The sequence below is a fragment of the Pseudocercospora fijiensis genome, assembly GCF_000340215.1.
Source record: "Pseudocercospora fijiensis CIRAD86 unplaced genomic scaffold MYCFIscaffold_3, whole genome shotgun sequence".
Classification (NCBI taxonomy): domain Eukaryota; kingdom Fungi; phylum Ascomycota; class Dothideomycetes; order Mycosphaerellales; family Mycosphaerellaceae; genus Pseudocercospora; species Pseudocercospora fijiensis.
The window spans coordinates 109905-181993 of NW_006921534.1; positions in this window are offsets into that span (position 1 = coordinate 109905).

Below are 72089 nucleotides of genomic sequence, written 5' to 3' on the forward strand. Positions count from 1 at the left end.
CCGATAAAGAACATATATCTATATATACCGTAGTAGCGACCGAGCGAGGAATAAATAGTCTAAATACGCCGATTGCTTTAGTGCAATATCGATAGTGTTACTATATGCCGTCGGCATAGACTATAATAATTACCGCTAGACTAATAATAGCGCTAGATTAATAGTTCCCGAATCCGACTCGCGACCGAATTAGGCTAGCGTCGACAAGGTACGAAAATAGCGAATAGTCTATAAGCTACGATTATACTTTAGCGTTAGCGGGGCATATCCGACAGGACTAATAAGCGATTATAGACAGCGACTCGGGCAGTCTATATAGGAGCAGAAGATAAAACCGCAATTTAATGCCCCCCTTTTCGTAGAGTAAACAAGCACGAAGACGCGTATAGTCTAATGCATACTACGTTAGATTCGCAATAATACTACTACTCGTTATAGTACACTTAGGATAGGTCGCAACTATAAAGAAGATAAATATAGAACTAAGTCGTTATCTAACTCGACAGAGTCGGATAGGGATACTAGATTCGAAGAAGAAAACGGGGAGGATACTCGTTTATATATAGCGACTAGCATTAGATCGAAATTCATAAAGGTAACGTACGCTAGAGCACGGTAATAGAGGACTAACGTAACTAGTATAAGGGCAAGAATAGCAAAGATCCGGCAAGGCTAAAACAGAAGTACGGCGACGATAAGGCGGATTAGAGCGACGATATAAAGCTATTAAAACGACGTAAGAAGCGAGACAAAGGCTTAACGACTTCTAGTAAAGAACGTTTGAATCGAAAGAAGGGCTTACTCGAAGCAAGGGAGCAAATCTTGTATAACGAGACGCGTCGTAAACTATTCGCTATTACGTTAACTAGGGCCTAAGGATATAAGACGATGTTTCCTACTACCTAAACCCTAGTATAGGTAGACGAAACAATTAAGGAGGTATATAGTAAAAACTACGATCGATTACTAGCTTTACGTACAATAGTGCTATAGCCGGGTAGCTATATACCGTCGAGAGACGTAGTCTAAGCAGTCGGTAGAGATCCCGATATAACAGCATCGAGACTAATATTAGAATAGTTGCGAGAAGCTATACGAAAGGAGCGAGGCTATATTAATACCTATATCCGATTAACCTTAACAAACTAAGCACCGATCGTAATAACCGACACTCTAAAAAGGATAGTATACGCTAAGAGGATGCTCGACAACTAAATCTTCGAGTGCTACGACGAGAAACTAGTAAGACCCTCTCTAAAATAGCATAGTTACTAGATAATAGCTAACGGTCGATATATGCTACGCGCGACCTTAGTAAGCTTATATACAAATGTCTAGCGGGTATACTACTCCGGCAGGATCGGCGAGGCTAGAAGACACATATTAAACAGTACTACTACAAAGTCACCCCTTTTATAATATTGTCTACCGCTACGGTACTCGGTAGAATACTAACCGGATAGTCGATAGAGTCGTATTTAACTAAAGTCAGAGGTAAAGCGATCTAGCTAGCCCTAGATTATAAGTTAATATACTAGCCGTTCCTAGATCGGATAACTACGTAGAATGCGACGGATTAAGCTACTCGTAACCTTTAGTTATCGAAAGCGTAGAAGATATACGTACGGTATATAGATAGAGTATAGGATACCCCTAAATTATTAATAAATAACTTCGAGAGCGTACGTAACGATATCGATACACTTATAGCAATCGACGTCGTTTTAGATTCCGACGATAAAGGCGGATCGATCGAGCGCTATAGTAAGAGTAGTCTGCGAGCGCCGTGTTTCTCTTACCTACTAATATAATCGACAGGTCCTAAAGCGTCTACCGGGTAATAATTAAGTAAATAACTCAAAGCCGGCGACAATGCGATAGATAGGTTAGCGGAGGCGGAGGCCCTACCTAAGAAAAACGATATTAGACTGCCTATACTATAGAGCAGTTTCTAAGCGATAGATTAGGAGCCGACGGGGGCTATTAATCCGTTTACTTCGGTACGGGGAGGCAACGGCACAAGTATAACCGAGACAATAGAATATAATAGAACCGAAGACAATTAATACTAAAGGTATAGATATACCGCGGTAATAGTAACAGGGAAGGATTGCGCGCTAATTACTATAAGAATAGTAGGTATTCCGACTAGTCTTATATAACAGATAAGACTTTATTCGCAGCGGTAAGTAATCGCGTTAGGGATATATTAGGGCTAGAAGAGGGGGAGTAGATATAGTAGGCGGATATAGAGGCGGACGGCGGCAAAGTTAAGGAGATAGTATTTAACGAGGAGACGTAGGATCGAAGAATTAGGAGATATATAGTAAAAGAGAAGAAGAAGTTAAAAGGAAACAAACGAAAGAAGGTAGAGGTATATCGCTTTAATATAGCCGTAGAGGACGAATAGAATACATTCTTATTAACCGTAATAAATAGATGCCCTATACAACATAACGAAATCTATTAATACTATACGAGTCGGTCGCTAAGTCGGTACTAACTTAGTATACGTAGTAGACGTATGCAAATGCTAGTAGTTACCCGAGTATATATATAAACGTTAGATGTTAGTAGAAGCAACTATCGTATAATATACAGATCCGATAGAAAATGTAATTCAAATGCTAGTACTAGTACATGCGACGACTCGAGCCCGACTCGATATACGAGTCGGACGGTAAAAAACAAAATTCTTAATACGAACAGATTTGCTAGAATTTCTAGATCGCGACGATCCTGTTAGACAAGATCTTTAACATACGATCCTAAGGATCCTAAGGATCCTAAGGATCCTAAGGATCCTAAGCGATCCTATCGATAGGATCGTCGCGATCGGTAAAAAAGTTTCTATAACGTAGTACTCCCTTTAGTTTAGTTTAAAGTTTCGTATACATTCTTACTGCTTAGCTACTAACCCTTACATTACGAACTGCCTTAAAAAACGCCTCTATTAAGATAGATACGCCCGACGAATAGATTTAAAATACAAGACCTAACGAAGTACCTAATTTTTCTAGCTTAGTATAGAATAAAATCCCCGCTACGCGCGAATAGCTAGATTACGCCTACGCTACCGACCTGGAACTGCTCGTTAACCTACTTAAGGCTTACAAAGATGCTACTCGTTTCCTCTCGGTCTCCCGTACTAGCCTTAGTACAGCTCTTAGCGACGCGAATGCTTCTATCGCGGAAAAAGAAGACGAGGTAGGCCGCCTCTAGTCGTAGCTCGCCTCTACTCGCCTAGGCGCCGCGGTACCCGCTTCTTACCTATTTATACCTACTTCGAATAAGAGTAAGAAGCTAAGCGACCCCGAACGCTTTACCGGCAAGCGTAAAGTATATAAAGAATTTAAGATATAGGTTAAGATCCGCTTTCTCGCTAACGCCGACTACTATCCGACTAAAGCTTTAAAGACCGGATTTATATTTTCTCTACTTAGTAGCTCCGCCCTCGATTCCTACCGTAGCCTCTTAGAAAATATAGAAACAACTATAACGGCTACTATCTAGAAGGCCCTCGACGCTAGTTTCGGCGACCCCGACTATAAGCAAACTATACGCCTAAACTTAGATAAACTTAAGCAAGCAAACAAGACCTACTAAGAGTACTATACCGCCTTCTAATACGAGATTAGATACGCCGAATACCCCCCGGACGTCGCTAAGTAGATCTTAGTACGCGGCCTTAGCGAAGAAATAATACTATAAGTCCGCGATAAGGATACGGAGAATCTAAACATTACCGAACTGTACGCCTTGCTTACGCGTATCGATAATACGACTCGAAACTTCGCGAAAATTATCGCTAACCGCGGAGGCGCCCGTACGAATACCGGTCGCTTTACGTCGCCGTTCGCTACGCTACCGTCGAAGTTATAGATAGCTTAGACGCCGGCTTTAGTACTAGCTCCGGCTATAGCCCTAATACCGCTAGGCGCCTAGCCTACTGCCGATCCGATAGATTTAAGCGCTACCTCGCTCGGCGCCCGTCTACGCGCACCCCTAGTAAATAGTAAGCTTTCGGAAGAAGAGAAGTAGCGTCGCCGTATAGTAGGAGAATATATCTACTACGGAGTAAAAGGATATATTGCTCGCCTCTGCCTGTCTCTCGTCGGCCGGCTAAATACGCTAACGATATAGCGAGTCGCCGCCGCGAATGTTATAATTCTAGATACGCCTTTACCGGCTAGCGCTACTCCGAGCGGCTAGGGAAAAGCTTAAACCTTGTATATAGTCGCTTATAAGGTTTATTCGTTCTAAAACTAAGAGTATCTACTACTACCTTCCCTTTCTCTAGCTCGGCTATAGAGAAAGAGTTAGTCTGCTAGCCTTTCGTAGTAGAAACGTTAATAGGAAATTAAAAGAAATTATTAAAAACTATAGCTCTTATTAATAACGGCGCAACCGGCTACTCGTTTATAGATTACGACTATACGAGAGAGCTCGGCTTAACGTTCTAAGACCTTACGTACGCTCGGGAGTTAGAAATGTTTAACGGTACGACCGCGGCCGCCGGTAAGGTAACCTAGATCTACTACTTATCTATTACTATCGGCCCGTATACCGAATATATTATGTTTTTCCTTACGAAACTCCCGAAGACTTATCCCGTTATTCTTAGTCTTCCTTAGCTTAAAAAGTATAACCCGGTTATCGACTAGGCCTCCGAATCTCTATCCTTTACGAGCAAGCATTGCGCTAAGTACTACTTTAACGAATCTAGTTCTACCTCCGATACTCTCCGAGATCGTACTATATTCGCTATTAGCGCGGCTACCTTCTCGCGTCTTACCCGCGATAAACGCACTTAGATCTTCGCTATAATAATATAGGATATCGAGAAGGCTATCCGAAAGTTCGACGAAGAACTAACGGATCTAAGAACGAAACTACCGAAGGAGTATTAGTACCGACTCTACTAGTTTTCGAAGAAGAACGCCGACATTCTGCTACCGTACCGGCTAGGTATCGACTACAAAATCGAGCTAATCGACGGCAAGCCGCCGCTATACGGCCCTCTCTACTCGATGTCTCGAGATAAGCTCCTCGTACTAAAGAAATACCTAGAAGACAACCTATAAAAGGGCTTTATCCGCCCTAGTTCCTCCGAAGCAGCCGCACTAGTTATATTTGCCCGGAAACCCGGCAGAGGTCTCCGTTTCTACGTAGACTACCGGGGCCTTAACGCGTTAACAAAAAAGAACCGCTACCTAATCCCTCTTATAAACGAAACGCTCGAACGCCTTTCGAAGGCTCGCTAGTTTACTAAGCTCGACGTAATCGCCGCCTTTAACGCAATCTATATCGCCGAGGGAGACGAATAGTTAATAGCCTTCCGAATCCGTTACGGCCTTTTTGAATACCTAGTCTTGCCGTTCGGGCTCTATAACGGACCTAGTACGTTCTAATTATATATTAACGATACGCTTAAAGAATTCCTAGACGCCTTCGTCTCGGCGTATATAGACAATATCCTAATTTATAGCAAAACGAAAGCGGAATACTACGAATATATCGAAAAGGTACTTAAGAAACTCGTAGAAGCTAGACTATATATCGACATCGACAAGTGCGAATTCTATAAGTAAGAGGTAAAATTCCTCGGCCTTATTGTCTCTTTAGAAGGTATTCGAATAGATCCCGGCAAGATCGAAGCCGTTCTAAACTAGGGGGTACTACGAAACGTAAAAGAAGTCTAGGGCTTCCTCGGTTTTGCTAACTTCTACCGGAGATTTATACGGAATTTTAGCGGAATCGCCCGTCTACTTACGGCACTTACGCGGAAAGACGTTAAATTTGAATAGTTACCGGCCTATTAAGAAGCCTTCGACTAGTTACGGTAAAGTTTTACGACCGTACCGATCCTATAGTACTTCGACTTCGATAAAGAAACGCGCCTAGAAACCGATACTTCCGACGGTATAACTAGCGCCGTTCTCCTTTAACGAACGACCCCGGAAGATACGTAGCTGCCTATAGCCTACCTCTCTAAGAAAATGTCCTCCGCGGAGTACAATTACGATATCTACGATAAGGAGCTCCTCGCAATCGTTAAGGCTTTCGAAGAATAGCGTCCGGAACTTAAAGGTTCTAAGTTACCGATCTAGGTTAGCTCGGATTATAAGAACCTTATCTACTTTCTTAAGAGCAAAATCCTTAGCTATAGGTAGGTACGCTAGAGTAAGTTTCTTTCCCGGTTTAACTTCGTTATTTAGTATACGCCCGGTAAAGCAAACTTATAGGCCGACGTACTTACGAGGTATAACGGAGACTCGCCTTTAGATCGAGGTCCGTAGCGTAAAGAACAGTCTATCCTTAAGGAATACAACCTTAGCTAGGAACTATACGAGCTCCTCGGAGACGACTTTACCGGCCTAGAGCCTCTCGTAGCATCCTTTATACTAATAGCCGCTCCTGCCTTTCTCGGAGACGACGATAGCTCGGACGACGAAGATACGAGTTTAGAAAGCTTAGATAGCGACTAGGAAAGCGAAGAGGAAGTATAGGACCTCCTCGAACCTACCTAGCTCGAATAGTAGCTTACGATAGTATACGCCGAAGACGCTTTTACTAAAGGTCTAATTTAAGCTTTATAGAACAAGGAGCGGTTATACGAGAACGTTTCTCTCTCGGAGTACGAGCTCCGTAGAACCCTACTACGAGTACCCTATATAACATTTAGAAATGCCCTCTACGTCCCGGATTTCGAAGATTTACGCGACTAGATTATACGTTCCGCTTACAACCCTCTCGGAATAGTATATCCCGGTCGAGCTAAGATATTGTCTTAGCTCCGGAAGTAGTACTACTAGCCTAATCTATACCGAGATATCGACCGATTCGTTAAGAACTACGTAGTATACCGCAGGGCGAAAGCAGATACGCGTAAGCCGTAAGGGCTACTAAAACCTCTTAAAGTCCCTCTACGACTATAGCAATACATTTTAATAGATTTTATTATAGGCCTACCGAAAGGATCCGACTTTAACGGCCTCTAGTTTTAAAACATACTAGTCGTAGTTTGCCGCCTTACGAAACGTAAGAAGGTATTAAATGCCCGCAGCCTAACCGTAAAGAATACGGCTTAGGTCTTCTACCGGGACGTATAGAAAGATATAGGCCTACCTAAATTAATTGTATCTAATCGCGGCCCGAATTTCGTTGCCCGTTTCTAGAAGCGCCTCTACGAACGATTGAAAATTCAAGCGCGCCTTTTAACGGCTTACTACCCGTAAACCGACGGGCAAACCGAACGGGCTAACGCGCAGATCGAGTAAATTATTAGGTGCTTCTACAATTACTACTAAAACGACTAGCTAAGATTAACGCCTTCTATTGAATTTGCTATTAACAATTAGGAGTCGGCTACAACTTAGACTACGCCGTTCTACGCCTCTACTAGATTTTACCCCTAAACCGGTATAGAACTAATAGAGATCGAACTAGAGCCCCCGGTAAACGATCCGGAAAGAGACGCCGATGCCTTCGCTCTTTAAATAGCCTAGACCTACTAAGAGCTCTAGGACGAGATAAGATATGCCTAAGAAGTATACGAGCACTATACTAATTAGCGTAGACGCGCCGCGCTAGATTACTAGGTCGGAGATTACGTCTACCTCGACTTACGATATATTAGAACTAACCGACCTTCGAAAAAGCTCGACTAGAAAAATCTAGGACCCTTCCGGATTGTAAAGAAAGTCGGTATATACGTATACGAACTAGATCTCCTAGAAAATCTTAATATTTACCCGGTTAAACACGTTATTAATCTAAGAACCGCCGGAGAAATCGCGGACCCCGAAGACATCCCGCCGATACTAGAAGCTACCGAGGCTACCGATTAGGCCGAAAACGAGCCGGAATCTGCCTTAGGCATAGTACGGGCGATTATCGGATAGAGCTTTAGTAATACAAATTTCGGAAATCTTAATCCTCCTAGGCCGTAGGGAGAGGTATAATAGGAGGGGTACTTAGACGAGGATACGACCTAGGAACCTCTACGCTATATTATCTTCGCCCGCGAAGTAATCGAGGAATTCCTACGAGACTACACCGACTATACGACAATAGAAGGAGCTATCCCGGAACATTTTCTCCGAGAAGCGTATAAATAGAATTTAGATTAAGATCTCCGACCCGAACTAGGACAAGAATACTAGTACCTATTGTATACGGACCTCCTTTAGCGTCGTAGGAACTCCGCGTAGAACGAGGGGAGGGCTACTATTATAGTAGCTGCCTAGAAAGCACCGACAAGTCCTATAAGCTAGCCGCTATACTATAAAGTAATATCGGATTTAAGTTGCCTTAGTAGTAGAGGCCCCTAGCGAAGTAGGTCGCCTAGTTAGCCTAAGTCGCCTAGTACGCCTAGTACGCCTAGTACGCCTAGTACGCCCGGGTCGCCTAGGTCGCCTAGTTAGCCGCCTACTTAGCCGTATAACGTAATATCTTAGGGACTCCCGTAGAGGCCGCATATAGTAGAACAATACGTTATATATTAATATACGAACGATAGGACTGCACTAAACTACGCGTACGTATATACGGACGATAGTAAGCGAGATATATAGAGCCGTAGGATAGATCCGAGTAGTAGGAAGGAACCGGAAGGTAGGGAAGAGCTAGGAGAAACATATTTACTTAAGAGCGGTTAAACGAGTTCGTATACGCGCGCTACGCAAGTTAGCTAGGAAACAAAGGTACTACGAGATAGCGGATATACGTGCTTACGCTTACGCGTCGGACGCGCTAGACGGCCGTAGGGCGGAATACTAAGGAAGGGGCTCTCCCTCTAAGGCACCTTTCTTCCTTTCTTCGCAGTTCGTCTTATATAGATAGCAGCTATATTAATTTAGTGCTCCCTTTAGTTTAGTTTAAAGTTTCGTATATATTCTTACTACTTAGCTACTAACCCTTATAGTATCTAAGTACGCCTAGATTAATACTAATATAGCGTCGATCTTACCCTCTATATTCGGTATCTTACGAAGCGGAGCCTATCGATCCTATAGCCTAGTAACTAGACCGCCGAGAAGATAGGTATTTAGCTATTCGATTTTAGTCGACTTCCTAGTCTTAGCTTCGAATATAAGACCGATAGCCGTACCGGCGTTACTAAGTTTATATAAGCGGAGTATACCGAGGGCGTCGTTAATCTTTAGGTATAGGGTAGCGCGCTTATCCTCTATTAATAGCTAGCTAGCGATAGTAGAGGAAGCTAATAGCTAGGCGTACGATTATAGGCGCTTTAGTATATATCGGGTACGCTTCGCGCTATAACGCTTACCTAATAAATTACGGCTAAGGCTAAGCTTACGCTTACGAGGCCGAGTTAGAGACTAGATATCCGTCTAAGGGCTAGTAATACCGCCTAGAGGCAAGTCTAGATCTTATAGATAGTCGGGGGCGGAAGATAGTTTAGAACTCGAGCGCCGGTTTATAGCTAACTCGTCGTCGTTATCGACGTCCTCGGTACTAGTAGGAGCGGATAATAGTCGCTTCTATTAAGCTTACTTCTATCGAGCTCTATCGATATAGCGTATAATAGCGTCGTCGTTATTACTATTATCGTTACTATCGTCGCTATTCTTAGTAACGATAGTAGTAGATAGCGAAAACTTTAGGCCTTTAATATAGAGTCTCCCCTTACCCTTAGATCGAGCCTTAGATAGGGGCTAAGCGGATACCTTACTATCCGATAGATAGGGAGTATTAGCCTTACTATTAGGTCGATTAATATCCGTATTAGCCGGACTAGTCGGGTCGTTAGCGTAATCGGATTAGCTATCGTCGAAGCTATAGTTAGATTCGCTATCGTCGATTATTATTACCGGTTATTAGATTTCTCTAAGTAGGATAGTATCGTCTTACTCGAGGTCGTATATAAGGTCGCCGAACTAATTATTAGGGCTAATAACCGGGATAGAATTAGGATCGTTAGAATCGGCTATTTTAGGCTCGATAGGGGCTAGGAATATAAGATATTCGAATTTAGTCCGACTATTTAATAGGATCTTAAGCTTAGCTACTACCTACCTAAATAGTATAGAGTAGCGCTAGTAGTTTCGCGCTATAACGTCTTCGAGGTATACTATAAGGGGAATTAGCAATTATATAAATACCGAAACGCTAACTATTTTACTAAATAGCAAAGTAGTTAGCGATACGACGACGATACTTACTATACTAATATAGAATAATATCTAGATTATAGTCGCTAGTATCGATAGCCTAGTAAGATATATCGTAAAGGTATCGATATATTATCTCGAGAGAGATAAACTCGACCTAATCTATATAGTATATATATAACTAGGCGCGAAAGTTAAGAGGCGTAATCTCGGGCTTAGCTTTAATATTAGGATCGTCGTAATTATCTAGATCTCGCGTAGAATAGTTAGAAGCGGGAGTCGGGACGGCTATTATAGTATCGAGGGTATAAGCCGTCTACTTAGCCTTAAGTCTACTATAAGATAGGCGCTAGATTGCCTTAATAGAAAGAACGTATTTTATTACCGGCGTACGATACTCCTTCTATATAGGGTCGCGGCGACTAGATCGAATACTATATATAGTTCGTATATAGATATCCGCTATACCCTACTTTACGCGATAAGCCGCCTCTACGGTAAACGTATCTTCGTCTTACTAGGTAGTAGAGTCGGCTACGATTATAGTAGTTAATAGACGATATACTTCCTTTTAAACTACGTTTAGGTCGGGGGTAACGGTTACTATAAGCTAGTTAAAGAATCGAGTATAGTAATCGTACTATAGTATATAGTCGATTATATCGTCTAAGCTAAGGTCGTATACGATAACTAGGTAAGTCTACCTAACGCGAGAGGAGCGACCCGTCTACTAAGCCTTCTAGGTAAAGCCGACGATATCTAAGACGAGTTAGACGTATCCGCTATACTATAGATTAGCCGCCTCGGATCTAGTATAAGACGAGAGGATAATAACCTTAACCTTAGGATTATAGTTATAGTTATCCTCGGTAGAGCTACGCTCGGCTTAGGTTATCCTAGCGTAAATAGAGATATAATCGATTATATATAGGTCGAGAAGGAGCTCGATAGCCTTATAATTTAGCGGCTCGTTAACCTAAAAGATTATCTTCTCGTCGGCGAGGATAACATATCGGTAGAGGAGCTATAGCGAAGCGTATAGCTTAGGTAACTCTTAAATTAGGTACTTAAGGCGATCTAGGCGCGCCCTAATACTAGGGTTATTAACATTTCCCTTAGTATAGGTCTAGAAGAAGTCCTAGGTAGATACAGAGTTCTAAGACCTAAACGGTAGTTAGTAAGAGTATAGTTAAAGTAGAGTAATCGCCGACTATTTCGCTAGCTAGTAAAACCGTCGACGTTATATAATAGTTTTACTAGCTAGCGAAACGGTTAGAGATAGTAGACTTATAGTAAGTTAATATATAGCATAGAAGAGTCGATATTATACTCGAGAAGCTAGCTAAATATACCCGAGAAGGCGCTAAGTACTAATAATCGGCGAAATACGATAGAGTAGGAGCGCTTCTAGCTAGAAGTAGTCGGGTTATTATAGACGCGGTTAAGGCGGTCGTTACCTACGATTATAGCGAATCTAGCGACTATAGCGCAATATATAGCCTCTAACGTTAAAGTAGGCGAGGTCTCTATATAGATAATCTACTATAGTAGGATTTCGGAGCCGAGTATTACGGTCTCGCCCTAGATAAGTAGTTAGGTACCTTTAACGCGGCGAAGTATATAGATACTTATTAGTAGGGGAACGAGGGTAGAGTAGCGCCTATCTATATCCTTCTTATCGCTCGGGCGTAAGAGAGTCCGCTAGGCGACGGGATTAATTACCTAGAGGTAGCATTCCTACTCGCTAATACTATACTACTTCTTACTATTGCTATTCGGGGCAGGTTAGGACACTTAGTTAGTAGGTACGCGAGTTTAGTCTATACCGTACTTCTTACGGAACTCCTCGTATAGCCGCTCGTAGACGTCCGAGCTACCGAGGCTACCGATAAGTTCTTCGCGACGAGTATCTAGCTACTTCTTACGAATACGCCGAAAGAGATAGCGTATAAGGCTAGCAAAGTCGGCTATATTATTACGGAATAGCGTAGCTATCGCGAATACTAAGACCGTATACTCGTTATCGAGTAGTATCTATATAGAGTTACTTTATAGAGAAAACTTATTCTTAAAGTAATAGCCTTTATCGCCGATAACGATAGATAGCCGGGCGGCGCGCGTACCCTATAGAAGAGATATATTATTAGATATATACTCTAGTAGGAACGCCTCGTTCTTCTCCTATTCCTTAGCGGCGTCGTATATATACTCGGCGGTATTATCGAGTACAGTAAAGTCGTCGAGAGACTCTTCGGGTTCCTCGATATCGCGGAGTTACTCGAGTTTCTAGCCGTATCGCGTCTTATATATAACGCCTAGTTATATAGTCTTCTAGACCTACGAATCCCTAGTAGTAATAAGGATAGTACGAGTAGTCTATAGGCTTTCGACTAGCAACCTATTAACGAAAGTAATAAGACCTTCTAGCTTAGCGGTAGTACCTTTAACGTAGTAGGTAGGATTCTTAGGATCGGGCTTAACGTTAATATATATAGCGACGTTAATATAGCGCGCGTAGCCCTCTCTAGGCCTAAAGTATTAGGCGCAATTATTACGCTAGATATTAACGGCCGTATTAGGGCTAATCTCGTATATAGGTATATAATCTAGTAGGGCCGGATTATACTCGTTAAAGAAGGCCTAGACTACTAAGAATACGAGGTTATATACGTCGGCGTCGGTATACTTTAGTAGAGTACGCTACTCGCTACCGGCCTTTACTATTTAGATATCGATACCGATATACTAGCCTAGCTTAGACTCTATAGGCAATCCTAGATAGGCCTAGACGTAGGCATCGATAAGCTCCTACTTATCCGGCGTAAGTAGGCGAGTATCGACGTCTATCGAGGCCTAGTTAGTAGCGTTAACTATAGATATAGGAATTTATATATTAGTAATAGGGCGAGGCGCGATATTACTCTTAATATACGCGCGGTAGAGTACGGCTATAATAAACGTTAGTAGAGGAGAAATAAGTAGTAGGCAGACTATTTTACCGTCTAGATAAAAAGAAAAAAGCATATAAGCGACGACTAGATTACCGGCCGGCAAAACGGTCTATACGTAGAAAGAGAAAACGTACCTCGGTAGTTACGACGCTATTCTTCGATATATTCGGACTAATAGACGACGGCGTAGAGGACCGTAATAGTCTTACTAGTACCTACGTTATCGGCGAGGATAGCGCCTTATATAGGCGACTTCTATATTTAGAGAATCTACGCGATTACCTAAGGCTACTATAGCTTTAAGGCGAGATCGCGAAATATAATATAGAATCTATACTTACTAATAGGGTCAATCTCGCCGTCTAGGAGCGCGGTAACTATAATGCCCGTCGCGGCGTACGCGTTTATAAATATAGGAGGGACGGCTAATACGCTATTTATATAACGTAATATATTGCTAAATATAGTATTCGTATCTATAGGGTACTATAGAAGTTCGCGGTAGTCTAGGGAGTCGGCGGTATAGTACTCGGCCTCTCGGTTAATATAGTCCTATATAGCCGATAGTAGATTATCGTTTGTATCTTAGGGTAGAGGCATACCTATAGTACGGTAGACCTTCTCTATATATTAGTAGTAACCTTTATAAAGAAACCGCTTATTAGCCGGATCGATAGTAGTATAGTCGTTAAAGAAGATTAGATTACGGCGCTCGGCGAGGCATTTAATATATTCGTCGTATATAGTCTAATCCTATATATCTAGATCGCGGGTATTAAGGTTAGTAGTCTTACCCGCGAATAGGTTATAGCGTATACCCGAGAGATATTAGATAGTATTATTATACTCTTAGGCCGAACGGAGAATAGTACGTTTTATATTAGTAAAGAATTCGGTTTCGACGTAGGCTAGAGCCTAGCGAGCTTCGTTATCGGCTAGTTTTTAGTCTTAGGCCTACTCTACGGTATTAAATATTATAGTACCGGGGACTCCGTATACGATAGGCTCCGCGTTAGCCCTACCGTAGAAATCCTTCTTAAATACGTACGCTATACCCCCTACTTCCTTATTCTTACGAACCTTAGTATACTAGTATTAGACTAGTAATATAAGGCGAAAGAGGACATTTCCGTTAACCTCCTAGCCTTAAATACTCTTAGCTACCTTTCGGTATTCGGGGGGAATCTCTAGAGGCACTTCGAGTATATACGCGTAGTCTTCGTATATCTCGGCGACTATTCGTACTAGGTAGGCTATACGTAAGAAATAGACGGCGAGGCGTAGTCTCGGCTTCGAATATAGGAAGCGGATATCGTTAGGTATATCCTCTACCGTAAGATCGTCGATAGTAAAAGTATTATCGGATATAGCGAAGATATACTCGAGAATAGTCTTCGTCGGAACTAAATTATTCGAGTTACCCGGTAGCTAGTCCTCCTTAGGTAGGTCGTCGTTACTATCGCGTAAACTAAATAGGTTCTATATAATAATATTAGCGTTAACTAGAAGGGATATATAACTACGAGGACTAAACCGCTAACTATTTCGCTAGCCGGTAAAGTCTAACTTCGGTATAGCGGGTTTACTAGCCGGTAAAACAGTTAGTATATTAGTCTAGATATATAGCGTAGGACGGAACTTACCTAGTATCTACCGTTATTCTAATACTACCGACCTACCGACTACGATATAGCCTAAAGGAACCCTTTATATAGATCCTAATAAGGGAAGTTTAGAAATAAGAGAATATATCTATTTTTCTCTAGACCGGATTCTAGGAAGCCGAGAAGGTATATACTGCAATCGGCCTAGACGGGAACTCGCGTACTATTTACTAGGAATATTCTAAGCGCCTCTCTTCTAGCTTTACGTATAGCCTCGTATAGTGCCTGCTTCTTATCCGTAGTTAGGCTAAACTATAGCGGTACGGTTACTACCTTAGATACCTTAGGAGCCTTAGGCTTAGGCTTAGGCTAGGCAGATATATCCGGCGTAGGAGGAGTAGCTAGTATATTCTAGGTAGCCTTAGTGCTCTTACCCTTAGTTCTCGTAGGGAGAGTCGGCGACGACTCGGTAGCGTTCGCGTTAGTAGTAACTATCTTCTTATACTTCTTCGGCGTCGCTAGGCTAGTTAGTACGAACTTCTCGTTTAGATTTATAATCGCCGTCGGTATATAGCGTACTAGCCGTTATTTACCGTTCGGACTAGCTAGAAGAGTAGCTCGTAGATATAGATTAGTTTACCGGGCGGAGAAAATAGGAGTATAGACTAGTTTACTAAATAGAGAAACGAGACAGAGGTAGGTAGACGAGGAAGGCGGTAGTAGTAGGAGTAGATTATAAAGTAGAAGAAGTTAGGGCGATAGTAGAAAGGTATATACTAGTATTAGCGCTCGGACCTCTAACCGTTTATATAGCGGGCCGCGTAGATAGCGCAAATATATAGGGCAGTTTACTTTACTAACGCGCGTATAAAAGAGACGTCCCGAGCGATATAGCTAATTTATATAGTAAAGTTAGGACCGCCTTTCGTTCGGTACGTTAGTTAAGGCCGATAGGTAAAGTCCGCTAAAACGCGCTAGTATAGGGTTTAGAACCTAATCTAAGAGGAAGGAATAAAGTAAAGCCGAAGCGACGCTATTACCTTACTAAGATCCTATACTAGACAGACCGCTTACGTCGCCTATATAATTTTATATAGTATATCAAAGTCGTATATCTCTGTCTACGATATAGGCGAGGTTGCGCGCGAAGTAGGGCTATAGAAGGTAGCCGAACGACGACAAAGCAGTATATAATAGTAACGTAATATATACGTAGACTTTATATATACGGTAGATACGAGGCGTAGAAGGAAGTAAAGTAAAGTCTAACTAGAGTAGGTACGGCAAGACGAAATATAACTAAGGCAATACTAACGACTTTACTAGCCGGAAAAGTAGTTAACCGTCGCTGCGAGAGTATATCTAGTTAAGACGGATTAGTAACCGATAGAGTGCTTATTAGAGACGCCGCCGTATAAACCCTTTTAACTATTTTTTCCTTAGCTAGTAAAATAGTTAGCGACTAATAAGAGGGGGTATCGTAGTAGAGATAGACCGATAGTATACTAAACCTAGGGGAGATAATAGCGGAATATAAGACCTAGCTTAGACGTGTATCTATAGACATGTCTTCTATTATACCTGCCCGTATAATTCTATAAATAGCGTATCTTATAGGCAAGATATAATAACTAGGTAGCGGGAAATATATAATATCGGTAGAGGCGGGAAGATAGATAGATAAAATGCCCGAGCGGTAGGGAAAGACTCTCTATCGTTACTATAGATACTCGGCGATTATATTACGCGTATATAAAGTATAACGAAGGTATAGGCGGGTTAGATAATAGCGGTAGGGCCTCGCGGATAATAGCAGTTCGGAGTCGGTTATATAGACTCTAGATCTACGCGTAATAGCTACTATAATTCGGTTATATTAATAGTATATATTACAAGTGCCGACTAGGTAGACTATATATAGGTAGGAGGAAAAACTATAGAAAAGGCTAGAGATACGATAGGAAATTGCTCTACTTAATCGGCTAGTATTTAGTATATAGACTAGACTCTTTATACGCGCGCCTAGTCGGTAACCTATAGAACCTAACGCCTAGGATACGCGTACTTACTAGTCGTCCTATAGAGGCCTACTTAAGGAGATCTATATTACTATCTACTCTCTATATATAGGGCCTATACGTATATACCTACGCCTTACTCGGTATCCTCGGCATCGCTACTCTCGACTAGTACTATAGACAAGGCGCTAGCCGCTAGCTTAACGCGCTTAGTATAAGCTAATATATCGTCGGCTAGGCGAGGATACAGAGCGACTAGTAGAGTAAGAGATCGCTTAGTTAAGTAACGAGCGCGTAGGGTTAGCTCGTCTATAGCGCTAGTATCTCTAATAGAGTCGCTAGAGTTAGGGCGAATAGGAGAGCCGGCCTAACTACCTAGTAAGTATAGCTATATACCTATACGGTTAGGTTCGTAGTTAGACGGCGTTCTAAGGGAGAGAGTAGTAACTCTATAGTTACTATTATTATTATAATTATCGAAGGGACCGGTAAAACTCCGAAATCTTCGGACGAGAGGCGCGAGAGTAGGAGTATAGTAGCCGATATTTTATATAGCCTAGGCAAAATCGGCGTCGTAGTTAGGAGTATGCCGCTAAACGTACTTAAGATATACTATAAAGGGTATTAGTAATTCGACCGGTAACGGAGGTAATAACTACTATACTAGACGGCGAAATAGATAATAACGTATAGTACGACTTACTATACTAATTAGGAATAATAGTAGAGTCGTATTAACCTATAGCGAGGGCCTTAGTAGCGAAGTAGTAAAGGTACTATATAAGTCGAATCGGACGGATATCCTCGGTAACGTCGTTATAGTATAGATATTACGCTATAGCGTACTTAAGATACTCGTAGTCGCATCCTCCCGTACGGTCTAGGTTACGCTTATTAGCCTAAAAGAAGTTATCTAGCGTAGGCTACTAGCGGTCGACGATAGTAGCGACTTCTTCTACTATCGTACTACTAAGTAATAGGCGAAAGATAGCTTCGACTAGAACGAGATTCTTACAAATTAGGTCGAAGATATAGCCCTACGTAGTATCTAATATCTAGTAGCGAATACCGTAGGACTTGCGTATATAAGCGTCGGCTATACGCTATCTAATATTAGTATTAGCGTATTTACGGAATCGGGTTATAGGGGGCATACCGGTAGTACTATAGACTCGTACGATCTCGTCTAACTAGATATAGTAGATCTCTTTATCTATAAGCCGGTCGGGCGGTAAGACTGCTATAGTAAGCCGCTCCTAAATATCGAGATAGAAGGTCTACTAGTAGCGCAAGTCGATAGTATCGACGAGGCTTAATTCGAATACCGTAATAGCGTAAGTCTATCCTACGCGAGTATAACGATTAACGATTGAGTTCTTCTTACTAAAGTCGACGATATCTACGATATACTATACGTATATACTATAATATAGATTAATAGACTCTATATTAGTACGCGAGGATAGGATAATAGCCTAGGTTCGGGGATTATTATTAAAGGCATCCTCGGTAGTAGCGCGCTCGGCGTACGTTATACCGGTATAGATAGTAGAGTATCGGATCTAATATAACTCTAATACAAGGTCGAGGAGTTAGTAATTAAGTAGCTCTTCGACCTAGAATACTACCTTAGACGAAAGCTAGATAATATATACGTAGACGAGCTATAGTATCGCTAGGTACTTTAGAGATAGGCGGACTAGATAGACGAGTCGATCTACGTAACGGCTTAGGGCAAGAAGGGGCGTAGAGCCCTTTATATAGAACTAGAAGAAGTCCTATATTATTATCTAATATAAGGCGCTAGAGTTATATTAGCGAGAAAGTAGCGGCGGACAGTTAGACTATAGACTACTTTACTAGCTAGCGAAATAGTCGTATACGTCTACTAGTTTTCGCTAGCTAGTAAAATAGTCTATAGCGTAATAGACTTATAGGGATTAAAGAGTCGGTATAGAGGAGGTTAGCCTTTAGTCGGCGATAGCGGCAAGGAGGGGATAGGTAGTATAGAGACTAAGCTAGCGAAATAGTACCTCGTAAGTTAGTATAGTAGAGGGGCGCTTAATACCGCGGTCTAGCTTATCGATATACTTAGTAAAGCGATAGTAAGTAGCGCGGTATTCTACCTAGAAAATAGGAGTATATTATACCTTAACGTTAACAACTTACTATAGGGGAATGTCGTCCCCTAAGGTTATAGTATAGTCGCAGATCTTAAGTTAGTTTCCCTTAGAGCGTCGGAGGACGTAGAGACTAAAGGCGAATATCGTTAGATATATCTAGTCGTCGTCGTCGAGAGGCCTACGTAGGGCTTTAGAATTAAGTATTTAGAGGACGATATCGCGAAAGTATATAGCGCTAGTATAAACGCGGCGAGATAGTAGAGCTATACGATAGATTCGTAGGTCTTCGGGGATAGCGCTCTATCGGAGGCTGTAGTCGCGTTAGAAACGGCTATAGTATATAACGGTATCGGTAATATTCGAAAATCTAAAGATAAGGTTAGTCCGATTTTAGGCGTCCTATAGTTTAAGGATACGATAGAATAGAAACCGAGTAAGTATAGCGAAGTCGTTAAGATCGGTAGCTAATAGAGTTACTATAGCAAATACGGCTACTATATACGCGTTATTAAAGAGATTCTATATAGCGTCCGTTTAGAGGGAGAACTACGCCTAGAAGTAGTATACCTCGTTATATATAACGATAGACGGATATATAGCGCGTAAGTTAGCGAGACGAAACGTATTATCGGATCGATACTTATCGTACAATTTAGTATTACGGGCAATCTAGAGTTCTCTAATAGTGTTATTAGTATAGTCTCTACGCTCTATTCGATAATCGACTATCTCGAGATTCCGTAGTTACAATTCGTCCTTCTACTAATATAGCCGTAGCTAATCCTAAAACTAAGCTAGGCGGTTATATCGCTTATAGTACGCTAGGCCGGGTATAAGTGTCTCCTAAACAAAGGCCTCGCGAGTAGAGATAATAAGTATACGAGTAGTTTATAGATCGCGGTCCGAAAGGAATACGATATATTCGATAAGTTCTAGGCCGTCGGATATATTTAGGTAACGCCGGATAATATAGATAGGATAGCGAGACTCGCTATTAAGCGCGACGAGAGTAGCGACGTAGATATAGCAAGTATAGTTAGGATTAGGACTAAAGTACCGGTTATAGGTATCGCGCTAGGTATTAATCGTCGCGGTAGTCCCGATTTAGTAGATAGAAGCGTAGCGGTAAGGCGTTATATAAGTCTTATCTAGCTCGGTACGTAATTCGGCGATAGTCGACTTCTACGCGTTAACGTCCTCTTAAAGAGGGCTTAGGCAAATACTATCGGCTTCGTACTCTAGGTAATCGAGTATCCTACGCTAGAGCGTCTAGCGGCTACTAACGCCGAATCGCTAGTCGAGGAAAGTGTCGACTACTATTATAAGTAGGTCGCGTAGGTCGTTATCGGGAATAGTCGGTATATTATAGAACGGGACGTAATAGCCGAAGATAGAGTCTAGTACGATACCTCGCTCTATATAGGCGTAGTCGAGTATAGCTACGACGATAGTTAGTAGGAGATAAGTATATATATAGACCGTTTTACCGGCCGGTAAATAGATATCTAAACGTATATTTACTAGCCGGTAAAATAATCTATACATTAGGATTAACATTTCTTACCTTAATATACGATACGCTATTCTTCGATATACTCAGACTAAGCTACGGCGGCGTAGAGGATAGAGATAGTCTTACTAGTACTAGTATCGTTAGCGAGAATAGCGCCCTATATAGGTAATTTCTACATTTCGACGATCTATATAATAGCCTATAGTTACTATATCGTAAGATAGAGTCCGCGAAACGTAATATAATATAGGTATTTACTAACTTTATCGATCTCGCCGTCTAGGAGTGCGGTAACGTCGATGTTTATTACTATATAGGCTTCGTTAAATAATAGAGGCGTAGCCGTATACCTAGAGCGATAGTACTATAGGGTATCGAGTATACTAGCGTATAATATATACTAGGCGTCGGTAATAGGGAACGGGGTATCGGGCTAGGGCGCAAGCTATAGCTAGTTAGTATTAGCCTAGATAGTGCTCTTACGCTTACTCGGGAGATATTTTATATTAGCGGGTTTAATAGTATCCGAAGTCGAAAAAGTTATATCGATACCGTTACTAATATCTCGTAAGAAGGCTCGCTATAGTACCGGATCCTAATCGTTAATCTTATATACGTCGTACGTCTTATACTACTTATAAAGGATATTCGTTAGATCGTCTATTACGCGTATAGTTCGCTAGTAGTTATAAGTATTGTCTACTCGAGTCGACCTAGTCTCGCTAAGAAAGGCCTTTTCGTCGCGCGCGAATTTATATACGTCGCTAGGCATAAAAGGACTAATAACCGGAGAGGGTAGACGCCTAGACAGACGTAGAGGGCCTAGAGCTAGCACTTTAGGGTCGTCCGCTATATTTAACTTAGAAACGTCCTTAGGTATCGCCTAGGTAGTACTAATTCGATTATAGACTACTTTACCGGCTAGAAAATAACGACGGACAGTAGAAGTAGTAGTAGTAGTAGTTAAAGTAGTAGTAGTAGTAGTAGATAGAAAAGTAAGGAAGATACGGAGGAAGAGAAATATAAATAGATAGCGCGTAGGCGCTCGGACTAATATATAGGCCGTAGGCGCGTACGCGTTAAATAGTAACGCGGTCGACCTAACTAAAGGCTACGTAAAAGAGTTATCCCGAGCGACGTAGCTAATTTGTATAGATAGGCCGGGATTGTATTTCGTTCGCTACTTTAGTTAAAGCCGAGAAGTAAAGTCTACCGAAAACGGGGCAGTATACGATTAAACTTAATATAAGTAGGGTAGGAGGTAAGGTAAAGTAAAGTAGTATAAGGTATACTAGGCTAATAGATATAGAATATAGGCGCGTCTATTTTGCTATATAGGATTGCGGTTAGTATTAGTAAAAAATAGCGGGCAATAGAGGGCGAGGCATTACGAGGACGCGATAATTTCCTAGTAGGCAATACTATCGGTAGCTAAGTGCCGTAGGCTAGCGTATTACATAGCGTAAGACAAGTATTAAGGCGGGTTAGTCGAACGAAGATAGGGAATAGGGCACGTAGGAATTCGTAGATAATATAGTTAAATATAGTTATTCGCGTAACATACGATATAGTATACTATAGGACTAATAATATCTAAGCGTATCGTCTATCTACTAAAAGGAATAGAGATATACCGATAAGGAACTCGTACGTCGATCTCGCGGAGACTATATTAAAGCCTAGGACGCGCGAGTAGAGCCCTCTAGGATATTAATTAGTACTTTATTTAGGCCTAGATAGACTATATCTCGGCAGATTGCGGTTTAAAGATACGACCGCAAATACGCTTAATCTCGTCGTCGCTAAAGATACGCTCTAGTATAAGAGCTATAGATAGACAAGTAGAGAGTAGGTAGGGTAAGTCTAGCTCGAGATAATAGTAGGCGGGATCGATACAATATAGATAGTATACTAGACGCTAGGTCCTAGGCGCCGATAGCTAGTTCTATAAGCGTTGCTAGGCGATAGCGGAGATATCGGTTATAGTAGTAATATAAAATATAGCTAGGCGAGCGTAGCTATAAGAGTAACAAATAATCGCCTTTACGTCCGGATTGTCTTTAAAGGATCTATAGGCGACAGTACTCTAATATATAGATATATAGTCTAGGGTAGCGTACGGGATCCGATATATGCCTAGTAGTAGATAGAGCGCGTCGTAGGCAAATAGATCTACGTCGACGGTAAACCTAACTTTAGAAGACTATAGGATAATATATATATAGATAAGCGATAAAACTACCGTAAACCGATAGGACGGAGCGACTAGTTATATAAGCTAGTAGACGCAATACTCTAGTATAGGAATAGATATAGTAACTTTAGGGTACCGCTAGATAGAGTCCTATATATTCGCTAATAATCGAGCACTATATACTAGTTAGTCGAGTAGTATATAGTTTCGTCGACTATAGACCGCTTTGCTAGCTAGTAAAGGTAATAGATGTCGCTAACTATTTGCTAGCCGGCAAAGTAGTCTATAGCGTAGCTAACTTATAGTAGGGCACTATCGAAGGGAGGACGTACATAGGGGTAGGATAAGAAATAAATACTACGGGATATATTATATACAGTCCTAACGAGCTTATAGCGTATAGCGGTATAATAGGGGCAAGCGCTTGCCTAGGATACGAACTAGACTAGGTCGATAAAGTAATTACATATAATATTAAAGTGTTTGTAGTAGCGATTATAGAAGATAGCTACGGCTTATTAATCTACGCGGGATCGGCCTAGCGTACTATCTACGGTATTATCGTCGGCGACCTTTACTATAGTAGTAATTAGAGGCGACGACGTATATAGTTTATAGTATATATATAAATATAGTAGTAGTATAACTATAGACTAATTTACCGGGCGGAAAAGTTACTAGGCAAGTAGAGTAGGCGGTAGTAGGAGTAGGTAGTAAGGTAGAAGAGAAGTCGAGGAGTAGAAGGAGATATAAATTAGCGTAGTATAGGCGCTTAGGCTAAGACCGGTAGACTAGCGGTTTACTTTACTAAGGCGCGTACAAAAAGGTCGTCCTAAGCGATATAGCGAATTTATATAGCGAAGTCGGGATTATACTTCGTTCGCCGCTTTAGTCGAGGCCGAGAGGTAAAGTCTACCGAAATACGCTAGTATAGTATTAAACTTAATCTAAGTAAAGGATATAAAGTCGGATAACGACTAGCGTACCGAGCTAATAGATACCTAAGGCATAGTCGACTATTCTACCGGTAGAGGCAATAGTAGATACGTATAGCTAGATAGGATATAAGGCAACTATAGCGGCTATAGGGACGATAGACTTTACTAGCCGGCAAAATAGTCGACGATTACGGGAGATGTTAGTACGTATAGTATAGGAAAGAATAAGATAGTAGATATATAAATTAAATTATTATATAAGGATAAGAGTAATAGAGAGCTAGATAGTATAGAACTATAGTAGTATAAGCTACGGCATAGTCTATAATACTACGTGCGTCCGTATTAATCCGCTATTAAGAGTATAGTATAATAGGTAACCTAGGAGCGTATATAGGCTTCCCTACGCCTAGTTCTATATAGAGTAACTAAATAAATGCTAATTATCGTAGCGGAGCTATATAGAGACGATTCCGACCTTAACTTCTACGGCTCTATCGCTAGTATACGAGGCTAATATCTCTAAATATACCGAGTGTAGTCCCTTTAAAATCTAGTATAGCTAATACTAACTAGGAAGATCGCGAGCTTACGTAGTCGGAGTTAGCGGAGCTTTTCAAAATAGCCGTCGAGGTCGAGCTAAAAGAAGCTTAATATTCGACCGCGGTAGTATTTAATCTCTTTATTAATTAAGTAGGCGTAGAAAAATAGCTAGCGGTTTTTATTAATATAGAGACGACGGAGTTCGGCCTTAAAGGGCGCGATAGCGGCACTATCGGTATAGTCTACTATAGCGATAATCGGACGTAGTAGGGAGCTTAGTAGGTAGTCGTAGCGTAGTATAGTACAGTAGCGTAGGATATACATATAGGGCTATAGACTAGTTTACTAGCCGGAGGAATAGATAGACGAGTATAGGTCGCTAGTAGTAGAAGTAGATTGTAAAGTAGAGAGAGTTAGCGGCTAAGAAGAGACCTATATTAGTACGTTAATAGCGCTCGGGGCAAGACCGGTAGACTAGCGGTTTACTCTACTAATATGCGTATAAAAGAGTCCTCCTAGGCGACGTAGCTAATTTATATAGTAAGGTCGGGACTACGCTTCGTTCGCCGCCTTAGTTAATACCGTAAAGTAAAATCCGCCGAAATACGCTAATATACGGTTAAACTTAGCCTAAGTAAAGGATAGACGTAAAGGCGATATCGAGCTACGTAGGCGCGGTAGCGGGTACCTAAGGCAATACTAGCCGTTTTACTAGGTAGAATAATAGTTAGTATTATTAATTACGAGATTGTAGGGCGCGTTAGTAGGTATAGGGCAGTCGGCGCAATAGTACGTAATAGTACCGGCCGTATTATTAGTTAATATATACGATAAGCTATAAGAGATATACTACGTAGAAACAGGCGAGATAGGATAAAGATAGAAGAGAGGGTCGAGTCTTCGACCGAGTATTAGACGCGCGAGATAGATATATATATAGGATATAGTAATCTCCTATAATAGGTAGTTTAGGTAAGGATATATCTATTAGGGCAGATAGTAGCGTAGATATATAGATACGATATAAGTTATACGCTATAGAAGGGGAAGGGAATATAACTAGTCTTTAAGTTTAATAGCGAGCCCGATTCCGTTTATAGGAGGGAATAGAGTTTCCCCTTAGCCGAGTAAGTATTAGATATAGTAGTATAGATTGTCTATACCGCGTAGTAGTTATACGCGACAATCGGGCAGTTACGCTAGAAGCGACAATAAGTCTATCGTAGTTCCTATTATAGAGTATAACCGACGACTACTTTACGCTACTCGATATCGAATACGCCGTTCGCAAATAGGATCGTTAGCGCTTAGGCAGAGGCGTAAAAGAGCAAGAGAAGTTATTAGAGGAGATATATCGCGAGAGGAGCGCCGCTATCTAGCGACATCTAATAATTACAAGATTGCCCGGCGCTCTAGTACGAGTTCGCGGTAAGGATAGTAGGATAGATAATACTAGGGCGCGATACGAGCGTCTAATAGGGGCGTATAGGCTACTAGATCGGATCTACGGGCATTAATTCCTATTATTCTAGGCAGCCGAATAGTTTATATATAGATAGGCGAAGCGGAGGGGATTTAGTATTATAAAAAGCAAATGCGATATTAATATATTAGGTTAATAAACTCGTATAACGTACCGGTATAGCGACGGTAGAGATAGAGAAGATACGTATCTATAGCGAGGGATTATAGAGATAATAGGGGCCGAGGGGAGATATAAATAGATTATAGGTAAGTAGATAATAGACTAATCTAATACGCGTTATAACTACGGCGAGAGCGACCGAGTAGACCTAGAGTAGTATAGTACGCGGGAGGCGTACTAGCGAATTAGGATACAGTTTATAATAATATATGCCTAGGGTCGTTCGATAGAAGTATACAAAGCAGTAGCTAGATTAGTATATCGGTACGCGGGGTTAAATAAAAAACAAGTAGATAAGGTTATCGAGGATGTCTCGTAGCTACCGGAGATAAAGAAAATCAAATAGCCGGACTATTCGACCGCAGGCATAGAACTAAATATACTAAGATACGCGGGCTTTTATATACAGCCGGAGACGGTAAAGGATAGGTTTAAGTACCTAGTCGTCGCCTATCCCGAGCTTTTAGAGCTATATACCGAGGGCGATAGGATGTTAATCGTAGATAACACATTCGTAAAACCGGATAGTAGTAGGCACCGTATATGTCTAGTAGGCTTTGTTATCGATAGGATAGCGGTTACAATAGCGGTAATACGAATAGACTGCCCGACCGTAAATAGGTATTATCTAGCCGCGTAGTATATAAAGTTAATACTACTAGATACGTATCTAGACAATCCGCTATTAATACTCTATACGACGACGACAACATTAATTAAAAGCGTATAGTAGCAGTACTTTCCCGACGCGATCCTATACTAGGCGAAATAGTACCTAGACTACTTATTAATAGTAAATAGCATCCGATTACTATACCGAGTAGTAGGGCTACTTATATAATAGGATTTAGTAGATCTTACCGTTAAGGTAATTCCGGTTCTAGAGGCGGCATGCCGTAAGCTACTAGACATATATAGTATAGCTAACCTCGATAAAGTATTAGGGGAGATAAAGGAGGTCCTAGAACTTAAGTTTAGAGATAAAGATTTAATCGACTATGTTCGCGACGAGTATATACCTTTGTTATTAGATAGGATATCTAACGCTAATCGAATAGTAAGTATAGTATAGGAGGAAGGCTAGAGAATACGAGATAGTATACGTATCGGAGTAGCCGCATAGCTCGAGGCTACGCGGGGCGGTATCTCGGAAATGTTAGAGACGATAGATCTATTCTAGGCGGGGTAACTATAATATATCGATAGGCTCGAGTATATATAAGCCTATACTAAGTATATTATACGTAATACATTCGATATATATATGCTACCGTCTCTAAGTAGATATAGTAGTTAAGCAATATAGACTACCTCATATTTCCCTAACCCGTTAAACTATAGGATAATAAATGCGACTATATAAGAGTACTAACCGTTTTGCCGGCTAGGAAAATAGACAATAGCCCGGCAGTTTGCTAGGCGGCAAAACAGTTAGCATTATACTATTAATAATTTACTATATAATATACGGTAGTAGGAGGAGGTAATCTATAAAACCTGCCCTAGAAAACGCCGTTAGTATACAGAGCGTAATACGTAAGTAAGCTAGACCCGAGGGTTAGTAACGATTAGGGTAAATCTTAGCGGCGGTAAGGTTACTAATTTACTCAGACTGTCTCGGTTATAGTAGGTTTATATTCGGGTAGATAAATAATAAAAGATATAGTTAGATTAGGGCGTTATTGTCTAATCGATTAGGGGAGAAATTAGTTTTCGAGAATTGTAGTCGTTCGAAAATATACTATAATTTCGGACGTATATCCCGGATAGACGAACTAACCGCTATCTATTCTACGATATTACGAGTTAATAGTTTCAAGAACCGAATACTAACCGAGTTAATCGTAGTATTTTATTGCGTATATAATAACTATATATAAACTAGTATATAGCCTAACAAGTCCGTATATAGGTCCGTTAGTATTATAATATAAGGATATATCGGATTGCCTCGATAATAGCCGGATTAGATAATAGTAGACTACTAGGTAAGCAAGAATATACTAGACTAAGATAGCTAAGGCTGCGATAACGGCATAGATAGCATACCGGACGTCCTAATAGACGATATGCGATAAAATTTAGTCGGCGAGGTATAATAGTCGAGCTATATCTAGGGATAGATAGCGCAATTAGGGTTCGAGCCTAGGTAGCGTTACTATACTACGACCTGTAGCTAGTAGACGTATCTGCTATAACCGCAATTATAATACGAGAGTGCTAACCATTTTGCTAGCTAGTAAAAGTAATATAGACAATATAGTTTGCCGCCTAGCAAACTAGTTCGTATCTAATCGTCGTTTAGTAGATTAGCCCTAGGTTATATAACGCCTAAGTCTCGTACGATAGAAGTACTAGATATAGAAATTCCGGTAGCACTATAACTATATACATTTACCTCCTATACGTAGCTAGCGATATTTAGTAGCACTACGGCGTAGTATCGACTATACTATATATATAAGTAGGTTAACGTATAAGATCTCTGTAAATAGCTTATATCTAATAATACTCGATCTAGCCGACTCCTTTACCGATAGGCTCTAGTATTTTAATACGGATATCGCGAGATAGTAAAAAACCGGTAGATTGTCTAGCAAGTATACCTACGTTAAGTTATATAGGGTATAATCCGACTTAACCGAGTATGTCCTCTACTAGCGAGATCTAACCTAACTACTAAAGGAGGCTTATAGTTAGTACGATAGTATAGAAACTAAGCTAGTACGTCAATCGGTCGGGGTATTAGCGCACTCGCTAGGATAATAGGTATAAAGCAGATACCGGTAGTAAGAAATAACCCGGGTAAGTAGCACTTTATTAGCTGCCGTCGATAGTATATATAAATACAAGGCGAGAGAGCTATAGTATTAGCGCTCGACCCTTAAGTAATAGTAAGGGCTAGAGGGAACATAAGAGATTACAATAAATAATATACGACGACGTACGAGGAGACATTAAATCAAACCTAACTTATATACGCGGATTTCAAATACGACGCCTAGATCGAAATGCGGTACGGTATAACTGCGCTATTCGAGTATACTAGAGAGAGTGCGTAGGCGAACAGTATATTATAAAAGAAATAGTATATAATAAGTAGAGGCGGACGCGTAGGTACGAGCGGTACGGTAAAATTTAATCGAGTTTGCGTATAGTTCTAAAAGGACGTAAGGTAGGATCGGCTATAATAATAGACAAAGTAGCGATACAGTAGGTAGTCTAATATATATAGCGAGGAAAGATATAAGAGAACGTCGGTTCTAGAGGTTGTCCGTATCCTACTTTTATCCGATTTCGCCTACTAAACTACTCGAGCACGTCGCTATTCCGAAACTTCTCTCTATAGCTAGCCGTCGCGTAGATACGAGTAAGACTACCGAGATAGCCGACTACTAAATATTAGCGAGTTATGCCGAGCCGGCGCTAGCGACTAGTAATATAGCCGAGTATTACGATAGAATATTAATACGACGATAGTTATACGAGCGACCGCTACTACTTCTATAGTATAACTAGGCGAGCTTCTCGGCGGAGAAGAAATAGTTATATTATATAGAATATATAGCGTTTTTATTTGTATAGGAAATATACTATTATAGGATAGAAATAGGGAAATAGCGACTAGATAAGTTAGCGACGTAGGCGCGGGTTAATAGGCCTAGCGATTAGGTAGATAGTATACCGGTAGGTAGTAATATAATAGTAGGTAAGGGTATAATAGAAGTTAATAAGAGAGTAATAGGTAGATTAAGTAAGAGTATAATAGAGGTTAATAGGGAAGGAATAGGCAGACTAGGCGAAGGCTACGATAAATAGGGAGTAAGCGGGAGGAGGAGCGTAGAAGAAGATTTATCGGCTAGCTAGGTAGTATACGGGCGAACAATAAATAAGGAGTAGCTAAGTATAGAGGTACTAGAGGAATAGATCGTAGAGATAGTAGTAGAGATAATAAGTCTATAGGCAGAAATACTCCGACAAAGGGCAACGATACTATTAGTATATTATCGTCGGTAGGTTAATATACGACGTAAGCGAAAGGCGACGAGGAGGCGGTTAGGGTAAGGATAGAGAGAGTAGAATATATCGAGTAATAGTAGTTCGGTATATAGATAGTTTATATTTTAGATCTTAACTAACTACGCTCTATCTATATTTAACTTAAACGGTCTACCGATATAGGTAAATGCTAGCTATAACTATTTAGTTGCATACTCTACTTCTAACGTCGGTAGACATCGTATACTATAGCGTACGAGCGTAGCGACGGTATAGCGTTATTAATTTAATAAGGATACTAGTATAATAATATCGTTAGTAGATTAGAGACTATTACTCCCGCCTAACTACCGAGTTAATATAGCGATAATATAGCTACGTACCGACTATTTCGCTAGACAGAAAAGTAAATAGCACGACCGGTATATTATTGTTTTTTTTCCGGCTAGCGAAATAGTTAGCGTCTAGAATTCCTACTCTATACGGTTATTAGCGGGTACCGGATCTAGTTTAACGTTCCTAGCTAGAACGTACTCGATAGTAATAGCGTAGAGACGAATACCTTAGATAGCCTTTTCTCTATCCTATATAGTGCTCTAAGTTATCTACTCGAGGTATTCCTCTAGCGTTTTAAATTAGTGCTAGAATTTATCCTAGATCTAAGTAGGACCTATCTATAGCGACTAGAATACGCCGATAGCGACTAGCTATATAACGTCTAGCCGTTAACAACTCCGTGTTTACTTACTATATTCCTAGTATATAGTAAAAGGGAAATAGTAGTAGAAGTAGGTATAGTACCTCTCGATCGGCTTAGCCTAGAGCGCTTGCCTCTTTTTCGCAACTACGAAGTTAGCGCGTAGGCATTAAGAGAATTAGTATATAGGGAGGCGGGGATTAACGAAGCGGTAGATAGTATATAGTTATTAGATAACGGCGAGGTTGCGGTCGAACTGTATTATACTACTAGCTTCGTTTTACTAGATACGCTAGAAATAGGTAGTCTACCGACGGATCGCCTAAGCCTACGGCGTTTCGGGCTAGGTTAGAGGCGGTGCTAGTCGGTATATATATCGTTAGTAGAGCTCGTTACTATCGTCTAGGTTAGATATATATATTAGGCGGAATTAGAGACTATCGAGGTAATTAGATATAATTAGACGCAAACATTTACCTACGCGAGTATATTACTATATAGCTTGCCTCTCGCGCTGCTATATATAGCTAACGTTATCTACGTAAGGGTATTAATCGAAGCTAAGCTTACTCTAGTCGACTGTTACTAGTATAGTTAGTTCGGTTAGTAGTAGGAGGTAGGATAGTACTAGCTTTCTATCTCGCCTAGCGCGACTAGACTATTGTATAAATAATATTAGTAAGAGTAGGAGGCCGACGTAGATAACAACCTAGATACGTAGTACGTCGAATCCTTTACTAAGTATAGGAGTAGCGACGAGAAATAGATTATTAGTGCTATTAAGCTAGACGTCGAGTAGCTATTCTTTCTCGCTAGCAGTTCTACTAGTAGCGGTAAAGTATAGGCAATTAATTTCCCTCGCTAGCTACTCGGCATAGTCGAGACTATATACGAATACTAGGACGCGATCGCCGGGTACGAATATACTTGCCCTAGGTTACTTCCTAATAAGTCGTACGGCTATAAGTAGTAACTATACCTACTAGTATAAGGAAATACAATATATAATATTAGCGCGATTAGTACTCTGCTATACTATTATAGGCTAGGCGATAACGTTACGCTCTTAGAATTTAGGTTCTATTAATAGTAGTAGAGTAGCGGTTAGATAGACGACCTAGGTACTAATTAACCCGAGATAGCTAAATTAGCGAAAGATAGAGCGGTACGGTAACGCGGTTATAGTTAAATAGCACTTATCGACAAAGATACGATCGAGCTAGTTCTAGACCCCGAGACGCCGTATATATATAATAAATTAGGTAGAGTAGGCGGCCTTAGCGCTAACTAGGATAAGGGAAGCGGGGCGCTCTATTCCTAGTTACTATACTACGTAGGACACTTTAGCGGCTTTAAGTCGGGTAAGTATATTAACTTGTAGAGTAACTAGAGGAAGGATAAGTACGGTAGTCCGCGTACCTTTTATATAGTAAGGAACTATAAAGAGGAGACTCTTACCGGCGCTAGTACCGAGGACGACGAGTAGTCGGGCCTCGAGGGAGAGGATCTATCGTATAGCGGTCGCTTAACCCTCGCTCTTCTACTATAGCCGCGGGTTTTATATAATTTCGCGCGCGTACTATAGAGCTTTATCGAGGGTAAAGACGGGGGCGAGACTACTATTCTCGAGTACTAAGAGGTTGCTAATAGAGCTACCTAGCGACGGCTAGGTCCCCTAGTAGCGAGTAATAGTAGTAGGAAGCTAGAGAAAGTTCGACTAGATACGAGATACGCGGTACCTACCTTAGATTAAGCTATCCTATAAGTTAGACGACGCGGCGAATAAATTAGCGTTAGTATATAAAATATTAGCGGTATAGAGACTATAGTTACGCTACCTAGCTATAGCTACCTCTATATCGTCGACCTCGTCGTCTTCGTCGTCTACGTCTAATTAATCGAAGCCTACGAACTTGCTAAAGAATTTCTTAATAATAGCGATAGAGAAGTAACGCTACTCGCTAATACCGAAGGTAGGTAGGCTAGCGGCTACGGTCTATCGACGAAGGTATTAGGTTATAGTATTATCCGACTAGACGAGGTTGTCCTTAGACTAGAGGAAAGGACTAAGTACCTACCCGAGGTTAGATTAATACTAGTAGAGCTCGCGAAATAGTTAAATATATATAAGGTAATCGACAAGTAGGCGGCCGAGCTTAAATAGAAAGCGGACGTTTTGTTTGTTATTTAGCTTCTAGCGGAGCTTAGTATAGGTTAGGTAAATTATAACGCATCTATTTCGGATAGTAATAGAGCGGACCGACTAAGTGTTACGCTATATCGCTAAGAAGAATTCGGGTTCGCGGGCGGGCTAACCGCTACTAATAAATATAAGGACGCTAAGTAGCTAAAGGAACTCTTAGACGCAATACTTATACGCGCCGACTGCCGAGCTAAGGCGGAGTGTATCTAAGCCGGCCTCTAAGTACAAATGCAATAGAGCCGGATTACTAGCGATAGCGTTAATAACGAACGTCCGAGCTAGGTTAACGATAGTAGTATTACGCTTATTCTAGAGAAAGCTAAAGTAGACGGTAGTTTCTTTAGGGCAGTTATAAAGGTCGGTAAGGGGGATAGAGTTATACGGGAGTCCGAAAAGGAGGTCGCGCCGTAGGATCTTATACGCCTATCGATAGCAATACTCGAGTAGGGTAGTTAGGTCTATAACTCGTAGTATAACGTCCCTAAATTAAACGGATTTACCGTCGGCGGCCTAGATAGCCTAATTAGTCGATATATAGTTACTAGTAAAGGCGAAGAGGGCACTACGCTAGCGGACAATTTCTCGGATAGCGGTCTCTTGTATAAAGAGTAACTCTATCTTATACTTAATAGCCTCTAAAACTTCGTCGTCGCGGTCGAAGCCCTAGTTATAACGCTAGGAGTAGTTAAATACAAAGAGTTGCCCTATCTAAACAATAGCGAAGAGATAGTAATTAAAGTCGTTCGGTTTGCGCTATACGTCTAAATGCGGTTATACTATATAAAGGGCGAGGTAGCTAAGAAGCAAAGAGTAGAACCGACGACTACTAATTAGGTACTAGAATAGGAAGAGTAATAACTAGGAAATAAGAGGATATAGTTCTAGTTCTTCCGTCTCGGTAATATCGCTTTAGACGCGGTCGCTAAGTTTATTCTAGAGTTCGCGCTATTCGTCGGTCGGCGTTACTTAAGCGAGGCTATAGTCGACTTTTTTGTCGACTTTATCGCTTACTTAACTAGCGACTTCGGCGTCGACGTTGTCGTTAAGTTTATCGGTAGGCGATATTATAGAAGGGAAAAATAGAACTTTAGGGGAGATATAACGAATAAAATATACTAGTACGTATAGTATAGCGTCGGCGTATTTAAGTTCGCTCGAGCGGGTCTTATAGCGCCGAAAGCGAAAATGTTTATAATAGTCGGACTTCTATATTATATTATAAAAGTTAGCGAGGGCTTGCTTACGGAAATTAGTAAGATTAAAATAGGGGCTACTTTCGCTATAATGCCTTATTATATAAGAGAACGCTCGGCGAGCGATAGCGATAACTTCTACGGTATAGGGCTTATTATCCTCTTTAGGGAGGCAGATAGCGGCCTATATTTCGTTTTTATAGAGTAAGACGACGTAAAGGTCGATAAAGAGTTGCTAAATCTAAGGGGGGAGGGCAGATACGTAGGCTAAGCTATTGTAAACGATATTTCGATCCTTATCTAGTTTCTCCTAAATATCGGCCTAAGCTTTAATTAGAGTAGACGCAAACCGGTCGTTATATAATAAGGAGGGAATAGGCACTATACGAGCGCGACGATAGACCTAGAATAGGCGATTCTATCTAGGTTCGTATCTAGCTTTAGGGTAGAAGAATTGCTATACGTAGATATTACTCTCCTATAGGCGATTAGGTATCTCTTATAGGCGGGCTTTTCTACTACTACCCTAAGTCTAGGTATTAGTCTACTTATATCGCGTTTTATAATACTCTTATATCGAGGTACGTAAGTAAAAGATAGCTATATATTGTTTACCCTATTCGTCGATAGTAGTATATTAGAAACAATCGAAGTAGAGCGGGAACTCCGGGGCTTAATCGTCGGTTAGCTAGGGCTAAATTACCTAGTCGGGTATTATAGCAATATCGGGGAACGGCTCGAATTCTTCGATAAGAAGGCGACGGATAGTAATAGGAATAGTATATTAGTATTAGCGGCTAAGGTAAGTGTAAAAATAGTAAGGGAGTACGGCGTATCGGCAAGTTACGTACTTAATAATAAGATATTAAGGAAGATAATAGAAGTAATCCTCGAAACGGTATCTTTCCGGTATATAGGTCCCTAGGTATTAGAAGTAGTTCTTATAACCCTAATAATCTCGATCGTAATAATATATTAATCGCAAGAGCGCGTTAACGGACGTACGTCTATCGCCTCCTTTATAGACTAAAGTAGTTAAGGCGCGGATTGTCTAACCTAAACCTTAATAGTATCTATATAGAGGCCGTATCTACTATAAATAGTATATAGGAAGATAATAAGGCGAAGGTCGTATAGAATATAACTTAGTATAGCGTAGGTATAAACTAGTTAGAAATCCGGATAGGCGGTTAGAATAGATAGTATATAGCTACGAGCTAATCGGCCTCGGGATAGTAGGGAGCTATATACGTATATATTACAGGCTTCTAAGCGAGGCGGTCGTAAGATTAAGTAAAAGGTATAAGATACAGACTACTTTACTAGCTAGAAAACGGGTTGATCTTTCGCTATATAGCAAAATAGTTAGTATTTATATATATTAGATATAGGGACGGTACGTAGTAGGAACGGAGTAATTAAAGTTTATATATACGGTAGCCGGCCTAACGTAGCGAGACGCTCTCTAATATTCGGTAGCAAAGTATAGGTAAAGTCTATCTACTATTTGCGGCAGTAGGCATAGTAGGCTTCTATCCCTTCTCTACGGCTAAGCCGGCGACATTGTAAACGGAGCTCTAATCTATCGTATATATTAAGAAAATTAGAAGCCGTATCTCCGTCTATATTAAAAGAATTGTCCTAGGTACCTTTCCCTCCTTCGTCGTCTAATGCCGGCAAATCGGGTTCTACGCTATCGTCTTCTAGCTATAAATCTAGTACTAGTATGTTACTACCCGCTTTAACCCTAGGTTTCCTTAGATGTTTTTTACGTAAGGCGCGTAATAGGTGTTTTTTCGGCGCTAGTAAATTGCGCCCTATCTTAAAGCCTTAGAGAACGATATAGTCTTTAGGAATGTTAGGTAGGTAGGCCTATATCGTACGTTCCTTGCTAGGTTTCGGTTTATAAGCGTCTCTTATAGCGGTAATATTACTACCGGTAATAAAATCGTAAAGAGCGCTCTTCCTCTTATTAACGCGACTATTCTAGGCTTCCGCGAGCCTCTTCCGTTTGCCTTATATCTAGAAGCGATAGGCTTCTTCGAGACTAAGTCCAATCCGAGTAGTAGCTATAATATCGGCGAGAATGCGTTTAGGTACTAAAAGTAGAGCGCTAAACGGAAGCCGGACAAGCTCCGAGGCTTAAGTAAACCAATCTTCGCCCTAGGCGGCTTCGATAATACGGTTACTTACTCGGCGGGAGGCGTCTATAGATGTTCCGAGGACGACGGCGCAATAGATTAGGCCGTACTAGTCGAGGCTTCGAACGAAGGCTTAGGATATACGGAGTAAAGGATTAGCACTAGTCTCCTAGATCTTGTACTATAAAGCGTACCGCTAGAGTATAGTCGCCCTAACCGAGTTACTCTCGATAGAATTACCGATCTATTCGAATATACGCCTAAGTGTGTCTGCCTTCGTAGTTCTAGGTTCGTTAGGTCCGCGTAGGACTTTAAGAGCTATTGCGTTCTCGTCGGTTAGTTTCTATACTGCGAGGAAATCTTTATACTACGCGAGGGTAATAAGATTAAGTCGGGTTAAGACATCTCTATTAGACGCGCGTTATACTTATAAAGAAGAAACCTATACTTATATACAATAAAGGGGCTAGTAATCTGCTATAATAGTAAGGTAATAGTATAAAGTAACAAGCTGCTAATAAAAAGAATAGATTGTCTAGTAGCTATATTTACGAAAGGATAGATTAGCGAGACTTAGGACGCGAAGGTAGATTGTCTAAACTTTGCGTAGGAGCGACGTAAAGGGGGTCGTATATAAACAATACGTAGGCATATAACCGACTCTTAGGGGCAACGAGAAGAAACGGCTATAGGCGAATTCTACGGCCGTAGGCGAGGTCTACTAATAGAAAGCAAACGTTTTAGTATAAACATTCTAATGTCCCTATTTAGTGTTTAGAGGACGCACGGCCGCGCCTACGCTATATACTCGAATATTGTAACACTAGAATGTTTAGCTCTAGGATCTAGGTTCGTATAGACGTACTAATTCAAGTACTATACTAACGACTTAAAAGTACTAAACCCAAACCTAAGCTAAAGACGAAAGCAAAGCTACTAGTTAAAACTAAGAAGAAAAGGTAAGGAAAAGGGATAGGAAAGAAGTAAAAGAAGCGGAAATAAGGTAGATTCTCTCTTCGCCTAATAGGTTTAAACTATTAGACGTTTCTTCTTTACCTAGGCGGTTTTTTGTATCTAGTTTAGATACTTAAGCAAAGTACTTACTATTAAATTCCTCTTTATTATACCTCGATAGTATATTGCTTAGTATATACGAAATATTTAAATGTCCTAGCGTATCTCTACCTCGAGATATCGAATAGCGATTATCCTTTAACGGAAAATATATCTTTACTTCTAAATTAGATAGAAAACTGCCCCTTTAAGCCTAGATAAAGGCAGAAAGAACGATTAGGTTAGCCTTATTCTTTAAAGGACAAAGGGACCGGGACTATAACCTAACGTTCTATATTAAATTAGGCTAGTTACCGCTAGCAAATATCTAACTAGATTTAGCACTAGGCGCAACGAGAGCCTAGCTTACAAACTAGACAAAGAACCTACCTAATAAGCTATTCTATCTAGTTAAAACTAAGGACATATTAGACTTTCTTTATAGGAATAAGTACCTATTGAAAGTAACCGATAAACACTTAGGCCTAGCGATAATAACAAAGACCTAGTATATAGAACAAGCCCGTAAGCATTTAGAAAACAGCGACGCTTACGTCTAGCTCCTAGACTAGGAAATAGAACTGATCCTTAAAGAGTTTAGAATACTACTCTTTGTATTCTAATAGCCTACGTCTATAGAGAAATAGCTTAAGACGACAACTGCTAAACTACTAAGGTTCTATATAATTCTAAAAATATATAGATAGATAGATATTTCATTTGCCTATTATAGTGCCTTTCGGCCTATACAGGTCTGTTTCTATGTATTGTTTTAGGTAGGAAACTAACTTAGTTGGTAAAAACCTCCCTCCTATCCTATTTATAAGTGTTAATCTTCCTCGTTTCCTTATTTTCCTTCCTCTAGGGTGTACTAGTATTATAGTTGTTACCCTCTAACTACCTTGCCTACTACCCTGCCCTTCTTTCCCCCTCTTCTTCCCTCCTTCTTATCTACTCCTTAGTTTCCCTTACTAGTGCGAATTGTTGTATAAATCCCTGTTTAATAATCCACTTCACTATCCTCTTTAGGTCTTCTTTACTCTAGATTAGCTTATCGTATTCCCTTTCTATTGCTTTTAGTCTCTAATTACTTCTGCCTTCTAACTATTAAGGGCAGACTAGCAGTATATACTTAGGGTTCTGAGATTGGTAGCTATATTAGTAAGCCCTGCTTTTAATTCCTAGGACGTTTCTTCTAAATAGGTAAGATCTGAGTCTAATGTATTTAGATCTGATTTAGATAGCTAGGCTTGCCTCGGCCCTGTTTAGGTCCTTATAAAGCTAGTAGTTGTATTGACTAAATTTGATTAGTGCCTTTAGGGTTCCTAGTCTAACTTGTGTTTTGTTCTATTCCTACTCCTATAGGTATCTAGCAATTAATTCTGCTAGGCTTTGTTTCTCTCCCTTTAGCTTGTCTTTCTTTAGCCTTATATTTAGTCCCTAAAGCTCTTTCTCTAGCATTTCTCTTATTAAGACTCTATATTGCTCTAGGTCTTTGACCTTCTAGGGAGTTATTTATAGTCTGTCTCGCCTCCTAGTCCTAATACACTAGGCTTTTATCTTATCTAGTGCCTTTTAGATAGTCTATTAGGCTAGGTATTCTATTGTCTTTACTGCATATTAGTGTCTTAGTCCCTTAAAGTATTGTTTAACTAGTAGGATCCCTAATTCCATTTCTACTACCCTTATTAGTATAGTTTTATATACTCCTAGGATTTTCTTTAAGCTTTAGGTTTAGGACCTACTAACTAGTTGCTTAATCCTCTTTAGTGTTTTCTCCTAGGCTGTCTATATCTATACTCTATATAGCATTGCTAGCTTGACAATTGCTTTGTATATAACTTTGGCTTTCTCGAATATAGCCCCCTATATAGAGGCTATAAGCCTATTAATAGATTGTATGTTAGTATCTGCCCTCTACTTTGCCTTCTTTACTTATAGTCCCTAATTCAGTTTTGGATCTAGCTAGATCCCTAGTACCCTAAGCTCTACTAATAGTTGGGTTTCAAAGCCTTAGATAGTAATTGATTACTTTATATTATAGGTTGATTTAGCCTTGCTAAAGTAGATAAGCTAGTACTTTTCTAGGGCGAATTTTGCTCTATATCTCCTTGCCTATTTTTTATACTCCTAGTGCTTCTCTTCTAGGATCTTGCAGTTAGTTTCTATTGTCTTAGACTAGGCTAGGATGTTTGTGTTATCTACAAACCCTAATACTAATATGTTTTTTGATTCTAGGAGTAGGAGTAGGTCTGCTATAAAGATAAGGAAGAGGATTAGGGAGAGTATTAATCCTTAGGGGATTCCCTTTTTAGTTAGTATTAGATCTAATTTGAATTTGCCTAGAATAAGCTATGTTGATCTTTCCTATAGGAAGGACTAGATAAATTGGACTATCTAGTTTAGTATAGCTTTCTGTTTAAGTATATATAGGAGCCTTTTATAGGAGACATTATTAAAGGCTCCTAAGATGTTAAGGGAGAGGAGGGTTGCTACCTAGTTTTAACTATAGTGCTAGATATGCTTGATCTATTCTATAATTAGTTCTATAGCTGTTAGTGTTAACCTCTTCTTTCTTCCTCCTATCTAGCCTTTAGGAAGGATATTCCTTTCCTCGGTAAAGGTTATTAGCCTTTTAGCGACAATTTTTTCTAGTACCTTGCCTATTATATTAAGTAGGGCTATTAGTCTATAGGCCTTGAGCTATATATAGTCTTCCTTCTAGGGCTTCCTTAGTACTACTATTAGGGACTTCCTAAATAGTCTTAGGTAGTGTCCTAGTGCTAGGCTTTATAAAAAGATATTAGCTAGTACTAGGGCTAGCCCCTTCCTATATGCTTTTAGAAGTTTGTTGTAGATCTTGTCTTCTCTTAGTGCCTTATTGCCTAGAATTTTCTTTAGGATCCTTTTAATAGTTTCGGGTTTGACCTAGGTATCTCTTAGTATGCCTAGTAGTAGAGTCTCTTGTTCTTTCTCCTTTATATCTAATAGGTCTGCTTATACTTTTCTATAGAAGAAGTGTTAGCCTAAGGCTCTTGCTTTCCCTTCTATTGTAGTCTACATTTGTCCTTGTTAGTCTATAATGTCCGGGAATTGTAGTAGTATGTCCTTGTCCTATTTAGGTCTCCTTGCCTATTTAGCTATCCTCTATATCTCCTCTAGTTTCTTTATAATTATTCCTATTATAGATCTCTATTCTTGTATCTTGTCTTTCTTAATCTAGATCTTCTTTTCCTAGCAGGCTTTATTATAGTTGTCCTATGCTTCCTAGGTATAGGTTTGTATCTACTGCCTCCTAGCCTTCCTTGCTGCTTTAACCTTCCTTATATACTTACTAGTCTAGTATAGTTGCTAGTATAGTAAATGTTTCTTTATTAGGGTATGCTTTCTAGCTACCTGTTTTAGGATTCCTATTAGTTCTTCTACTACCTTGTTAATGTCCTCTAGCCTTAGTAGGTGCTTTGTTAAGAGTTCCTCTAGTTTTAGGTCCCTTTCTAGTTCCTCCCTAATCCTGCCCTATTAGGCACCTTTCTAGTTAAGCTTCTCCTCTAGTTCCCTTTCCTAATTAGCTTAGATATTTAGCTTAATCTGCACCGGGAAGTAGTCTGATAATTCTTCTAGTTCCTAGTTAACCCTATATCTTATAATCCTATTCCTAATCTAATATAATACAAAGTATAGGTCTAGTATGCTACTGCTTCCTCTTACCTCCTAAGTAATTAGTCCCTTTAGGGTAACAATTTCTATTCCTTCCCTCTCTAATATGTTAATTAGTCTTCCTACTAGGAAGTAGTAAGCTAGGGTAAAGTCTAAGCCCTAGAGGGGGTAGTAGAGGTTGAAATCCCTAAGTAGGATTTAGTAGGTATTCCCCTAGATAACTCTAGGTAGTCTTTCTAGGGTTTTTAGTTAGGTACTACTTCTTAAGTCTAGTAGTAGGTTATATATACAGTAGACTTAGAGTGTACCTTAGGATATCTCTACTTAAACTAATATTAGGTCCCTATCCTCCTATAGTATAGCCTACTAGGTTTCTATATCTATCTCCTTACTAATATAGATATATGTCCTTAGGGCTCCCTAGTTATAGATAATTAGGTAGTATCTTAGGTCTTTAACTGTTGCTAGTCTCTTTGTATATAGGTTGAGCTAGGGCTCTTAGATTGCAATAATATAATGTTCTTTTAGGTTTAGTGCTTAAAGGAAGCTCCTCTATACCTTGTCTTTGCTCTTGTTAATATTGTACTATATAATGTTTAGTAATGTTGCAATGTTTATTAGGTTTCATCTATATTATTTCCCTATGCGTTTTCCTTTAGTCTTCCCTTACTTTAGACTAACATTTAACTAAGCTTTATCTACCCTACTTCCTTTCCTGTAATATTAAGGTATCTTAGTCTCCCTAGTTGCTAGTAACTCTCTTGTACTAGTGAGGCCCTAAATGTGAACCTATTATCTTGTCTAGACCTCTTTTATAGCACTTAGCTAGGTTGCTTCTATACCTAGCTGCCCTAGCTTATTGTATATCTTTTTAGTGTGTTGATTCTAGCTTCCTTTACCTTCCTAGCTACCTGTATTCTTACTAGGCATTCCTTCGCCTAAGAGGGGTGTCTTTTAGTGCAGTATACATATCTTGCTTCTCCCTTATATGCTTTGTATTCTTTAACCTAGTAATCCCCTATATAATAGGAGTAGGTATTAGTTGTCTTTATACACTTAGCTGCTAAGTGTCTATAGTATTGACATTTAAAGCACTGCATTATCCTATAGTTGCTTCTATGTATCTCTGTTTCTAATCTTTTAAAGTCCTAGAACAACCCCTAGTCTAGCACTATATTAGCTTACTCTACACTCTCTACCTAGACGATTAGGGAAGACTACTTCTTAGTCTCTTCGATTTTCCTTTTAATCTATACTACTTTTGTAATCTTTAGGCCTAGGTATATAGCTTAGTTTTGTCTCTATAGGCTCTTAATATCCTATTCCTCCTTAAAGCTTCTTATTATACTATAGGCTATAATTATAAATTACTGTTAGGAGACCTTTGCTGTTTTCCCTATCTTAGTTGTCTATTCTTTTTGTGTTTCTAGCTTCTTTTTATCCTACTCTTATACTATAAACAGCTTGATTACCCCTTTACCTTCGTTCCTAGCCCTAATTACCTCTTTAACTATAATTCTTTCTATAATCTCTTTCCCTATAAGTCCTTGGATTTCCTTTTGCTCCTATAGGTCCGTAATATAGACTCTAACTACTGTCCTCGGGGGTTTTAGCGCCTCCTAACTAGCTACTACTGCCTAGGTGCGGTAGTTTAGGCTTGTCTCCTATTATTTCTTCGTAATCTTTGCTGCGACTGTATTAGCTACCTTTATAATTACGTAGCTTGCCTAGTTGTAGATTGCTTTCAGTCCTCTAAGGAGTTCTAAGATTATTATCCTATATGCCCTCTTAGGGGTTCTTCTATCTTCCGCCTTTAGTACCTCCTCTGCCCTAGTATATAGTACTTTCTATTCGTCCTCCCTTCCTTCTTAACTGTCTTCCCTTCGTCTCTAATTGTTCGCTGCCATTTTCCCTAAGGTAAGTATATAGTAGAGTATATTCTAAAAATATATAAGAACCCGATAGCTTCTAGACCTATTATTCTGTCTTATAGTTAGATTATAAGCCGATGCTTAGAAGTAGTAGACTACTATCTTTAGAAACTACTACCGCAATATCCGTAGATCTTAGATTCGACTAAGACTTTTATTTACGATATACGATAGTACTAAGACAGCCTAGAAGGCGTATACTTTGTAATAGGCGATATAAGCGCTATATATACAAATATACCCCCGAAAGATGCTATTCGAATCTATAAAAGCCTCTTATAGAGATTAGATATCAACTTAGAAGGCTATACGGTAGATTCTATTATAAGCTTACTATAGTTTGTCTTAGAATACAACTTCTTCTATTACGAGAATGAGATCTTTAAGCAAGTAAGTAGCTTAGCTATAGGAACGTCCTACGCCCCGATAGTAGCAAACCTATACTATACTTTTTTCGAAAGAGCTCTCCTCTCTAGATACCCGAAGATTCGCTTCTATAAACGCTATATAGACGATATCTTCTTACTATTTAAAGGGATAGAAGAAGAACTTGTTAGCCTACAATTAGCCTTTGTTATTAAAGGACCAACGATTAATTGGGAATATTCGAAAACAAGCACGCACTTTCTAGATATACTTCTGCTTAACGAATCTAATAGGCTAGTAACTTCGATATATCGCAAGTTTCTAAACAAGTATATATATATCCCGTAGTCCTCGTTATATCCCGAAAGTATTAAGACGGCCTTTATTAAAGCAGAAAGGACTAGAATACGTACGCTTTGCTAAAAAGACTTAGACTTCTATAGCGTAGAGAAGTTCTTTTTCGCAAACCTACTTAGGAGAGGATATCCTAAGAAGACGCTTTTAAACTAGTTCTCTAAACCCCTAGGTAATATAAGGGTATAAGAGGTAAAACAAGACAAGTCTCTACTACCGTCTTATTACAATCTAGTATAGGAATATATTAGTACTATACAGCTTAGTTAGGAGTTTCTAAAGAACTACCGAGACGCTAAAATAACGCTTCCGGCTTCGATTAGTAAAGGCTTCCTCCTTAGTTTAAAGAGAACTCGTAATTTCTACGACCTCTTTAATAAGACTAACTTAACAATCCTAGAATAGGACTTAACACTCTCGATACCCTAGCGATAGGCTTCGATATAGTATATACGAGTATAGTATAGCCTTTTAGGTATTAGGTATATACGGGTCTAAGTACCGAGTATAGTAGAAATATAGCGAGTATACGAGCTAGAGGAGAAAGATTTCGATCGAGTACCCTCTATAGTAGTAGAAAACCTATAGATCTGCTATATAAAGTACGAGTTAGACCCTTCTCGAAAGGGACTATACCCTCCGAAAGTGTACCTATACTTATACTCCGAGGATAGTTCCTAGAAGGGAATACGTAGTACTAGATATCTCGGCTTATAGGGAAACGGTTATCGCTTAGTCGAATAGTTACTAGGTTCAAAACCCTAACCCCTAACCCTAACCTAACCCTAGCCCGTCTATACCTATTAAAGTAGGTAAAAGACGTTATTTATAAGAGATATTATACTAGATATACTTATTATTACCTTAAGTAGTAATTAGATCTATATACGACGACTAGATATTCGCTTTTAGCGATAGACTACTTGTATTCTAGTCTAGGGGCCCCCCCCTACGTTTTAGTGTATTTCTTAGTACGGCTATACGTTATAGCGCGGGCTGTTTTCTGTATTACGGGCTGTTTTCTATAGCACGGCAGGGTACCCCCCTAGAAGTAGTAGATATTTTCATATTATCTAAAAGTAGACGACTCGACGATTCTAAAACCGTCCTACTTTTTAGTAGGCGACGTTAGATAACCGAGAAATCTGCGTTTCTATTTTCGACTTCCTAATCGGGGGGATATTAGCTAGGTATTAGCTAGGTATTAGCTTAGCTAACGTCCCCGGGGACCCCCCCCCGGGAGTTAGCCGAATTTGGACGTTTAATATCGAAAATAGGCCTATTTTTTCCGCTAATTCCGAATCTAAACTCGGTTTTGCCGAGAGATAACTAGGGGTCGAGATATAGCTATCTCGAACGAGATACCTACTATAAACATTTCAACTCTTAACGGAATTAAGAGAAGTAGAATACAAGACTACTATACCCTCGAATAGAGAGGGATAGAGGTACAAATTAACATCTAAGAACTAGTATAGGCAATAGGGATAGTAAGAGGTTCGCCTTAAAACCCTCCCTATCTAAAACATTCTTAGACGATATTAATAGTCGATTCCCTACCCTACTATTAGATTACTATCTATAGAGGAGTAGAATAAAGCCTATAGATTAGGACCTATACTACCCCTAGTAATAGAGAGGTATACCCTATTTATAGCGAGATAGATAGAACTTAAAACCTCTTACAACCCCTTTCTCCTTCCTTCTAAGAGTAGACCTTAGCTATTTACCTAGGCTCTAGTTAATCTAGGCACTAGGTAGATATATATAAGGGGAATGTGCCGCGTAAGAGGCTTTTAATAATGTATATTAACCTATAATCTATAGATACTAGGCTGAATTAAAGGGCTAATAGAGGAAAGACCCCTCTATATAGATCTACTCTACTTACTACGCCGCCCTATAAGGGCACTAAGGTACCGAGGATCGGAACTAAGCGTTCCCGGACCCGTACGCTTCCCCGTACGAGTCTAGAACCGGAACTAATCCTTCCCGGAAGGATTTTAAGCTAAAAACAACTACCGAAATTACACCTACCTAAAGTAGGCAACGGCAGTTTAGCCCTAATCTTACCGGAACGCGGAAAGATCGCTACCCGACGGCTATACGTCTATCCGACGGCATTATAGCTATCCGACGGCCTAATATTACGCCGTCGGGGCAATCTAACTCCGCGCGACGAGTAGATATATAGAGACAAGCCTATACAGTCCCTAAAGAGCATCTAATAGGCGAAACTACTTCTTTGTTTCTATAAGAGTAGTAGGACTGCTTTTGTGTTTATTTAGGACTCTATAAACTTATTCTTATTCCTATTCTTTTGCGGCTTTATTTAGAGTAAAGCTGTTCCTAACCCTAACCCTAACCCCTAACCCTAACCTAACCCTAGCCCGTCTATACCTATTAAAGTAGGTAAAAGACGTTATTTATAAGAGATATTACACTAGATATACTTATTATTACCTTAAGTAGTAATTAGATCTATATACGACGACTAGATATTCGCTTTTAGCGATAGACTACTTATATTCTAGTCTAGGGGCCCCCCCCTACGTTTTAGTGTATTTCTTAGTACGGCTATACGTTATAGCGCGGGCTGTTTTCTGTATTACGGGCTGTTTTCTATAGCACGGCAGGGTACCCCCCTAGAAGTAGTAGATATTTTCATATTATCTAAAAGTAGACGACTCGACGATTCTAAAACCGTCCTACTTTTTAGTAGGCGACGTTAGATAACCGAGAAATCTGCGTTTCTATTTTCGACTTCCTAATCGGAGGGATATTAGCTAGGTATTAGCTAAGTATTAGCTTAGCTAACGTCCCCGGGGACCCCCCCGGGAGTTAGCCGAATTTAGACGTTTGATATCGAAAATAGGCCTATTTATTCCGCTAATTCCGAATCTAAACTCGGTTTTACCGAGAGATAACTAGGGGTCGAGATATAGCTATCTCGAACGAGATACCTACTATAAATATTTCAACTCTTAACGGAATTAAGAGAAGTAGAATACAAGACTACTATACCCTCGAATAGAGAGGGATAGAGGTACAAATTAACATCTAAGAACTAGTATAGGCAATAGGGATAGTAAGAGGTTCGCCTTAAAACCCTCCCTATCTAAAACATTCTTAGACGATATTAATAGTCGATTCCCTACCCTACTATTAGATTACTATCTATAGAGGAGTAGAATAAAGCCTATAGATTAGGACCTATACTACCCCTAGTAATAGAGAGGTATACCCTATTTATAGCGAGATAGATAGAACTTAAAACCTCTTACAACCCCTTTCTCCTTCCTTCTAAGAGTAGACCTTAGCTATTTACCTAGGCTCTAGTTAATCTAGGCACTAGGTAGATATATATAAGGGGAATGTGCCGCGTAAGAGGCTTTTAATAATGTATATTAACCTATAATCTATAGATACTAGGCTGAATTAAAGGGCTAATAGAGGAAAGACCCCTCTATATAGATCTACTCTACTTACTACGCCGCCCTATAAGGGCACTAAGGTACCGAGGATCGGAACTAAGCGTTCCCGGACCCGTACGCTTCCCCGTACGAGTCTAGAACCGGAACTAATCCTTCCCGGAAGGATTTTAAGCTAAAAACAACTACCGAAATTACACCTACCTAAAGTAGGCAACGGCAGTTTAGCCCTAATCTTACCGGAACGCGGAAAGATCGCTACCCGACGGCTATACGTCTATCCGACGGCATTATAGCTATCCGACGGCCTAATATTACGCCGTCGGGGCAATCTAACTCCGCGCGACGAGTAGATATATAGAGACAAGCCTATACAGTCCCTAAAGAGCATCTAATAGGCGAAACTACTTCTTTGTTTCTATAAGAGTAGTAGGACTGCTTTTGTGTTTATTTAGGACTCTATAAACTTATTCTTATTCCTATTCTTTTGCGGCTTTATTTAGAGTAAAGCTGTTCCTAACCCTAACCCTAACCCCTAACCCTAACCTAACCCTAGCCCGTCTATACCTATTAAAGTAGGTAAAAGACGTTATTTATAAGAGATATTACACTAGATATACTTATTATTACCTTAAGTAGTAATTAGATCTATATACGACGACTAGATATTCGCTTTTAGCGATAGACTACTTATATTCTAGTCTAGGGGCCCCCCCCTACGTTTTAGTGTATTTCTTAGTACGGCTATACGTTATAGCGCGGGCTGTTTTCTGTATTACGGGCTGTTTTCTATAGCACGGCAGGGTACCCCCCTAGAAGTAGTAGATATTTTCATATTATCTAAAAGTAGACGACTCGACGATTCTAAAACCGTCCTACTTTTTAGTAGGCGACGTTAGATAACCGAGAAATCTGCGTTTCTATTTTCGACTTCCTAATCGGAGGGATATTAGCTAGGTATTAGCTAAGTATTAGCTTAGCTAACGTCCCCGGGGACCCCCCCGGGAGTTAGCCGAATTTAGACGTTTGATATCGAAAATAGGCCTATTTATTCCGCTAATTCCGAATCTAAACTCGGTTTTACCGAGAGATAACTAGGGGTCGAGATATAGCTATCTCGAACGAGATACCTACTATAAATATTTCAACTCTTAACGGAATTAAGAGAAGTAGAATACAAGACTACTATACCCTCGAATAGAGAGGGATAGAGGTACAAATTAACATCTAAGAACTAGTATAGGCAATAGGGATAGTAAGAGGTTCGCCTCGAAACCCTCTCTATCTAAAATATTCTTAGACGATATTAATAGTCGATTCCCTACCCTACTATTAGATTACTATCTATAGAGGAGTAGAATAAAGCCTATAGATTAGGACCTATACTACCCCTAGTAATAGGGAGGTATACCCTATTTGTAGCGAGATAGACAGAACTTAAAACCTCTTATAACCCCTTTCTCCTTCCTTCTAAGAGTAGACCTTAGCTATTTACCTAGGCTCTAGTTAATCTAGGCACTAGGTAGATACGTATAAGGGGAATGTGCCGCGTAAGAGGCTTTTAACAATATATATCAACCTATAATCTATAGATACTAGGCTAAATTAAAGGGCTAATAGAGGAAAGACCCCTCCGTATAGATCTACTCTACTTACTACGCCGCCCTATAAGGGCACCGAGGTACCGAGGATCGGAACTAAGCGTTCCCGGACCCGTACGCTTCCCCGTACGAGTCTAGAACCGGAACTAATCCTTCCCGGAAGGATTTTAAGCTAAAAACAACTGCCGAAACTATACCTACCTAAAGCAGGCAACGGCAGTTTAGCCCTAATCTTACCGGGACGCGGAAAGATCGCTACCCGACGGCTACACGTCTATCCGACGGCATTGTAGCTATCCGACGGCCTAATATTGCGCCGTCGGGGCAATCTAACTCCGCGCGACGAGTAGATATATAGAGACAAGCCTATATAGTCCCTAAAGAGTATCTAATAGGCGAAACTACTTCTTTGTTTCTATAAGAGTAGTAGGACTGCTTTTGTGTTTATTTAGGACTCTACAAACTCATTCTTGTTCCTATTCTTTTACGGCTTTATTTAGAGTAAAGCTGTTCCTAACCCTAACCCCTCCGGGACGAAAATAACAATACCGAATTTAGTAGTTTCTCTTCCCCTTCTTAGTGCTAAACTAAAGGCGGCTTCCGGAGTAGACGACGCTATTTCGATAGCTAACTCTATTTAGGATTTAATAAGAGTAATCCCGAAGAGCTTTTAAGCCTCCTTCGGTATCTTGTTAAAAGAAACGTTCGATGCTACTATCAAAGTACAGAACGTCTAAACAACTCTAGCTAGCCTAGAGAACTACTATACAAAGGGAACCTTCCCGGCGCATATTTTTAGCAGCCTAAAGATACTAGCTACGTAGGTATCGAAGGAATTCTTAATAAGCTCTACCTTTTAGGCGTTTAATACCGCCTATAAGAATACCTTGTTCGAGACGTAGAAGGAGTTCTTAAATCTAAGCATTTAGATAAAGAAAAAGGAGCACGAATCACTCCTATACCTTCTATTAGACAAAGAACTCTCTATTAAAGCTTAGGCCGAGATAGAGACAATCTTTAATCGTCTTAAAGATGTCTATTAAACTCCGAATCTAAACAAGGAGGGACACTTTGTATTAAGCCCTATCTTCGCAAACGAGCTTAATAAGATTAAAGAATACGGACTCGACCTTTATAGAAAGGCAATAAGTCTCGGCTTTGCAAAGTACTCGAAAGAACGTACAGTTCGGGTATAGAAACAAGTTGCTTTAAGCAAGGCAGATACGATAATAAAAGACCTACCTACGCTTAATATTAAAGCGACGATTGCCGAAGTAGTACAGCAAGCACTTAAAAAACAAACTACCAAACTACGAGGTTCGTATAGACGTACTAATTCAAGTACTATACTAACGACTTAAAGGTACTAAACCTAAACCTAAGCTAAAGACGAAAGCAAAGCTACTAGTTAAAACCAAGAAGGAAAGGCAAGGAAAAGGGATAGGAAAGAAGCAAAAGAAGCGGAAATGAGGTAGATTCTCTCTTCGCCTAATAGGTTCAAACTATTAGACGTTTCTTCTTTACCTAGGCGGTTTTTTGTATCTAGTTTAGACACTTAAGTAAAGTACTTACTGTTGAATTCCTCTTTATTATACCTCGACAGTATATTGCTTAGTGCATGCGAAATATTTAAATGTCCTAGCGTATCTCTACCTCGAGATATCGAATAGCGATTGTCCTTTAACGGAAAATACATCTTTGCTTCTAAATTAGATAGAAAACTGCCCCTTTAAGCCTAGACAAAGGCAGAAAGAACGATTAGGTTAGCCTTATTCTTTAAAGGACAAACGGACCGGGACTACAACCTAACGTTCTATATTAAATCAGGCTAGTTACCGCTAGCAAATATCTAACTAGATTTAGCACTAGGCGCAACGAGAGCCTAGCTTACAAACTAGACAAAGAACCTGCCTAACAAGCTATTCTATCTAGTTAAAACTAAGGACATATTAGACTTTCTTTATAGGAATAAGTACCTATTGAAAGTAACCGATAAAAACTTAGGCCTAGCGATAATAACAAAGACCTAGTATATAGAACAAGCCCGTAAGCATTTAGAAAACAGCGACGCTTACGTCTGGCTCCTAGACTAGGAAATAGAACCGATCCTTAAAGAGTTTAGAACACTACTCTTTGCATTCTAATAGCCTACGTCTATAGAGAAATAGCTTAAGACGACAACTGCTAAACTACTAAGGTTCTATATAATTCTAAAAATACATAAGAACCCGATAGCTTCTAGACCTATTATCCCGTCTTATAGTTGGATTACAAGCCGATGCTTAGAAGTAGTAGACTACTACCTTTAGAAACTACTGCCGCAATATCTATAGATCTTAGATTCGACTAAGACTTTTATTTACGATATACGATAGTACTAAGACAGCCTAGAAGGCGTATACTTTGTAACAGGCGATGTAAGCGCTATATATACAAATATACCCCCGAAAGATGCTATTCGAATCTATAAGAGCCTCTTATAGAGATTAGATATCAACTTAGAAGGCTATACGGTAGATTCTATTATAAGCTTACTATAGTTTGTCTTAGAACACAACTTCTTCTATTACGAGAATAAGATCTTTAAGCAAGTAAGTAGCTTAGCTATAGGAACGTCCTACGCCCCGATAGTAGCAAACCTATACTATGCTTTTTTCGAAAGAGCTCTCCTCCCTAGACACCCGAAGATTCGCTTCTATAAACGCTATATAGACGATATCTTCTTACTATTTAAAGGGATAGAAGAAGAACTTGTTAGCCTACAATCAGCCTTTATTATTAAAGGACTAACGATTAATTAGGAACATTCGAAAACAAGCACGTACTTTCTAGATATGCTTCTACTTAACGAATCTAATAGGCTAGTAACTTCGATATATCGCAAGTTTCTAAACAAGTATATATATATCCCGTAGTCCTCGTTACACCCCGAAAGTATTAAGACGGCCTTTGTTAAAGCAGAAAGGACTAGAATACGTACGCTTTGCTAAAAAGACTTAGACTTCTATAGCGTAAAGAAGTTCTTTTTCGTAAACCTACTTAGGAGAGGATATCCTAAGAAGACGCTTTTAAACTAGTTCTCTAAACCCCTAGGTAATATAAGGGTATAAGAGGTAAAACAAGACAAGTCTCTACTACCGTCTTATTACAATCTAGTATAGGAATACATTAGTACTATACAGCTTAGTTAGGAGTTTCTAAAGAACTACCGAGACGCTAAAATAACGCTTCCGGCTTCGATTAGTAAAGGCTTCCTCCTTAGTTTAAAGAGAACTCGTAATTTCTACGACCTCTTTAATAAGACTAACTTAACAATCCTAGAATAGGACTTAATACTCTCGATACCCTAGCGATAGGCTTCGATATAGTGTATACGAGTATAGTATAGCCTTTTAGGCATTAGGTATATACGGGTCTAAGTACCGAGTATAGTAGAAATATAGCGAGTATACGAGCTAGAGGAGAAAGATTTCGATCGAGTACCCTCTATAGTAGTAGAAAACCTATAGATCTGCTATATAAAGTACGAGTTAGACCCTTCTCGAAGGGGACTATACCCTCCGAAAGTGTACCTATACTTATACTCCGAGGATAGTTCCTAGAAGGGAATACGTAGTACTAGATATCTCGGCTTATAGGGAAACGGTTATCGCTTAGTCGAATAGTTACTAGGTTTAAAACCCTAACCCCTAACCCTAACCTAACCCTAGCCCGTCTATACCTATTAAAGTAGGTAAAAGACGTTATTTATAAGAGATATTATACTAGATATACTTATTATTACCTTAAGTAGTAATTAGATCTATATACGACGACTAGATATTCGCTTTTAGCGATAGACTACTTGTATTCTAGTCTAGGGGCCCCTCCCTACGTTTTAGTGTATTTCTTAGTACGGCTATACGTTATAGCGCGGGCTGTTTTCTATATTACGGGCTGTTTTCTATAGCACGGCAGGGTACCCCCCTAGAAGTAGTAGATATTTTCATATTATCTAAAAGTAGACGACTCGACGATTCTAAAACCGTCCTACTTTTTAGTAGGCGACGTTAGATAACCGAGAAATCTGCGTTTCTATTTTCGACTTCCTAATCGGAGGGATATTAGCTAGGTATTAGCTAGGTATTAGCTTAGCTAACGTCCCCGGGGACCCCCCCGGGAGTTAGCCGAATTTGGACGTTTAATATCGAAAATAGGCCTATTTTTTCCGCTAATTCCGAATCTGAACTCGGTTTTGCCGAGAGATAACTAGGGGTCGAGATATAGCTATCTTAAACGAGATACCTACTATAAATATTTCAACTCTTAACGGAATTAAGAGAAGTAGAATACAAGACTACTATACCCTCGAATAGAGAGGGATAGAGGTACAAATTAACATCTAAGAACTAGTATAGGCAATAGGGATAGTAAGAGGTTCGCCTCGAAACCCTCCCTATCTAAAATATTCTTAGACAATATTAATAGTCGATTCCCTACCCTACTATTAGATTACTATCTATAGAGGAGTAGAATAAAGCCTATAGATTAGGACCTATACTGCCCCTAGTAATAGGGAGGTATACCCTATTTGTAGCGAGATAGATAGAACTTAAAACCTCTTACAACCCCTTTCTCCTTCCTTCTAAGAGTAGACCTTAGCTATTTACCTAGGCTCTAGTTAATCTAGGCACTAGGTAGATACGTATAAGGGGAATGTGCCGCGTAAGAGGCTTTTAATAATATATATCAACCTATAATCTATAGATACTAGGCTAAATTAAAGGGCTAATAGAGGAAAGATCCCTCCGTATAGATCTACTCTACTTACTACGCCGCCCTATAAGGGTACCGAGGTACCGAGGATCGGAACTAAGCGTTCCCGGACCCGTACGCTTCCCCGCACGAGTCTAGAACCGGAACTAATCCTTCCCGGAAGGATTTTAAGCTAAAAACAACTGCCGAAATTATACCTACCTAAAGTAGGTAACGGTAGTTTAGCCCTAATCTTACCGGGACGCGGAAAGATCGCTACCCGACGGCTGTACGTCTATCCGACGGCATTGCAGCTATCCGACGGCCTAATATTACGCCGTCGGGGCAATCTAACTCCGCGCGACGAGTAGATATATAGAGACAAGCCTATATAGTCCCTAAAGAGTATCTAATAGGCGAAACTACTTCTTTGTTTCTATAAGAGTAGTAGGACTGCTTTTATATTTATTTAGGACTCTACAAACTTATTCTTGTTCCTATTCTTTTACGGCTTTATTTAGAGTAAAGCTATTCCTAACCCTAACCCTAACTCTAACCCTAAGGGCGAGTATTCCTATCGCTAGTTATAACTAATTAGCCTACGGCCCTTACTATATCGCTAGTTATAGCTAATTAGCCCGACGCGGGCATAGTCGAGATACGACTTAGAATGCGACCGCCTTCTTATTTAGCTCGTAATATATATAGGCGGCCTACGAGTAGGTACGAGAATATATTCTTTTATACCTTCGATATTATAATATCGAATAAATAGAGAATAGTTCTATAAAGGAGGCGATAAATAGTAAATAGGGCTCGTCGACGTCGCGCGCGAAGGCGAGCGTTCCTATCGCTAGTTATAGCTAATTAGCCCGCGGCCCTTACTATATCGCTAGTTATAGCTAATTAGCCCGACGCCGGCGCCCTACTATACGCCCGCTATATACCTAACCCTAACCCTAAAGTGCCTTATAGTACTATAACGAGTTTCTCGACTTTCGACTTTACCTTATCCTTATCTAGGATCTTCTATTAGTCGTCGTTTAATAGTATAATTTTAAGCGTCTTAAAGAGGGCTCGGATCGCGATTTAAACTATATAAGCGAAGTAGGGAAACTTTTATAGGGATATAACTAGTAACAACGTCGGCTCCGATTTAATAGGGCTAGGGCTATTACTAGGCTCCTCTTTATCGTTATCGTCGTACGTATTATCGTACGTATCTAGAATCGTAGCGAGCTTAATATTCGGAAGATTAAGCTAGATTATAGACCTTATAATCTCCTCTATATACTCGACCCTATCGATATAATTAGTAATTTTAAAGATATATATAAGTAAATTATATATATAACGCCTTATATAATATTCGATTATTACTAGCGTTATCCGTAGTAATCGAGATTAGTTTCGTTATTACGCTAACCCTATCTATTACCGTATAGATAAGCTTCGCTATATCCTTACTAGTATAAGAACCTAGAATTTTAGGGAATCCGATTATAAGTTCCTAGAGTTTCTAATCCGAATTAATAAAGTATAGTATAATCGAGAGGAAGGAGGCTCTTACAGTCCGGCTTAACTAGCTATCGATAGTAATAGCTACTCGGCGAGTATTACGGAGGATCTCCCGAATATCGTCTAATATAGCCTCTTTATTCTTTTCGAATATAATACGCTAGGTTATCGCGCCGAGAAATAGGGGAGGGTAGTTTATAAGATACAGGTATATCTTCTATATAGACTCCCTTTTATAGAAGTCTTCCGGAAGACCGTTTATAGCTAGCATTTCGTTTACTAGTTACTTAAAGTCTTTAGAGGAGAAATCGGTAGCCTTTAATCCTAGAGCTTCTTTAAGTATAGCCTATAATAATTAGCTAGATCTCTACGGTTAATTAAAGTAGCTAGAATCTATAGCCGGTAGCTATAGCCGGTAGCTATAGCCGGTAGCTATAGCCGGCATTTTAGAAGACGTATCTCTTTCTAGAACGCTATATCTATATTAACTCTCCTCTCTTCTTAAGATTCCTAATACTATTTAGAATAGAGATAGTTCGTAGGCGATAAGTTCCTATCCCCTAGTTTTAGGTATTTTAAGATTAAACCGTAGAAGTTATAGATAATTACTAGTTAACCTTTAAGTCGAGAAGTCGTATAATAGTATAATGCCCCCTCTATAAAGAACTTCTAGAATATATCCGTTCGCTCCTTACTCCCCTATCGTATCGAGTACTTCCGGAGTTTATACTCCTTCGAACGTAAGTATAAAGGGAACTATATCTTATAGACCTATTAATTAAACTGCTCTATATACTCGGGTTTCTAAAGATACGCCTAGCTAGCCTTTTCGAAGATTTCCGGGTTAATACTCGATATTCTTATATCTCCGAATAACCTTCTACTTAGACTCTATAAAGGTAAGGACTAGGTAGTAGTACCCTATAATAAATTCCTACTACTAGGATTCGGAGAGGATAAATCTAGCCCTAATCGTCGTCTAGGACTCGATAGGCTCGAAGGTAAGTATACGACCTCCTTTTAACGTTATCGCAATCTCGCTCGTATACTAGACTATTTCGACTATCGTCTCGTTATTACCCTTCCTAGTATAGCGCCTAGTATATATATAATATCGGTCGGTATATTTTAAGGTTTCGTATAGTAAGGTAAGGACTTAGGAGTAGTAAATATATACTAGTAGCTATAAGGAAACACCCTTTCTTTTATAGTATCGTATCGTTAGGAATAGCTAGATAGTAAATAGCTAGCTACCTTTTTTTTCGTTTCCTAGCTACCTAACTACTAGATTTTTTTTTCCTAGCTACCCTAGCTAGCCTAACTACTAGAATTTCTTTCCTAGCTACCCTAACTACGGTCCTACTACTAGTCCGATTAGGTAGTAAAGTAGAGTTTTCGACTAGGAGATTAGAGCGAGTCGTATTACGTTATAGAGGCGTATTTTAGCGAGAGCCGATAGGCTAAGTAGGGCGAGCGGGTAATAGCTACTAGTTATTCTATCTAGCTAGAGAGTCGCTAGCCGGGTTGTATATAACTAGTAATCTAATAGGTATACTAATTCGCTTATATATACCTATACGGGATCGAGGGATATTAAGCCCTAGGATCCTAGAAGTAGTACCTTTAATATAGCTACCTAGCGGTCTCGAAAAAGGGCGCCCGTCGGGAGTAATAGTAATTATAGGAGGGCCTTCGTATTAGCTAATTCGAATACCGATAGCCTTAAGCTTCGCCTTACTAGCCTCTGTTTTCTAAGGGAAGAATTTATTCTTACTCTCCTTATAAGTATCGTCCTCCTTATCTACTACGTAGTCCTTAGCGGTAATAGTAACGGTATTAATATCTGCCCGTCCCTATCTCGCCCTAAGCGTTCGGTAGTATAGGTAATTACTTAGGATACGAAGAATAAGCTAAATTTCGGAAACCTAGCTAGTATCCTTAAAGTTTGCGTAGTTATTAAGCTTTCTATCCTTCTATAGCCTAAAGACTCGAGCTATTTCTTTTACGGTATTACCTCGGATATTATAGAGGTCTAGGTAGTTCCTAAAGAATATAGGACTATTAGTAATATCGTTCTTACGGCGATCTTCCGTAGCCTTCCTATAAGTAGCGGCGGCTTATAGGATAGTAAATTCGTTACCTATATACTACTCGAGGGCCTATACTATAGTAGATCCTCGGGTACGAAGAATATCTCCTATTTCTTTTAGTAGTCCTTTAAAGAGCGCCTCCTTAAGCCGATAATAGGTTAGCTCGGTACCTTTAATAAAGTTATTAACACTTCCTAGGTTATCGTAGATTATATCTACTTTAGTTTAGCGGGATAGGTTAGCGGATTAAAGATATTATACCTATTCGAGTAGGGTATTATAATTGCTTAGTCGCTAGTCGGAAGGAAGGTAGGAAATACCGCTATAGGCTACGCTCGTAATAAGGTCTCGACTAGAGGCTTCTACTATTACGCGCTTATAAGGCGGTAGAGGGGGTTTTATATATCGGGTCGCGTAGAGGAGGTAGGGGTTTATCGGTCCTTAATAGTTAATTAAGGAGGATAGTATTTACTATAAGCGCCTATTGCTTTATCGAGGGAAGGGCGGTATAGGTATATTTGTTTATAAAGAAGTTTAGGCGCGAGAAAGATCGCCTTTTTATCGTAGTAATAGCGCGGATACGTAGGAAGGGACGGGAGGTACCTACCTTACGTATATACGCGCGTTTGTATATAAATCTAAAAGTAAGGTACGTATCCTAAAGGAAGTAAAGGGTTAGTAGTAGATAGCGGCGACATTTCTAGAGGCCTAGATAATTCGCGTAGTAGCGAGATTCGAGGGCGTAGGATTAGAGTACTTAGATCTAGGGAGTTAGGCATTATATAACGTACTAACCCCTCCGCTTTAACCCCTACTATATTAAGGTATAGTTATAAGGGCTCCTCCGGGTAGTATAGGGGTAGTAGTAGTAGTCGTAATATATCCTAGCTAGCTAGCTACTATAGGCGGGAGCTCCCGGGATTCTTAGAAATCTCGATATATTAGCCGGCGTAGGCTATAGAAATAATATAAAGGAAAGGTTTTTAAATAAAGGAAATCTTTAAGGTTAGGTAAGGTTTTCCTAGGCTTACTCCGTAGGGTAGGCTTCGGTTTTAGTAAGCTAGGCGTAACGTAGAGCTTCTAGTAGGTCCCCTTTTACCGAGTTAAAATTATTTACTCGCTCCGCGGATAGGCTAGTACTTAGACTACCCCGGGGAGTAGGTCTAGGGATATTATTAAGGATAGGGGCTCCTTACTAAAGCCCCTACCCTCGTCGGTAGTAGTATAAAGGAAAAGAAGCAACGATAAGGCTCTAGTAGTAGTACTCTATCTAGCTACTAATATATAAAGGGATAATCGATCTTAGTATACGTCGATAATCCGTTTAAATACGCGAATAAGGGTACTAGCGAGTAAAAAAATCGGTATAAGGCGAGTAAATAGGAGTAAAAGGGAGGCTATACGCGAGTAGTTATAGGTTTATTAGGCCTACTAAGGTAGTAGTAGTCTATTTTCGTTATATTCTATAGCCTACTCCGCTTCTAAGGGTTCGTTAAAAAATCCGGGGTTTAAGCCTAGGCCCTTAGAGTTAGCGGTATAGCGGAGCTCCTTTTATTCGATCTAGGTAAGCCGAAGCCTATCTTATATTCTTATTAGGGATAGCCTATATTCGTTGTCTCCCTAGTTTGTAACGTTATCTATAGCCTCCTAGGCGAGAAATCTAATACCTCGCCGCCTATATAGGTTAGTATATACTAGGGTAGTAAGGCTGGTCTCTACTAGGGCCTTAAGGAGATATAGGTTATATTCGAACTTTAATATATTTATCTCGTCGTAGACCTAGACTCTCTAGGTCGTCTACTAGCTAGGGTCTCGCTATAGTACTAGTCGAAAGCTAGGGTCCTAGGTAAGCCTCGGAAGAGCGCTAACGTAGTAGGCTTGTTCGTATAGGTCCTACCTTCTATATAGAATTACTATCTAGCCGAATCTATAGTATTAAGCTAAAGGCTAGGTTACTCCTCTCTAGGTGAATAGGGCTAGGTAATTAAAAGCTAGAAAACTATTAGGTTCGGTCGAGCTATTAAAGAAGAGACAGTTATTCGAATAATCTTCTATAAGGGGTACGCTAAGAAGGTCTCGTATTAGGTTATTAATCTAAGAGATAGGATTAACTTTAGGGTCGACTCGGTATATAGCTATAGTATAGGCTTAAAAGGCTCGCCTTTACTCCTCCCTAGGAAGGGATATAACCGTATAGACGTCTATATCCCTTTCTTTACTAGACCTAGTATTAGACTAGCTATCGTCCCTAGACTCGGAGAACTTAGACTAGCTATCTCTATCTACCTCGACTTCTTTATTAATAGGTTCGTTATCCGTCGTAGTAGCGTTTTTACCTAAGATCCGGTTAGGTCGGAATAGAGGTACTTCCTTTAGTCGATCGCGTAGAAAGGTAATAGCTAGATTAGCCCTATTAAGTTCTATAAGGTAGTATAAGGTCCTAGAGGTAGTAATCCCTATAATACGAAAGGGGCCCTTCTAGCGAAAGGCAAGCTTACTAGACCTCGAGTACTCGATTTCGTTCCTAGTAATAAGTATAAGGGATCTAATCTTAAGGGGAGCGTTAGATACTACTCCCTTTTCGTCGTACTAGCGAGTATTCTCCTTACGAGTCCTTTTTAGCCGAAGAGCCGCTTCTTCGTTATTATTAGATATATATACTAGTTACTAAGTACGGTATATAAGTAACGAGGTAGTATCGCGTATAGTATCCTAGTCGACCTTTTAGAAGGTTCGGTAGGTATTCTCGATAGGAAGAATAACGTCGGCCCCTCTATATATAACTTCTATAGGCGTTTTTCTAGTCGTTCGTCGGTATATCGTTCGGTCGGCCTATAGGATAGGTAGGACGTGTTTTCTCTAACCTTTTATAGTACCGTTCGTTAGTTTAGAAAGGGTAGCTAAGATAGGTCGGTTTCTAACTTCGATTTAACTATTTGCCTTCGAGTAGTATAGGGAAATCCGTACTTAGTATATAGCTATTCGCTTAAGTAATTCCTTAGTATCCTTCCGATTCTTAGATCCGTTATCTATAACGAATTTATCCGAATAGCTATATCGGTAATAGACCTCTTTATATAGGAACTTAGCTATTTAGTATATACTAACCGACTTACCCGAGTAGTTAAATATCCTCCCCTCTATCTAGTTACTAACAACCTTATATACTAAGGCAATAAACCCCTTATTGTCGATATAAAGTATATCGGCAATCTAGTAACGGCTAATAACTCGAATATAGGTAGGATAAAGCGTCCCGGTAATCTTATATCTCTCTCGTATCCGGTATATACGATAGGACCGAACCTATATAGCGATTTAGGACTATATCCTATACTAGAAGTACCTTTTCGAGGCTAGATAGTATACTACCTCCCGGCCTTTATAGCTATAATCCTCGTAAAGTAATTAGATAATTTCCTCCCTAGCCTTCTCGCTATTAATTACTCGTTAAAGGGGATAATTCGGATAATACTAGTAGAAAAGGAGCCGATCCTTTATAATATACTTCTAGGTAGTACGTCGAACCCTTCGGGCTTCGCTTTAAGAGATACCTTATAGAAAGCGAAGGGTCGACTTAAAGTATCCGATAAGAAGCGATTCTCGAGACTAATATTCGTCCTCGTTAAGGAAGCTAGACTTAGCTAAGGGATCGATAGGCTTAGTCTATACTATACTATAAAAGAAGTCGTTATCGATTATATTATCGTCGTCGATTTAGTTATCTCGTTCGACGATATCTTCTTTAGTAAGGTTATAACGGGATAGACTATTAGCCGTAGAGTACTTCCGCCTAGGGATATACTTAACTTCGAAGTCGAATAGTCGGATCTAGGCTACCTAGCGAGCTATTACCGAGTTAGGGAGGTCCGAGGCGGATTTATTAAGCTAGTAGATAAGGATAGTAGTATCGATTTCGATCCGAAAGTACTACCTAACGAGATACTTCTTAAACTTCTTTAGTAGTTTAAGTATAGTAAGGTACTCTCGTTTGCTAGTATTATATCGGGCTTTACTTTCGGTCTAAAGACCGCTTTTGTACCGAATAGGGTAACGCTTCTTTATATTATCCCTTTTATACTAGTTTAGGCTACTACTATATCCGGATCTACTCGCGTCTAATAGAAGGACAATTAACCTAGTACCCTTAGTATAATCGATCGAGATAAGAGTAGGGATAGTAGTTAGCGTAGCCTTTAAGGTATCTATAGCGACTTACTAATCCGGTCCCTATAAGAATTCGATATCGGCCTTTAAGAGGTAGAAGAGTAGTCTTACTATTATTATAAAGCCCTCGATCTAGATATAGTAGTAGATACAAACCCTAAGGAAGGCCCGTACGCTAGAGTAGTTCTTAGATACTAGCTATACGACAATCTTTACAACTTTCTCTATATTAGGGTATCTTCTAGAAATATTAATAACGTAGCCGATATATTTTAGCTTTTTATAGAGGAACTAAGATTTTAGACCTAAAATAGTATACCTAGTACGCTTAATATCTATAAGAACACTATCTATCTATTAAATATACTTAGTAACGAACCTTCTTAGGCTAGGTTCGACCTCTTTATTATTATATCGGGTCTTCGGGCCCTTAATACTAATATCGTCGATAAACGGCCTTATATAGTAGGAAATATAGTTAAAAAGGATTCTTATTACTACTCGGACAAACTAGGTAACGGAGTTTATCGCTCCTTACGGAAGGGTAGTTATTCGTATAAGGCTAAGCGGGGTATTAAAGGTAGTTACATCTCGATCGGCCTCGTAAAGCGGGACTTAGTCGTATTTAGAAAAGAAATCGATTAGGGACGAGATAGTATAGTTAGCAAAATCCTCGGTAAAGCTATTAGTATTAGGAGGAAGGTTTCCGTCCCGTATTATATAACAGTTTAGCTCTATAGTAGCGTTAATTAGGCGATATTTCTTAGTTCCTTTCTTCTAGACTAAGAACTATAGGTTCCGGTATACTCCTTCGCTAACTTTAAGTACCCTATTCGCAATTCGCTCTCGGATTATTTCTTCTATAATATTTACTAGGCTAGGCTAGAGGCGGAAGGTTAGTTTTCTCTAGGGTTTATTAGGAATTATTCGGATCCGTTAGGGAGGTACTATATCCGCGTCGACCCTTCTAATTTCGATAAAGCTCTAGGTAAGGGCTTTCTCCCTATTATAAAGCATTTCGTAGAATAGATCTAGCTCCTTAGGAAGAAGTTCTATTCTAATAAGAAGCTTTGCTTTCCTTTTCTTAGTTAGGCGCGAGCCGCGTAGTATATCTAAGAACTTCTTAATTAAGTACTTCTAGTTATATAGCCCGGTTCTAGGTAGAAGTAACGCTTCTCGAGTAAGTCGTTTCTTTTTCTAGTAAGGGTTACTACCTATCGTTATACTCCCGGTTATCGTAGTACTAGCTTCTATAGGTCTTACCTTATCTACCTTTTTCTTATATATACTATAAACTCCGACCGTACGGCTAGTATCCGAATCTTCCTTAAGCATTTTCTTAATAGATAGTAGCTAGATAGGGAACCTTCGAAAGCTCTAAAACCTATAGTGCCGCTTATACTAGTTATAAAACCTATTCGCTTCCGACTACTAAAGGATTGCTACCTAGTTATTACGAGTTATAGGCTCGAGAATCGCCTCCGTACGCCTAAGCCGGGTAAGGCTAATCGTCGGATATAGCTAGGAAGGATCTTCGAGAAAGGACTAGCGCTATATAGCTAGGACCGGTACGTCGTCGTATACCCGCTCCTAGATATAGTACCTAGCTAGGCGGCTTTTATATAGGGTGCTACTAGAGGGCAATTACGGGGACGCGGGAATACCGGGGCCGCTAGGAATGCCGGGATAAGCCGGGGCTAGTCTAAGCGAGGTCGGAAAAGGTAGCGAAAGCGGGGGCGGGCTAACTACTAGACTAATTAATATACCCTAGCTAGCTAGCTAGTATACCCTAGGGTTACTATCCTTTTTGCTATATAACCCTATAATAATATTTCTTATTAAATAATAGGTCGTAATAGTATATATAATATCCCTACCTAGCGGTTTCGAAAAAGGGGCAAACTCGACGCTAGTTTCTCGTCTACTACCTAGTTTTTTAACTACTAGGTATTATTACGACTAAGGAGCTCCTTAAGTAGGACACAATTCTTAGAGCTAGTAAGGGTAGTAAAGGTAGTAGAGCGGCCCCCGCGCGTAGAAATAGTTCCTTCCTAGGAGCCGTCGTCTATATTTCGAGCGATAAGGCGGTTCTTACGAGCCTACGGGCGACTAAGAATAATAGGGAGGTCGTTATCCCCTAGGGGTATAATAAGGAAGTCGGTTTTATACTCGATATTAAAGGTAGAGATAGGAACGGAAGTACTAATACCGATAAATTTAGCCCTTCCTCTAGCTCCTCGTATATTTAGAATAAAACCTTTTAAAAGGGCAAGGCTAGCTCGCTATAGGAACTTTGCGTTTAGTATATTCCCCTTAGAGCCTTTATTAATAAGAGCGCGGATTTTAAGGTACCTATTAATAGTAATAGTAATATACGGGCTAGGAATAAGGGCGAAGTTATCGTCGACTAATAAGAGGTAAATCTAGCTAGGGTCGATATAGAGTATCTCGTTAGGAAGGGCGTCTACTCTAGATAAAATAACCTATACTATATAGCAATTAAGTCTGTTTCTCCGGCTAATCGAATTAGGGTCCCGAATAACCTCTTCGTTAGCGGCCTCGTATTCCTCGTAGCTTTCTTCTTTATTAAGGCTAGTAAAGAACTCCCGGGCGGAGGTAAGGACTAGAATAGGGTAGTCTTTAGGCCGCCTAGGTCTACCTTTCCTAGTAGCTAAGGTAGCTACCCTACCTACTATTTCTATAATCTAGTAGGGGATCTTATCGGTTTTATCCTTTTTTAGCTCCCGAATTCTTATAGTAAGCGCGTTATCGTTTAGCTAGCGTATAACGAGCTTTTAATACTCCGGAATATAGGCGAGGGCCTTAGTATTACTAAGCTATATACCGTTCCTACTAAGGAATTTCTTTACCTAAAAGTCGGGGTCCTTATAGTATTTCTAAAGATTCTTTATAATATTAGTTGTCTTAGGCTCTTTCCGCGTAGCTCTCTACTAGCTCGGAGGGTTTACCCCCTTCGATAGTTCTTTAGCGGTAGGCTTTGGGGTAGGCGGTAGTACGTTATCTATTTCCTAATTACTATCCTTAGGTAGGCTAGCGTTACTATTTAAGGATTTAGCCGTAGGTTGCCTATAGGTACTAGAAGGGCTAGTAGTAGGGGGGTTACGGCTAACCGTTTCCTTAGACTAGATTCTTACTCTTAGAGGTAGTAGGCTCGGGGACCTTTAAGTAGCTCTTTAAGGCTAGGTTTGTTTTCGAATTGCCTCCTCTACTTTACGAATACTAAGCCCTTAAACTATATTACGAATACCCTTAGTCTTTATAGTACCCCTCTACTTAGTAGTAGCCTTCCGAATTCGATTCGTATCGGCGATAGCGGTAACGGGAAGACTATTCCTAAGCGGAGCGTCCTAGCTACGAGTATAGGTAAGGGTATCTACGACTATAGCTACCTTATAATCGCTAAAATCTAGTTCTTCGTCGGCCTCCTCGATAACTCCTAGATCGTAGGGCCTCTAGTATAGTATAACTCGCCTAGTAGTAGTAGGGGCAGTAGTAGGGGTAGGTAGGCCGTTTCGAGTATCGTTCGAGGCGGTCCCTCCGTAGGGGTTTCCTAGAGACCTTAAAGGTAGAGGGGGAAGAGTAGATAGAATTATCGGAACTAGGGCTCGAGGGGTTAAAGCTCGAGGGCCTAGTTAAGCTATAGCACTAGGAGCTATAGCCCGCCTTAGTTACTAAGGAGGGTAGTTAAATTGCTTTCGAAGGGCCTCTATTCTAAATTTAGGTAGGAAGACAATCTCCTACTAATAATAGGCCTCGAGGAGAGGAAGTATAATAGCGAGCTTTAGGAGGGTAGGGCTATTATAAAAGCGGAAAGGGGTAGCGTATAGTATACCTAGGGGCCCGAAATACTACGCTCGGTCTCGAATATAGTAGAATCCTTAGTCTTATATATACCGATAGGGCCTATAGTTTAGACGAAGGTAGCCTTTAGCTCCGTAATAGTAATAGCGACCCTCTATACTAGGGATAGATTAAAAGGCAAAGGCATCGATAGTTAGCCCTTATATAAACTAGTTATTATATATCTAAGTTATAAGGGTATTATCGCTCTAAAGGGGATAGAGGCGCTATAGGGTATACGAATCGGTATTAGTATTAACCGGACCTATAGTAGGGCCCTTCTAATTGTCTCGGGAGAGGATATAAAGTTTTAGGTCTTAGAACTACTTAATAAGGTCGTCGATACCGGGGTCCGTAACTAGCTTAAGGGCTACCCCCTATCGCTAGACATCTAGGGTAGGGCGTATACTTAGTATTCTTTTCTTAACTGTCTCTCGTAGCTCTTTTAAATAGCTACTATCGTTACTAGTAAGGAGCGAGAAGCCCTATCGGCTACGAGCTAGGTCGTACCTAGTACGATAAATCTATTCGAAGTCGGTATAGGATTCCTAATCGTAAGGGTAGATACTATATTTTTCGTAGATCCGAGGTATAATAGTAGGTATAGAACCTCCTAAGCCCTTTAGAAATAGACGGCTCCTCGTAATATTATTAAGAAGCCTCCTCGATATCCCTTTAGCGATACTATAGAAGTCCTAGTAAAAGCGAAGGGTATTACTCTTAGCCGTTTATCTAGTATATAGCTATTTAAGGTATTCGCGGGAGTTTAGCCGAACCGCGATATCCTAGTTAGTAAACTCGCGCTTAAACTTCTTTAAGAAGGCTTCCTATATAAGAGTCTCGCTACCTAGGAGCCGAGTAACTTAGGGTCGGATACTAGTTTTATAATTAGCTATAAGGAGCTTTACTATAGTAGCTGTTTTAGCCCTTAGATAGTATCGCTTAAGAATAGTAGAAAACCTTTTAATAAAGTTAGTAGCGTTTTCTCTAGTAAAGAGGGGGTTCTTAACGGTCCCTAGGAGGGGTATCTACGGCTTTAAGTCCGAGAAGGCCTAAAAAAGACCTTAGAGAAGTTAAGGGGATAGCCCTCCGGTTGCCTAAATAAGCTACTAGGGAACTTCTCGAGTACCGCCTTCCTAGGTAGTGCCTCCTTAAGCCGCTTCTCTATTTTCTATACTAGTATCCTTATCGCTTCCTAAGGCCGTAGTCCTCTCGGTATCCGAGTTAGTATCGAGGTAGTTACGAATAAAGTTTAGGGATAGGTCTCGGTAGGTACCGGTATTAGAGAGGGCCTATAAAGGCGGCTCCGCTAGGGTAGGGTTGTTATTGTTTTCTTAGGAGCTTATTTCGTCGATAGAATAAACAATTTATAGAAGACGATAAACGATCGGAATAAATAGGAAGAATATAGTATCGATAAAGTTAGATAGGTTACTAGGTATACTTAAGGTAAGGAGGGAGCGTAGACGGGCTATAGCGTACTTTGTAGTATATATCGCGTCTATATCCTCGAAGTAAGGAGAGGGTAGGCGGTAGTCTATATATATATAGAATAATAGGGGGCGGCGAATATTATCTAGCTAGCTAGCTAGTATACCCGCTATACCCGTTCTAGGCCCCCTTTATTCCTCTCTATTAATTTCTATTAACTCGTAGTATACCGATTATAGTACCGTAGAAGGGTCGTAGTAGTCCGGAAGGAAGCTTTAAGTTAGGCTCGCGCCGATTAGCGGAAGGGATAGGGGGCTATCGACTTTTTCGGGGTTCTTCGTATCCCTATCTCTAGTTTCTTATAGCGGGCTCTTAGGTTTCCTTCTATATAGGTCGTTTCTTATAAGGTCCCGCCTACTATAGATAGGTAGGGAGTCGTAATATTCGTAAATAGTATTTCCTTTTACTTTAAGTCGGTAACGGTATTCCTTTTACTTTAAGTCGGTAACGGTTTATTAGTAGTAGGACGTCTCGATACTACTAAGGTCTTTTTAGCGGTAGTATTATATTAGTAGTATAGTCCTCGCTCTAGGCGAAGGCTATAAACGTTTCTTCTTAACTATATATATACCTATACCTTTAAATGAATAAAGATAGCCCTACCTTCGGCTTTAGAAAATATAGGCGGGACGAGTAGGTCGTAGGTAGAGGTATATATATAGGGAACTATATGCTATAGGCCTAGTACTTAGTATCTCTTAGGTAACTACGAGAGGTCGGCGTAGTATTATATACTTCGAAGGGAAGGCGCTATAAATATTAAAGAGAAGAGAATAGCCGTAGGGAGGGCTATATTATAGCTAGATTAGGTACATTTCCTATATCCTTCTTACTATATATTATCGTAGCTGTATCTCCTTATATAGTATATATATCCTCTAATTATAAAGGTAGTTATATATATTCGGGGGTATAAAAAAAGAAAGAGGGTATAAGTATATATACCTATACTAAGCCGGGTTTCCCTACTATAATAGTAAGGAAGGCCCTACCGTTAGTTTAGTAGTAGTTATCGGGGCTTCCTAAAGGCGACGGAGCTCGAGGAGGTCGTCCTTTAGCTACTATTCTTAACGTAGGGTAGTAAGCCTATTTTAGGTAGCTTCTTAAAGTCTCCCTACTAGTTAGGGCCTAAAGGCTAGTTAGCTATATCGTCGGTTAATAATATTATTAAGAATGTCGTTAATAGGTAATTCTAGATTATCCGAGCGAAGCCGGATATTTTTAGGCCGAAGTTAGAGTATTCGAGGAGCTTACGACGAGGATATAGAAACGGAGGTCTAAAAATAGTAGGCGAGCGGTAGATAACAATTAGTCTTAATAGCAGACTCTATTATAGGTAGGTAGCCTTCTCCGTAGTAGAAGGCGTATTATAAGGGTCGTCTACGGAAGAGGTTAAATCTAAAGATACGCTTATATAAATTTAGCTATAGCCCCTAGTTAGTCGAAAAAGAAAACGAAATTACGTACTTATAGCCTTAGGCCTTCGACTCTTACGTTACTTCCTTATAAACGCGATAATAATAACAAAGTATAATAATATAACGATACTATATACTAAAGCGAGACGCTAAATCTATAATTATAAAACAAGACGATAGTAGTACGTACTATACGTACCGTACGTACCGTACGCGCCCTACGTACTATACGCGCCCTACGCGCTATATAAGATATATAAAACAGAAAGACATTAGCAGGTTAAAAGAATATAAAGGACAGTACTAGAGCAAAACTATAGAACGGTAGGCTAGAGTATTAAGTAGGTTAAATCTCGTTATACCCTAGCCCTTTAAGATATATTACAAGTTAACTAAGTAAATATAACTACTACGCTTACTTCCTTATATAGAAACTAGACGAACTAAGTTTTTTAGTAAATATTTATAGCTACTTAACCTAGTTATTAGTTATTTACCGGCAGACGAGACTATCGGGTTAAATAGGATACCGACGCCTTTCTATTTGTTTAAACATTTATAGCTACTTAATCTATAAGTATAGAAGGCTACTTAGAGAACCCGGCCTACGCGGCTTACGGCTAGTTTAAATTAGGTACTATAGCTCCTATTATATACGACTATATAACCCTAGCTTAATTTAGAAGACTAAGTAGTCTACGTTACAATTATTAAATGCTTACTCTAATTACTAAGTAAATAATATAGAAGAACTCGGATATTATATTACTTAGAGCGGGAGTAGAGCTATAAATACTTTATATGCCCGACTATTATAGTAGAAGAACGCGCTCGTATTATAATTAGACGTACGGCTATAATTCTTATATACTAATATCCCTTTACTATCGCTAGCGTTATAGTAGCGTAGTTAGAAGTATAAAAGGTAGGTAGCGAGGTAAGGTTTAGATAATAAGAATAAAGTTTTAAAGTCGAGCGTTTAATCTACGTGCTAGAAGTATAATTAATTCTTTTAATAAATAAGCAGTCCCTAGCCTAACTCTAGTTAAACTAAAGCCGACTAAGTTAAGTCGATTAAGTATATTTCCGGTAAACTACGCTAAAAAAAGTAATTAATATAATAACGACGGCGGCCTTAGGTATATTAGGAGTAAGTATAAAGTAAAGCCTCTAACCTCTTACGTACTAAAGACTACCTTAACGATATTAAGCTTTATACTAAATAGCTAGACTAGGACTACTCTACTTAATACTTATAAAGATAGGAGTACTCTACGCGGTAGATATAAGGGGGTTTAGAAGAAGCCTACGACGACTATTCCCCTCTATCCTAAGCGCTAACGTAAGTAAAGGTAGGAGTACTCCGCGTAGTAGGTATAAGGGGGTTTAGAAGGAGCCTACGACGACTATTCCCCTCTACCCTAAGCGCTAACGTAAGTAAAGGTAGGAGTACTCCGCGCGGTAGGTATAGAGGGTTTAAAAGGAGCCTACGACGACTATTCCCCTCTACTCTAAGCGCTAACGTAAGCAAAGGTAGGAGTACTCCGCGCGGTAGATATAAAGGGTTTAGGAGGAGCCTACGACGACTATTCCTCTCTATCCTAAGCGCTAACGTAAGCAAAGATAGGAGTACTCCGTATAGTAGGTATAGGGGTTTTAGAAGGAGTCTACGACGACTATTCCCCTCTACCCTAAGCGCTAACGTAAGTAAAGATAGGAGTACTCCGCGCGGTAGATACGGAGGGTTTAGAAGAAGCCTACGATAACTATTCCCCTCTACCCTAAGCGCTAACGTTAGTAAAGGTAGGAGTACTCCGCCGTAGTAAGGGATAGGGTTTATCCCCTCCCTCTAAGCGCTAACGTTAGTAAGAGAGACACTCCGCGTAGTAAGGGATAGGAGGTTTAGAAAGAACGACTATCCCCTCTCTCTCTAAGCGCTAGCGCTTATAAAGGCTAGTTCGTAAAGATAGGTAGTAAGGAACGCTTATAAATAAAAATGTTTATAGTCCGTATATATTACTCGCGACTTCTATTATATATAAGAACCCGTCTTCTATTCCCTTTCGGATATAGCGTATTAGAGAGCGCTACTATAAATAGAGACCTCCTTTATAACTTCCGCTTTCTAGCTACCGATATCCTAGCTTAATAGAACTACCTACCTACGAACCTATTAAATACTCGAGACAATCTATAGATATCTACCGATAATTAATATAGGAGACTACGACTAAGATAGTAGTATAGTCGAAGCTCGCGAATTGCGATACCTCGAGTACCTCCTATACTCTCTATATACTATCGAATACCTAAGTTCGTAAACGTATTACCGATATATATAAGCCTTATATATTCTAAGATTAAGTACTAGTCTATAGATATAACCCTTACCGTACGACTAGGCGCCGACTCGAGCGACTATTTAAGAAGAATATTATACCTATAATACGCGACCTCGAGTATTAGATAGAATATACTATAGAAGAGATAGATATAAAGGAGGCTTATTATACTACTAAGTACGTACTACTTATATATCTTAAGTAGTATACTATAAAGGATATAGAGCCTACTCTATATACTACCGAGAATCGTCGCTATATTAACCTTATAGCCGAGATTTATAGTATTATCTAGTAGAATACGCCTACCTATTCGTATATAGTACAAGTTAGCTAGTAGTTTAGTTACTAGTACGAATAAGTAGCTACTAGCGTACCTAGTAGCGATCTACCTAGCGGTCTACTAAAGAAGAATATATCTACCGATTAAGTTAATACTACCGACGATAGCGAAGTCGACGAGGATTATAAAGGCGAGAAAGAGATATACTCTAACTATAGTTTGCTTAAGAAGCTATTAAGCTTTATAAAAGGCAATCGAAAGCTATAATAGTACTTGAAATACTATATATCTAAGAGTACTAGCTAGAAGAAGCGTAAGGTAAATATAGTAAATACTAGCTCTACGACTACTTCTATAAAAAAGCGAGATAGACTATAAAAGGTACCTTTAAGCGTAGTATCTTCCTTATAATTATAGCCGCCGATTGTTATTTAGTTATCCCCGGTACTACCGTCGTCCTTTAATTCTACTACCCTAGCTCTAACTTTCTTAGCTTTAAGTAACCTTATTATTACTCCGCGTACTAGCGACCTAGTTAAGAAGTCGATACTACCTCTACTACTACTATTACGTCTTCTATATTCGTTAAACTCTTCTATAGGTAATCTAACCGACTTCTACTCTCGTAGTTAGTATAGTAGCGACGATACCGCTACCGCTTAGGCTCGTACTATATAGGTAGTTATCTCTCGGTTATACCGCCTATTATATCGTACTAGCGAGGAAGTTTCGTAGACTCCGAGTATTAATACTCTACTTACTAGCGCTATAGAGCGTATATAGAAGGCATATATAGAAGGCGACTTCCTAAGTAATACTCTTAGAAGCGATACCTTACCGAGCGTAGGTATAGATATAGGTATAGATATCGCTAGTATAGGCGATCCTTATAATAATAATAAGCCTAACGATCGGACCTTCTTCTTCTACGATATCTATATAGTCCCTCGGTATATCTCTCGCCTTTACTAGATACTAGGCATTCTTACCTACTAGTATAGTACTTATAAGTATTACGCTAAAGGCTACGAACTAGATAATCTAGCTATATATAAGTAGTATATCGCTAATAAGTATAAGAGTTAGCGTTTCGACTTCCTTACTAATACTAATTCTAAGTAGCTAGAAGAGGAGCTTAAGATATACTACTATAGCTATTACGAGTTAATAAAGGCTTAATAAGAAGAGCGCTAGGCAAATCGGCCTACTCGGCGCCTAAACGAGTAAGATCGTATATACTAGACCCGAGTAGAGTAAGAGCGAGAGCGGTATTTCCTCGAGGATATAGAAGTTGCCTTTACTAAGAATACTAGAGATATATCTTAAGATCTCTCTACCGATAATCTAGATGCTTATTAAGCTCTTAATAATAGCGATATATAGTTAGTTAAGGAGTTCTTCGAGGAGCTAGATAACGAGAAGATAGAGTATTACTAGAATAAGAACCTATTCGATAAGGGTAATAGTAGTTACTAGGGTCGAGGATATAAGAAGCGTTAGTTTAATATAGATCTCGATACCGACCTAGAGTCTTTAACCTTTAGCCTTTATCGTCGCTACCGTAAGACTCGAGACCCTAAGAAGCCCTATATATCTCCGGATCTTATATTACGCGCTAATTATATAGATCCTAGACCGTAGCCGACCTATACTACTAGCGAAGATCTACCCGAACTTACGATAATAGAAGAGATCCTTATTACCCGCGTATATATCTACGTCGAAATACGCCTTATTAAAGGAGCTTAATAGCGATATAAGAACAATATTTTTAACTTCCTCTAAGATATAGGTAAGGTCTAGAAGAAACTACTATTAGTACTAGAGTATATCGAGATAGTCGTATTACGGCCTACCTAAGGAGATAAGGTTATAAAGTATATCTTCGTACGAG